This window comes from Scomber japonicus, chromosome 12 (assembly GCF_027409825.1).
Source record: "Scomber japonicus isolate fScoJap1 chromosome 12, fScoJap1.pri, whole genome shotgun sequence".
Taxonomy (NCBI): domain Eukaryota; kingdom Metazoa; phylum Chordata; class Actinopteri; order Scombriformes; family Scombridae; genus Scomber; species Scomber japonicus.
Genome location: NC_070589.1, coordinates 25003387 through 25075475, shown reverse-complemented (window position 1 = coordinate 25075475; position 72089 = coordinate 25003387). Strand labels below are relative to the sequence as shown.

Below are 72089 nucleotides of genomic sequence, written 5' to 3'. Positions count from 1 at the left end.
GTGAGCAAATTAAATGAAAAATCTCTGAGTATATAAGTGAATAATTCTACCAAATGTGGATGCTCTCATACAGGCTACGAGAAATCGCTGCATGGTTTCATAGGTGTATGAAAATAATGTGAGTCATACTACAGTCACAGTCACCAGATCTCACCCAACTGACCCAATTGAACACTTATGTGAGATGATGGAGCTAATGAAAGTGCTCTCCATCATCATCATCATCATCTTAAAAACAGAAAATGAGGGAGTATATTTTAGAGGAATGAGTAGAGTTCAGACACTTGGAGAATCTATGTCAGGAACCATTCAAACTGTTATTGAGGCTTGTGTCTTACTTTAACACTTTGTTTTTTTCCATTTCATTTATCAACCATGTGTATATTTTATATACTTTTACTGAAGTAGCAGAATGAATTTTACATGAAATGGTGTACTGCTGAGTTTTTCAAAGCATGAGACTGTGGACCTCTCCTCAGACAAAGCTTGGAAAAAGGCAGTGTCTCTCCCCCCTTGGTTTACTTGCCTTGTTTTGCTCACTTCCTGGATGCCTAAGGGATCATGATTATATTATTTAATCCCATAGACTCGCAGCAATTTAGCCAAGAAAGCCTGATATTTCTATTTGACATGACTTCAGACTACAGCAAATAAGGTCTGTCATAAAGCATTTATTAGTTTGTGACTCTGAGAAAGTGGGGAAAAAATGGTGAAATCCCGAAAAACTAGGCCTACTGCATCTCTGAACTATCTCTCTAACCAAATAACACACAATATTTTACATCATCTCCTTATATAACTAATGTAATATTTTTCCACTTCCATTCACTGAGCCTCCCCTGGAACTGTTTGAAGCCCCCTTGGGGACGCCCACCTCCCACTTTGAAACCCTCTGATGTGTAGTGTACTTCTATATTTATATTGGAGTATTACTACTGAACACCTCCACTGCATTTCACATGTTCACACTCAAGGTTTCTTTCAAGAACATTGTCCTTGGTTTGCAGATTTATCATAAACGCATCGAATGCAGCTCAGCCTAACATGGCCATCTAGTGGTCATGTGATATGGAGATTAATATCACCACTGCCAGCAGGTGGCACTGGAGCCGTGCTGGCTGAGTCGTTATCGTGGGCGTGCCCGTTTGAGAGTACTACAGGGGCCGTTTTAGAAACAGGAGGGGCGGGGTTTGCCCAGGCCGTCTCCAGGAAGGTTTGCCAAAACTGGCGCTTACAGGTGTCTGGTCCTTTCCACCCGGACGAGCCCCACGTCGGGATTCCTGCACCGCGGTTAAACTCTCTGAGCTCAGCTGGTATTAAGGGAGCTGTCATAAGAGTCAGGTAAAGTGCTCGGTTGTGTTTATTATGTTTATTTAACTTGTTTGTGCGCTGTTAAAAGCCACAGAAGCTCTTTACACACAGTATTTAAACTGTTGTTTGACAGTGAATGAAGTGAGCTTTGCGTAATTTGCACAGCATTAACCCGAAACTGTGAACATCTGGAAAGGTAATATCGAAATTATGACATAACGTTTGTATCCCGTCAGTAATGTTTTTGGTTTTTATTTTTCACTTGTCTTTCAAACACCGGGATCCTCCACACATTGTGACCTGCTGATCGTCTGCTGACTTGGAATGTGAAACGGTGAGTACCAGCTCATTGACACAAGCGCGAAGTAAACAGCACAATTAACATACAATAGTTTGAGGCAGTCACTGGTCTTGTGTCTACACACCCAGTGGGATAACTACACAAAGCGATATTCATTTCAGCTTGTTTAATTAAAGCTAGTGACAGAAGGCCAACATGTCATTTGAAGGGTTAACAGAGTATCACAACTGTTGCTTCTCCTTAATTTTTTTAAAATCAGGAAGTTCATACAAAAAGTTGGTTTAGCAGCTGTTTTAAACTTCAAATCTATCACAATAAATACTTCCCTTGCTGTTCTAGTTTTAAAAATACCAAACTGACATTTGGTCCCAGTATGTGTGTGTGTTTGTGTGTGTGTGTGTCTGTTCTGTCATAGGCTACTTTTGGGGGAAAATATCATACTTAAGACCAGATAATTGAAGACAGCTCGTCCAATTAGGAAAAAGCTGGGGGGTTTTTGGGGTCAGTGGTTAAGGTTAGTATTAGTGTTAGTGTTAGACAAGTGGTGCTAATGGTTTGGGTTAGGGTAAGTGTCCAACTAATGAATGTAAGTCTATGTAATGTCCCCAAAAGTGTCCATTATCTGTGTGTGTGTGTGTGTGTGTGTGTGTGTGTGTGTGTGTGTGTGTGTGTGTGTGTGTGTGTGTGTGTGTGTGTGTAATGGCGGTCTGTAAAGTGTTAATCAGCATTTTACTCATGCGGTTTCTTAACTTCAAGTGCTACTGTCCTCATAACTGCTGAGCAAACATAACTAGTTTTTCTTCATACTTCCACACACACTCTCACACAGACACACACACCTGATCAGACTGTGTTGGGCACAGGCGGACTGTTCGGAAATGGGAAGTTCTCACAGCATGTGTTTCCGCTTATATCCTCCCCAAAAATAGAAACATGAATGAATCAAAGAAGGAAGAGCTCTTTGTTTTAATACCCTCTTTCATAGCTGCACACTTAGAGTTGGAGAGGTCCTCCAACACATAACTCATTCTCTACATTTCATGTCATTCTTCTGTTTATCCAAATTTTATGACATCCGAAAGGTGCTTTCATTGAGACTTAAGTAATATTTAATTATTAAAGATCATCACGTTTTAGGGTGGACTATTGATCTTTATAATGCCTGATGCAACAGTTCAGTAGTTTTAACAGCTTTATGAGCTTGAATGATGAAGGTTAATGTACAGGACCAGAGAGATAAGACCGGGCAAAGTCTGTGAGAGTTGTCATGTTCATCAGCTGGTGGCGGCGTGTTACACACATTTCTCTTTAAGTGTCCCTGAATAGATGATCGAAAGGATTTGCTGAGCTAGGACTCCTGCAGTCACCATGATTGAGTCAATTAACTTAAAGAACGCCTAGTTTGGAAACTGTGTTCCACACTATATATGCAGGGGGGATAATTAGTGTAATTTCCTTCCATAACTATTTTATATAATTGTTGTATTATGACTTGGCATCAATATAATAAAAAAAAACACAGGAAGAAAACTGATTGATTGCTCCTTGAAAGCACCATTTTAAAGGTTGCATTCTTGAGATATCATAAAATCAAAAAAACTCTTAACAATGTAGCTGACCATTTTAGGAAGCTCAGGCATTAATTTCAGACAAGAAGTTTCCAAGATCCGCTTTTGAAAGTCAGAATCACATATCTGTAAATATACCATTACAACTATGTGATTTTATCTACAGTAGTAAATTCAAAATGGAAAGTTGCACTTTCACTTGATGAAACTCAACTAACTCGCTAGTAAGCATTCTCAGATATACTGTAACATACACTAGCTGTAACATGGGAAGGTGTATTTAAATTTCGTGGGTGACCATGTTTCTTGCCTGTTTTTTCCAAGTCGGACCACTGGAACACAGGAAGGTTGTAATTATGGGCAAGCAGCGGGGAATTTCCAAATTTTGACTCTCACTGGAATGCAGTGAATGTATCGAAACTGTATTTTTCAGCAGGTATGAAGCCTGAAGATGTTGTTTTGGCATTAAAAAAGCCCAATCTTTTTGACCTGCTATAGAGAACATTTTGTGATCCCATTTCATTCTTCACTATCTTTTAAGCATTTCATACACAGTGACTGAACAAGATGATATCTCATCTCTATGGCTCAAGGAAAGAGGCTCTACATGAGTGATTTCCTACAGTTGTTTTGATGTAGTATTCCCAGTGACGAAGGCTATCTCTGTCTATTCATCTGAGGAATTTAAATCAATACTATTGATAATATTGTGCTTTAGGAGAAGACATTTTACCTGCTGCTCTTTGTTGCTGTGACTCATTGTGCTGTGTCTGACAAAATGAGGGGCATAGAAAGGCTGTGTGTGACTCAGAAATAAGGGTTAAAGGTTAAAAGAAATGGTTTGCAAATCTCTGTTGCTATCATGATTCGGTGATAAGACATGCAAAGGTTGTAGTAAAGTAATGTCTGTAGGCATTCTTTGGATAAAAAGGGGCTGAGCTAAGTATTGGGTTATTACATTAAAACCACAACCATCCCAAAGTGCACTTATGACCAAGACAGTGCCAACTATTGAATCCCAAGTGAACGGAGAAATTACATTTTTGATCTCTGTAGGTAATTGTGCTGTGCTGACAGTAAATGTGAAAATATTCATATTTGTGTCATTTTCACATAACTGAATTCACTTTTCACTTAGTGGAAAGCAATATATCATTTGGCATACTGTTGCAGTAGCAGGCAAACAAAAATGAACAAAGAGCTCAATAATACAAAATTATAACAACATTCTCTGTCATTACAACCAAGTGAGAACTCCTATGACTGTTTAAAAGTTACATGAGCCCAAAAACTCCTGATTACTTTCCAAAAGATTAAATAGATCTCATGGAGATCATGTTTGAACTTGAATTCTTCCGAGTAGTTGCTTAACGAAAACTGAATTACATTGGATTATGATAGAAAACATGTTTTATTGTGAATTTAAACATGGTGAGAGGTCGTCACAGACCAGTCTATAATGCATCTGTAAGCTCAATGGCCATGTGTCCATCGACACGTATCGCTGAGTAAGACTCTGAACCCGCACACTTGTTATTTTCAACTCTGACATTAGGAACCTTAGTTCAAAAATGCACAATAAGCCATTAGCACAGATTTTTTTTGCCCTCAGGTGCACACTTGTTCTCAGTCAGTTAAAGTGAGCTGAGCTTGACACGTGAGTGCAGCACTGCTTACGATCACCAAAGCCTTCGGGGGCTGGGAGAGATAACACGTATGACTCAATCTTGTTGAGTAGAGAGATAAGCTTGTTGGGAGTCTTGTTATCTTCCAGTGTTGCCTGATCACTTGTGAGCGGTATGGGGCTGTCTTTGCCTTATAAAGCTACACATCCTGGGATGGCACCCTGACAGTTGTCGGGTATTTATAGTGGAAAGCAGGGGTTAGCATCAGACTGTGCAGGGATTTTGGTTCAAAAAATCTAGTGCAGAGTATTATGAACTAGCATTGGGTATCATTCTTCAATTAACCAAAAATACTATGTGTCCCCTCATCTTTTTTTTAGCTAGAATAGCAAAATACAGGGGGGAAAATCAGTTTGCATGAAGGAATCTAGCAACAACACTTTGTTTTTAGCCATGCTAGCAGCATGGTTTTAGGAATGGATATGTTTGTCAGATGGTCACATACATTGTGTTACAATGAGTAAATTTTAGCCTGTTAATATGCTAAACTAATTTTGGTACATGGCATTGTGAGCATGGTAGCAAGCTGACGTTAGCATTGCTGTGCCAAAGTACAGCCTCACATAGCTGCTAGCGTGGCACAGTAATCATTATGTTGTGTGTTACTATGGGATCAGAAGATCAAATTAGACCATTTAAGTAAGTGTAAATGAAAACTGCTATATCAATACTTATAGCCAGGTTAACAACATTGTGTTATTTTGTGTTGGACTATGTTGTCAAAATGAAATCAAATAAGCTTCATGTGTTCATGCTACTACTTGAACACCTTGTCAGCAATAATCTTTGATGGCATGAGTGATTCCTATTACTGCTGCAGTTTTTTTTTCCTGCCACACACTCCGCACGTGCAGCTCCTCCCTTTCTTTTGAAAATGCTTTCACTGCAATCACCTGAAGAGTGCAAAGCTTACCGCTAGCCAAAGGTTAGAATTACACATCAAATTTATGATTCCTCAAGATAAGACGTGCTTCCTACATGCAAAAAAAGAAGGGAGTGCTCGTTATTATCTTAATTGCTTTGTAAAAAGTCTGACTTTATATCCAGTTTCTGTTGGGAGACGTAGAGTAATAAGGATGTGTTCAAGGTAGGGGGTTGATTTGGGAGCTTTGGCCCAGTTTGCGGTGTCAAAATCAGACTCTAATTTGGAATGCATGCTTGCTGACCTGCAGCCCTTTGGGAGTTGAGGCATTTACAGCTGAGTAGATCCTGACAGCAGGGGACGGTAGCTTTGGCTGGTTAGAGGTGAAATACAAAGCAGAGCTGGAGCCAGTTCACTTTGAGTTCATTCAGGTCAAATGTCATTTCTAATTACAATTAATGGGATTACCATGAAGTCATCATCATCAATAATATATTAAAGATTGGACGCTGGAATCTTTTTTTAACATCAGCTGAGAGTATTAATTTTAGAGCAACATAGGTTGGCATAAATGCAGCATACATCATCTAGTGGAGAGAATATGTTGTAAATTCACTGATAATGGCTCTATGTGTGCATGCCTGAAGACAGAGTGGAAATGTATTTCTGTGTTTGGGCAAAGATTCTTTTAGTCCAGCAATTATTTTCCACCTGACCCCAGGGATGGCAGGGAATGCTGGCCTGGACTTGTTTTTTTTAATTGGATCACATGGGTGATTTGACATGTATTGTAAGGGACATGCTTCAATATAATTATGTATTGATGAAGTGCCAGGCGGCTTGTTCTGACCGCAGCACTGGAAATTAGATTGCCGTAATGATGTTCATAAGGTGACTGATTATGGAAACTGAGCATATACACATATTTATACACACCAGGGTTTGCTTCTTAAAATTTGAGGCAACATGTTCAGCTTGTTGAATCACCTGTAAATGAAAAAGCCATTTGAAATTAATTTATTATAGCTATAAGTTGAATTAAAAATGGAACACAGCAACAAACAGCTTTAAGTAGCATTAGTGTGATACAACTTCCCTCCAATTTAAAGTTTCAAATCAAGCTAAATGAAGGGGGAAGTAGCAGTATTAATAGTTAATGTGCCTGAAAGGAAGCAAAGTTATGTTCTCCAATTATACAGATACTTTTAAAGACACTGGAGGAGTCACGTGGGTGCCGGACAAGATGGCTACACACTAGCAGAGTTCTGACCACCCACTCTAAAATTTTGTTAATTGGAACATATTTATTCCACCTTTTCCGGCTAAAGCTGCCTCTGCAGTTAGAAAACTGTTTATTCAAATCACCAAAAGTGTCAACAACTTTGCAAGATGTTTAAGCCTTCAAAGGGCGCTGCAGCAAACCGCATGGCTACAAGTCAGAGCCCACTGCCAGAAGATCTTTTCCTCTTAATTGGGTTACCACATCCAGTAATGCTCCATGATAGGAAATGAACCATTTTCATGTCCTAAATTTCATGCACAAATATACATTTTCCAGAATAGCTGCATCTAAGAAGTAAGTTGCTCTACTCCATCTCCATGTTCAGTTATTACTAGTACTGTGCTGCACATATAATATACTCCATTATGAAGAAATCACATATTCCTACCAGATGTTTATCAGCAAACAAAAACAAACAGGCAGAATTAACCCCACAAAAGGAAAAGAAGTAAAGAAAAGGAACATTTTAAGGTCTGTGCTGTGCCAGCTCATAGACTCACTCCGACCCAGGAACCACTGCCCTGCTCCTCTCAGCACCCTGTCATACCTGAAAACTTATTTTTTCCACCTGTTATTGCGATCACATCACGTTTATTCCCCACACTGTTCCTTAATGAATTTCTCTTCTTCTGCTCTGTTAGTAAAGAACGTGTTTTTCCCTTTCCATGTAAAGTGTAGAATAGCTTGATAAACGAGTGAGTACCTCATGTTGATTTCCTGATTGATGTTGTATTTGTGCAGGAAGAACATTTCAAAGATGTTGCAGTGCTGAAATTTAGAAGATATTGGGTGGGTCAAGTATTCTACTCGTCGCTTAATAGCAAAAAAGATGGAGTAATGAATCTAATTAACACTAAGACTTAGTTTTGTACTGCTTGGGGAATTTTTGGACAAAGAAGGGAGAGTAATTTGTATAGATGCCCTTATTAACAGGGTTAAAGTGGGGCTTTTTAATATGTAAGCATCTAATTAGGACCATCCTGATTTATCAATGAGCTGAACAATACTTTAGGCACCAAAGGACACATTATGTTGGCAGGAGATTTTAATCAAACGATGGACCCTTTTATAGATGAAAGTACATTTCATTACTGGTACTGAGTGATAGGGCTGCTTAACATATGCTCACAGTGCATTTAGATCTCATTAATATGTGGCGGCAGGGGAATCAAAGTGACAAAGAATGTACAGTACTGTCCTCACTGCCATAAATCCTACTGTCGAATATATTTCTTTATCCAATCCAAATCCATTATTGAACAGGTGATGGATTGTAAAATTGGTCCGACAGCATTATCTGGTCACAAACCCGCTGAAAACTCAAGTTGACTTAAATGCTGACAAAGGGAGGAGGGGAAGATTGTGAATGAACACTATGCTGTTGAATTATGAGATGCCTGATTATGTTTTTAAATTGAATATGACCACAGAGAAATGTGTTTGGTATGGAAGATATTAAGGCATATATGAGATGAAAACTAATAGCGCAACCAAGGATAAAAGAAAGTATGGGCCAAATAACAAAGTTGTGAGAAAGTGATATGCCATATCTAGATAAGCAGATACAATATAAACTTGTAAGTAAAGTAAATATCTGGACATATTTTTAAATGAAACATTGTATTGGTAGTAAATTCAATAGCAGTAAACCACTAAATAACCTTTTAATTCAGTACTTCATGTCATAAAGTTTCAATGTTTTACAAAGTATTCAAACACCCCACAGGATGAAATATGGCAGAAGGGCCTTGCAACTGATACTGGAGTTAATGAATGGTCAGATATCAAAAATGGTGAGAAAAACATCAGAGAAGCTAGAGGGAAATTTACTCAACACAGGAAAGTACACAGATATTACTGGGCACCGACTAGACTTCAATACTGGAAGTACAAATGCAAGCTGAGCACATATTTGCACATGATCTGGGAGTGCTCACTCATTCTGGTGTAAAATATCAGCAATACTGAGGAACTGGCCGGGTTCCACTCTTCCTCTCCACCCACGGTTTTGTCTCCTTGGTGACAGGACAATGATACCTAATAACACATTCAAATTTCAAAAGTTGGTTTTATCACAGCTGTGTTAGACTTACACTGCAAAATTGGAAGAACCCACTGTAAAGGAATGAAATAATGAAATGATTAAGATTTCATCATATGAGCAGATGTTAGGAAAAGTTAATAGTGAAAGTAAAACAGCAGAGACACAAGTTGAATTTTGGTTGCGTGTTAAACTAAACTTATAACACAACGTGAATATTTAATTAATGACAATGCTTTTTTTACATGAAGACAATGGATTCAAGGTTAATAAAGGTCAAGGTTAGACTTTATGCACAATCAGAGCAGATGAGCTACACAGGAACTAAGTGTCTGTACACAGCAGAAAAAAAGTGAAGACTTAAGCAGCCACATAAGCTAAGTAGAGTCCAGAGATCACATGTTGTCTGTCTTGTGTGGTATTAATCATTCTGCTGACCAAGGGCTGTTCTGGCTGTGAGGAGTCACAGATCTGTACTCACACTTATCTGAGAGTCACTATACATACAGAGACAGAGGACTCATAGACAGTAGAGACTCACAGCATCACATATCATTGTAGAAGTTTGGCCCTGATATTTCTGTCAGACTTAAGCCTGACAGAAATATATTGTAATGTAATCTAAACTCCCCATATCCACTGCCATTGTCAATAAACCACAGTTGGTGATAATGCAGTGTGACAACAAAAACTTGCGTGTGTGAGGGAACAATTGAATATATGATTATTACTCCAAACAGCATGTGATAGCAAGATTTTATTATAGTTTTTATTACTGTAGTAAAGAAATAGAAATGAAGTATGTTCTGATATTTGTGAGACCTTTTCCCATCTAGAAATCTGTAATAAGTAATTGAAGTGGTAACCTCAGCCTTCTTTTCAAATGTCATTTTATTTATACTGAATCAACTGACTTTTGGTTTTGCAAAGCTATGCAAGTCCTGCAGATCCCACTGAAATTTGTCACTTCACAGCTGTCATCCACTATTAGCTCATTGTTTAACAAAACCAAAACAATGCCATTGATTATGACTGAACGCAGGAGGTCACACAAGTCAAATGCTCATCAGTACAAAGTGGATTAGAGCTGAAGTAAACAAGTGACTGGTGAAGAAAAATGGACTGTAGGCAAATAGAGAAACACATTTTTTTGTTGTTACTTAGCCAAAAAAGCCAGTGATAATTAGGCTGAAACTTAATAAGTGGACAGAAAGCACTCTCAGGAGATGCACATGCTGCTGTGTTTTTGCCAGATGTTTAAATAGGCAGTAGTTGGCTAACACAATAACTTTAAAAAACCTGAAACGCTAAATGCACTTTTTTTTTCACAAGTACTTTGACATGTCATTTAGTAACATTAATAATGGCTGTATACTGTTTGGGTTTGCATTCCAGGTCCACAGTGTTGGTGTTTCTGGCTCAGTAATTGTTTAGTGATCCAAATGGGATGGAATCATATTTCATCTTATTAGTTACACCTGTGTTTTGTCTGAAATGTCACATTTGCTGAGAGTTTGTTTCCGGACAGCAATGTTACAACAGGAATATCGTCCATTTTTCTCTCAACATGGCTATCATGGAAATGACTTCTCTTCAAAGGAGAACATTGAATACATTCAAGTAGCTCAACAAGGTCAACTACTGTATGCTTCTTAGCATTTCTCCTGTATACTTCATTGAGTCTTATGTTTTTGTTACCTTGTCTTTGTCTGTGAAATACTCCGTTTTTATTAGCTTGAATCAGGTTCAGTGGGTTTAGCTTTGTAAAGCACCTTAAAACATGCTTGTATGATCACCAAACGTACAAAAAAAGGATGCAGACACGTAAGCCACACTGAACTCAGTTGTCTTTAACGATTCAAGTACATAAGCATGGATATATCCTTTGGAGACGGGCCAGTGCGTAACCTCTCACATCCGATTAAAGATTGTTTACTGCGTTTCAGGAGCCAGACGGGCCCTGATGAGCAACGTCTGAGACATACAGTCAGGTCATGGTAGTACTGCGCCCAGACTCCACCTGCGCTAAGTGTACTGTACATAACTACTGTTTTGCTGAACAGAGAATCGACACCCTTGTTGGCAGTGACTACTTGTTGTATATCTTGTAGTAGACCTCAGCGTGGTTGTATCAATTTGTTTCGGTGGTGGAAACCTGATACTCATTACAATAATGTCTGGCCTTTAAAAACAAGAATTATGCGGAAATGAAAGAGCCTGACTTCGGAAAAAGGGAAGAATCACATTATAGTTTTTTATTTTAGTACTAAATGTTCACAACAATCCACATACTATACTTAATGCTGCTTAAAACTGTAAGGCTGTTTTTTCATGCCGTACAAACATTTCATTTTTGTGGTTATTGGGTGTCTCACATCATGCTCAGAATGACAGCTCAGTAAGTTATTGCACCATCTGAGAAGTATCCTTTTGACTGCCCACCCCAGGTGTTCTTCTCCTCCCTGAATTGAGGGTTACAGGAATATTTTGTTACATCATTTGTTAAGCGTCTGTAGCTCTGATCCTCACTGCCTTTAACTGCTGTTTGTTGGTAACTTTGGTGTTGTAGGAATTTCAACTGTTGATTAATCACTTTGGATTGTAATGTGGAAATGTTTTCATGTGGAACTGCAGCACAGAAACATCTCTGAAGCTGTAAAGTGCATTCCTGTGCGTTCATATTTGTGTACTGTACAGTAAGTATTGGCATGCAGTATACTACTTGAGCATGAAAGCAATTAAATGAAATAAAAGTCAAATGGGTGACCGACTTGGGTCAAGTTCCCTTTGGGAGGCGGGAGGCAAAAACCACAAATCCCTAGAGGGAACAACCCAGACACTAATTAAAAACTTGCTTTTATGTCTGTATTTGTGCACGCACAACCACATGTACGTACCTAGAGGAGGGCAGCAGATGTGTGTGTGTGTGTGTGTGTGTGTCAGTGTGTTCATGTGCTCACCATTTGGCTTGTTCTTTTATGTCTTGCGTTGTGTTTTCAATGGGCAGAGTATCATAAAGCGCTCCAGACTTTGACCAGTCTCAAAGACCGGTCTCAAAGACATCTGTTTGAAACTATTTTAGTATTTTCTGCAATATTCAGTTCCAGATCCAGTAATGGAAAAAAGATCTAAGTAAAAGTACTCATTATTGCAGCAGAATAACTTCTGTCAGTATTATAAGATTATACATTATATTACTGGATCATTGTTCCTGATGCATTAACTTCTAAACTAAAATGTTTTGCTGTGTCTGCTGATTGAAGAGTGAGCCTGTTTTACTAATGTTAGGCTGTTGGCTAGTTTGAACTACACACATTTTGCATGCAAGTTTTTTCATCTGTGAACTAATAATTGTTGCTGTCAGATAAATGCATTGAAGTAAAAACTGCTATATTTCCTTTTGAAATGTAGTGAAGAAAAAAGGTGTACAGTTGAGAGCTAGTCAGATTGTGTGAGCTGGAAAGTGAAATCAGTTGTCTTTTGCACAGTACACAGTAGACCACAACACTTTTTAATGGCCAATTAATCGTTCTGAGTTACTTTTTATGGGGGAAAAATGCTCAAATTCTTTAGTCCCAGGTTCTTAAAAGTAAATTTATTGGTTTTGTTAGCCTTTTGTGATAGTAAACTGAATAGTATGGGTTGTGGATTGTTGGTCAGGACAAACTAGACATTCACAATTAATCCTGCAATTTGGGAAAGGTTAACATTTTCTAAAGACCAAAGGACTAATTGATTAAGTGATAAAAAATAATAATTAACAGATTACTCTGATGAAAATAGGCTTGAATAGGAATGGTTGTGTACATTTTTTTTGTCTTTAAGTTTGTATAATTAATTTAGCCTTAAAAGTGTGGGAAAGAAAGCAAGACTGACTTTTATTTATTAAGTTTTCTTGTGGGGGTGGGGGGTTGTGTGCGTTTGTGTGTTTGGTAACAATCTACATGCATTCTGGATCTGGCTTTTATGAATTTGCGGTGTTTTTCACTCTCATAAAGTAAGCCTTAATAGGAACTACTTAAGAACAAATACCTCAAAGTTGTACTTGAGTTCATCTAATTACATTTCCTTGTGAATACATATTACTGGCACTGCCTTTTCCCTGTAAAACAACAAACCTCGTGCTATTAATTGCTGTGCTCCATACTGTGTGTGTGTGTGTTGGGTATGTGTTGGGTGGGTGGGTAGGTGGGTGGGGGTGCTGCTAAAATAATACCCCGGCTGTCTTGGTATCCCACAATTCTACTCTCAGCTGCATAGTGGAGTGTGATAGGCTGGCGGAGAGGGGAACTGCAGCAGAGTAGCACCGCTGTCAGGAAACAGGAGCCCACTACGAATGCAACTCGCATAACCAGCTGAACGAAGGGACGGTCTACCTGGTAATAAATCCTTTCTTTTCTGCTGTTTTCCTCGCATTATAAAACACTGAGGTTGTCTTTTAAAAGATGCACGTTTTCCCGGTTCGTACAGCTCTCTGTTTTACCTCTTTCGCATGCCTCAGTCGGGTCGTTTTTTTAGACCACAACACCCGCGGCCGATGACAGATAATTAACATTAAAAAAAAAGACACTTCCACTGTATCCACTGAGGCGGAAAAGTCGACAGGACGTGGCTAACCGTGTGGGAAGCTTTATCCCGCGGTGTTTTTTTTTTTGCGTTGTAACATCTCTGTGTGTCAATTTGTAGCGATGTGTTTTGTGTGTGTGGGTTTTTTTTTTTTTGCTGAATGGGCTTCCTACGGCTGTGGTTATTTTTGTAGCTAAAAGTCTGAGCTTGGGACAGGTATTTGAAAGAATGAAACAGCTTTAAGGTATGCTAGCTTGTTCTAGTTTCGAGGCAGAAAGTGTGTAAAATGGGGTGAGAACAACACGATGGAGACGCTTTCACAACCCAATTCCCCGCATTTGACATCAGTGAAGGACAGAGCTGAGTCACTTTGCACAACACCGGGATCATTTTTTGTAGGCAATTAATAGATGAAAACTGCCACATTGTCGGAGGTGAAGACGGTATACTTGGGGTGTTTTTGATCTGCAGTGCGGTAGGCGTGGTTAGGGGGCAGGATGACACAGTCTGGATCCTCTTTTTTAGCATCTTCACATCCTTGCAAGCAGGGATTGCAATGGCCGGAGTCTGACTTGACAATTTAATTGAGATGCAGAGTAAGCTATGCATTAGGAGGCAGCTACCATTGTAGGCCTTGTTTGCATGGTTGTCATAGCCCATTCATTCAGAGTGCACCTTTTGATCACAGCCTTAATTTACTTCCATCTTTGTACAGTGAGTTGGAGAGTGCAGTTATCTTGTTGCCCCACTTTTGTAAAAGAAAGCTATAATGACAATCTTGTGGATACTAGCAGGATCAGGATATGTAAGCAAAACCTAAAAGCCTGTTGGGGAAATTGTAGCTCATGTCAGATTTGTTTTCTACATCCCCACATCAAGAATTTGTCAGAGAGAGCTTTATAATCGGCACATGTTGTGACACCCTTTATCCTGAGACTTGTGATTTTGGAAAAGGAAACACCCCACCTATATGATTATGTCACTGTAAACTTTATGTTGAGCACCACAGAGACACAATTGGGTCATGTAAAGGAAGAAGTAGTAACAGCTTCCTTTTCATTGTTTTTGTCAGTAAAAGATAATTTCATTTTATGCTCATATTTGATAAAAAAAATTGCTAATAATCAAGATAGCTTCCTCTCAAACTGTGAGTGTTTTGATGGGCTAGATTAGGCTCCAACAGCATGCAAAAGTCATTTTCAGTTGCATACATATATATTTTAAATGTTTTGTGATGATTCAAGACTGGAGCTTCAAGGGCCAAGGGCTTGAATATTTTCACATGAGGAGACACTGTCTAAACGAATTTCAAAAGACGAGCACGGTGTAGACCTGGCCCAGCAGCACAAAGGCTCCATTTTTAACATAATGTTCTTCAGCAGACTTTATTGGTAATCAAGTCACAGCTGATTACCTATAGCTAATCTCATAAAATGTTTAATCTCTACTAGCCCTTGTTTGAAAAGTTATTAGCTCTTTATCTAGCTGCAAAGATTTAGTTATAAGCGGCTACATTAAGAGAGGATTTTCTCTTTTTTAAAGGAGCAGCACAACATTTTGAGATTGAGAGCCGCTAACTCTTAACAAACATGCTTTTTCTTTTTATAATAACCGCTATCTTTGTCTGCGCCTTTGGGGAAGTTCGTTCCAGGCTTTTAAAGAAACCAACCCTGGCCTTGAGCAAAGCTACACTGATATTGCCACACATTGAGGTGTACAATTAAGACGATCAGTAAGTCGGTCTGTCCGTTGCAACCCCGAAGGTCTAACTGCAAGAGAAGAGAGAGTAATGCTAAGAATGTAAACGCAGCAAGCTGACAGGATTTATGACGTCCTCAGCGAAATGCTCTAAGCAGAGATTCACCTCCTCGTTACCTTCCCCCCCCAAATACTGCTGAGAAGGTGGGGATCGTTTAGTTCCTTGACCACTTTGAACATTTAACTTGAATTTTGGAAGTCCAGATGTGCTACAGCTTTAAAACCACCAAATCAAATGTGCAACAAATGTATTATTTCACCTGTTTGTGAGACAGTTTGGATGCAAGTGTCAGGAAAGATTTTCCATCTGGATGATATGAATCTATGCTGAATGTGTCTTCAGCCCATCACTGTAACAATGATGTGAATAAGCAGCTCGGGGGGGGGGGGGGGGGGGGGGGGGGTTTGCTGACTCACTGATGTTATTTATTTGACATTTGTAACTCGGTAGGAACATTTACATCACACAAGGGTTTGGTTGAATGTCTCTGTAAATAAAATACCAGTCTTGCATTGCCAGAGGTTTCTCCACACTCAGTTTGTGCCGCACCAGAGCAAGAGAATGTTCTGGCTCAACACACCGAAGAAGAAAACAGATCCGTGTTGTTTGGATTTCTTGAATAGTCGAGGGCAGGACGACACAGTGCTAAGCAGTGACATGTAAAACGTTGTTGAGGAACATTTTCCACATGTCCAGTACATCCAGTTCAGCCTTTGTCAACAATCTGCTCTGCTTGTTCAGGTTAGAGTCAGACTAACAGGTATTTCCTTATTTTGTGTCACTGGCTTTCAGGTAGAGACACAATGGCCTCTGTTATATTGTTTATTCCTCTGCTGCCCAGTCCAGATACATTTACACTGTGTCCACTTCAGTGCTTCTTCTTTTAACTGTTTAACTCTGGTTTCTTTGGGAATGGTGCTGGAGAGGCACATGTTTTAAAGGTTTAAAAAATTGTGGGGCTGCAACTAACTAATTATTTTCATGATGGATGAATCTGATGATTGTTTTCTTGATTATTCACTAAGGATTTGCTGCTTTTTCTTTTTTTATGACATTTATAGGCCAATCATTAGGCCTAAAACAAGAAAAAGCAGCAAATCCTTACATTGAATAAATGGGAACCAGCAACTGGTTGGTATTTCTTCTTGAGAAATGATTTAAGCAGCTATTTACCAAGAATTGTGTTGATTGATTGACTGCAGCTCTAAATAGTCTAGCATTTAGTACAATTTAAAAGGGTCTCAAAAGCAGTACCAACCTCTGTTATTGGGACAGCACTTCTTCTCACCACTGGTTGCCTCTAGTTTTGGCACTCAGTGCATGCTGAGCTGAATCTAATGTTGCATCTATTATAAGTCACTGTTGTTAAAAGTATTCACTGAATGCTTCATATCAAATCTAAATGTAAAACAACAACAAATATAAGAAATTAGTGTTTCTACTGAAGCTCACAGTTTCAACTTTCAGCTCAACTTTCATGACGAAACATATCAATAATTTTCCCAGTGTTGTTGTTTGGAAGTCAGAGGAGTTAATGGCACTTTGGGGAGCAGTGGTATCTCATTGGAGTTGCCGTACCAGCTACATGGTATCCTGTTACAGTGGTTGGGTTTGTGTGTGACAGCTGTCAGCCCTGCAGCAATGTAGAGAGAGGCGCATCATATACGGTAGGCCTACTCAGGACGAGCCTTGACGTGTCAAAAAAACGCCTGCCATGTAACCTCCACAAGCCCCCCGGGAGGGGGCTGTGGGTGTGGGGGCAGGGGTGGCAGGGATGGGCCCAGCTGTGGTGTACTCTGGCTAATAGCACTCAGCACAGATGGCAGCTCTTCATCCTTCTGTGTCAGTATATGGTGTGTGTGTGTGTGACGCCATGTGCACAGGCCACTCTCCAACAGTATGCATTACAATCACAAATGGACCTTAAAATGGAGGTTGCATGCACGGGACAGCACCAAGGCATTTAGTGTCAGCGATCAATTATGTAATGCAGCCACATACTGATAAGCCTATGCTGAGCTTTTAGCATGGACATGAGTATCCACTGCAGTGAGTGGTCTCACCACTCCATCTGAATGAAATTTGATTTGTGATTTAATTGGTTTACTCAGTAGCAGACAGCAGGCCTGACTGGTTTGATTGGGGGTTACTTTGAGTTTATATTGGAAACAAAGAAATGAGGAAGTAGACCTAGTGACATAATTGATCTCCTGAGGATGGTTTATTGCACCAGAGGGAGACATGAGTAGATGGATTCTGCCTGCCCTACCTTCGAAGTCAGATCATTAAGAATATTAGCTTTTATCAGGTGTGACTGAGGAGAATATATCTGCTCTCCATCACATGATACTTAAAGATAAAGAGATACATTTAATGGCATCTTTGGCTGCCGTCATTCATAACATGTTGAGCTCTTCTTTTATTTAACAAGCATTTGTTGCTGATGACAGAAACACGTGTCTTCATTTACCTGGTTAAAAATGACCAAACACAGAAATGTAAACACTGTCATGACCTGAGAGTTTGAATCTCTGTTACTCAGTATTAATCAGCAATAGAGCAGCAGAGAAGATATTTATTCATTCAAGTTGAATCTCTTACTCTTTATGATAAGCCTATACTGGTGCCATCAGCAGCAGCTTCTGTATACAAGCAGAAACCCATGGCACTAAATGAGTTGTGAATGCAGCTTTCTGAATGCATAATGTATGTACCAGTCCATGGTGAGAGCCACACACAAGGCCACTGTGTGAGCTGTTGTCTGGCCCCGTGAAGAGCGCCTGTCACCAGTGACTGAACGTATTCTTCCTTCATTTCTATGGTGCTAAGATGTTCCTTTCCTCCCCTCCTACCATAGTTCCTGTTTCACAGGGCGCAAAGAGAAGCAAAGGTTAGCTGTGCAGTCATCAACTGTCAGCTGATTGCTGAGGCGCTCTTCAACTCTGCCACACATGACAAAATAAAGAAGTGGCAAGGCTTTGACAGGATTCTGGTTGAATTCGCCTCAGTGGTTTTTTGTTTTTTAGAGTTACTTATCTCTACTCAGTAAACATGTTATTTTAAGAGCTGAGGTTGGAATTTGGGTCTTGTGACTTTATCACTTCATTCAAATTGCTGCTAATCAGACATATAACTGAGATTTGATAATCTACTGTACAATAAATTAACTTTTTATAGCGTCTGAAGTTACTGATATTTGAAAGAGTTTAATCAGCGTGTTAAGTGTTTAGTGACCTGTGACGCTTCACCCCCGCACTCTTGGCCTGAAGTGGTTTATTTCATTTTTCTAAGTACAGATTTACAGCTGCTGCTGTAAGTCAACCTAATTCTGATCCACTGAAACACTAACAAGTGCTTTTTGCTACTTGGCTAAGCTCGATTTGGCTTTATATTGTAATCTTCTTTCAAGTAATTCCATAGGGATTCAAACCCACTGCTCATTACCAACAAGAAATTACCCTTTGGCGTTCCAAAAGCAATTTCTCATGTAAAAATTGTATTATTGTACATTATAAAAGGTGGTAATATTAAATGATATTGAATCAAGAGGTTCCTTTTGGTTCATGAAATCTGTCTAATAATCACACCTTTGGGACTTTCTCTGAGTGAGCAAAACATTCAGATTGGTTCAGCTTGAGGATGATAGAAATAACGCGTCTGTCGCTGAGTGCAAGAAGAAGAACAAAACAAGACAGAGGCATGAGGAGGGCATGGACTCCAGCTGTTAATAATCCAGCTATGTGGCTGCCAGTTCTGTTCACAGCAAGACACGTGGAGTTAGGCATGTGGGTCAAATTTAGTCCTCGCAAAAATCCTCAGTAAAGTTTTTCTGACTGAGACAGGTTTCTTATTACAAATTGGAAAATATCTTGACCCACAAAATGCTAATTCTAGCTTGTGGCATTTCCAAATAATCGATACCAGGCGGTTTTCTTTTATGTTTCCTTCTGCCTTGTCTTCAGGCACAGCGCCCCATTGTAGTTGTTTTAGCGTTTTAGGCACCGTGTCAAAAGTTTTGGGGATCACCTCAGCTCACAGTGTGGGCTTTGTTGATGCAGAGGCTGCTGTCCCCGCGGCTCCGGCTGGAAGTCAGAGATCCTCCCACCCCAGAGTAAACACGGCCCTATAAATAGAGCTCAGGGAGAAGGAGGCCTGCAGCAGAATGACAGGCATCCAGACTACAAACCCCAGACTCTCTGTAGCAGAGGCCCACTGTCCCACGCACACGCTCTCCAAACCCCACATCCCCAGTGTCAGAGCCTGTGGGTACGGTTAGCACAGGGCCCCCAATCTGCAATCGGTCCTATCTGTCATCTTTGTTTGGCAAAACTGGCCATTAGATGTTTCCTCTAATTACCCAGTTGTAGGCTCTTGGGATCGCATCTGTCACTGGTATGCTGCTATTTACAGAGGGAGAAGGTCATGCTATGAAAGACATTTGCTGGTGTGGTTCAAATATGGTAGACGGTTGTGTGTAAACAAAAAAAATGTCAACTATGAAATCCATTATGTCCAATACTGAGGAAAATGCTACTGTTTTTATTCATAGATCAAGAATGGTTGTAGATAATGAAATGAACTAATAGTTTGAGTCTTACTTTGTTTTTAAAAGGCTGAAATCAACTGAAACTAGACATGTACATTATTTTCCATTTGTTTTTACCTATGCATTTGAATCAGAGAGGAGCTTATTAAACACAGCTGAAAGTGACAGTAAATCAATTCATAACAAAGTCAGCTGACTCATCAAGTTTCCCTCTTCACTCTCCTCTTTCATCGACTGCAGCGTGATTTACCATGACAACTGAATCAGGCGCCGACTCGGAGGCCAAGCAGCAGCAGGAGAACAAGGAGACGGAGAAGGGGAAAGCTAAAGCAGCAGCTGAACCCGCCTCACCTCAGAACCAGCCGGAGCAACTTCCCGCCGCAGTCGGACACAGCACGCCGGCCAGGAAAGAACAGGTCAGCCTCCTCATAACCACATGCTCTTCCTCTGTGTGAAATGGGCCTGCAAAAAGGACTACGCAGCTAGTTGTCATGGAAGTATTACTTTAAACAGATCTTTACAACTCATTCTTGTAAAATATTATTTAAAAATGTAATCAAATTGGGTTTTTTTTTTAGGTGTAAACACTTTACATATCTCTCTAGATAAGGCTTGACTATGAGAAAAACATTACACTTTATGTGTCCATCTCCTGAATGAATTGTGCCTTTGTTTGAAAAATGGAAATGAACATGCAGAGAGAGAAAAAATGCAGACAACATGACCAGTGTCCTCAGTGACAGTTACAACCCTGCATTAGATGTAATCTTGTCTTTATGGGTGCCTACATGCTTTTGTTTTTGCCATGAAGTAAAAACACAGATTGAGAAACTTTACAGAGTGGGGATGTTTTCATTCCTCATATTATATCAGCTGATAATACTGATCAGCACGACTTCACACGGCAGTGGGTGTAATGAGCAAGCTGTGGAAGTCAAACCTCTTGGCTTTTAGTAGTTTGGGATTTAAAGGTGCAGTGTGTAGAATTTATAGGCATCTAATAGTTTGTAATAGTACGGACTTGGCATAAATGGAATATGATAAGTATATTTTAATTGGTGTACAATTAAGATTTATTTATTTACCTTAGAATGAACTTTATATCTACATAGGGAGCAGGTCCTCTTTCAGGGACGTTGCCATATGTTGTTCCATCATGTTTCTACAGTATCCCAGAATGGACAAACCAAACACTGACTTTAAAGAGGGTCTTTCTCATCTTTTTACAAGTTTTGCAGCCACTGTAGGTTCTCCTACACACTTGGAAGGTGAGGTATTAAATTAGTGGTAATCTACAACCTCACTGCTAGATTCTAAACACTGGTCCTTTTTAAGGGTTTAGGAGAATAAAATGCCTGATAAGTTTGACTCTGTTTGACCTTGATGAAGGCTTCTATTAAAACACTTTTTGTGTAAAACAAAGCTTTTTTTAATATCAGAATTAGATTTTTCAGATTCCCACCACTTTGATACTTAACTTTCATTAGTTACAGATCTAATTTTAATAAAGAAAAACATCTACCATGTACCTGCAACATTCTGGACCAAACCACTATTTTCATATTCTTGTATAGAGCACTTTTTAGTTAGATTCTTATTTTTGGAAAAAGCCTGCAGCCTGTGTCCTTTTTATGTATTAGACAGTCCAGGTAGCCACCAACGTTATCTGAACACTGAGGTGCTTGTATGCAGATTTCGGCCTAAACAACTTTCTGGACTCACTAATCAATCCACAGATTGAATTTCCAGTGCTTCCAAGCTGCAGGGGAACTGTCTCAGTCTGATTCCTGCTTATTTACTCAATTGTTATTTGTAGGGAAAATAATATGACTAGCTATACACGCATACACATTTTGTCTATAATTTAAGCAGCTTTGGCTGTCAGAAATAGGTTACTGGCATAGTTCCAGGCTCGGTTTTAAAACAAATTACTCGCATTTGATGTTTATGCACAAGCTTGAAGTCACACTAAACCAGTTGTGACACAAAGAGTTACAGAAATAGGTTGTTAACTCACCTCAGCAGATTTGAAACCCCCTTTTCATGTGTGTGTTTTTCATCTGCACAAGCTAAGATGTCCAAATGAACAAAGGTTGAAAGATGTTTGAATGATTTTCAGTGTACAAAAGTTCTCAGACTGCATTAGTGTGGGGATTAGCTCTGAGCTGTCCTGACTCATTATTTTAACATCTTTGGCATGTACTAGCTGACAGTCCTACCTGAGAATTTAAAATAACTGCAAAAGCAGATTTATTTCAAACCTGTAGATTTCTGTCATTTTACAAGCAGATAATATTAAAGAGCCAAAAGGTCAAAGTCGCCACAGCCAAGACGTAGACATGCAGAAAAAAGTGGAGTTGACTCTGAGATTTGTTTTGGCTTCTTATGATCCACCGTGTGTTTGAGCACATAACTGCAATTTGAGTGTGCACAGGTTCACAAGCCCTCCGACCCAGCAGTGTGGCTTTTATCACAATGTGCAAAACTGAAGTATGGAAATACGGTGTTTGATGAGGAGAGGAAACAGAGCATGACTGTATATTTGGATCATAATGGAGTTTAATGGGAGAGCAGCAGAAATATTCATTATGTCCTGGGCTCGGCAATGTTGCAAAAATCATAATGAAATATTAAATGTCTTAATGTGAATTGACAAAGCTGCATTGGGTTGAGAAAGGTCATGATACATAAGCTTGAGATGATAGAAATGAATCTTTGTCAGAATTTCTGCATCAATATGATAAAGTACCTTGATGAGTAAAATATAATATATGTTTTTAATTTAATCTCGTTGTCTCATTGAGATTATGATCTGAGAGACCTGAGAACAAGAAACATTTATATACAAAATCAGACAATGACAATAGACAAAAGAATGAATAAAAACAGTTACAAGCGTCACAAAATTAGATAATAAAGCTTTAAAATCTCTTGGTGGTATGGAAGAGTCCATTTTAAGGGCAGTTTTCATCTCTCTGTAAAAGGTACATAGTACCAAACACCAGCTCTGCTAACATTAGTGCGCACATATTAGATATTAGATACAAGATAAAGTTAAATTCTCACTGGATTATGTTTCTGTAGTAGAGATATTAAAATGAGAGAAGAGATATGAGGTAATTTAGATGCTTTACAGATTAATATAATCAGATGATTATCTCTTTATGTCTGTATGGAAGTCCAAGCTGGTGATACAGAGAACAAAAGAGGACACATTTTGTCATTAGTGATAAAGCGTAATGTAGCATGACCTAAGCAGCTCAAGTATTGATTTTGTCTACAGACGGTTTCATAATGTACTGTATGTCATCATTTGTATTGTTAAATTAATTATACCATGTTGCATCTAATGAGCTCTTAAATTTAACTTTAGGGCTGCAACTAACTTTTTTTTTTCATTAGCAATTATTCTTTTCATTTATTTCTTGATTAACCAATTAGTTGTTTGACCTATAAAAAGGTAAAATCACTGTTTCCCAAAGCACACAATGATATCCCTACATGTCTTCTTTTGTCCCTAACAACAGTCAACAATGTTTTTTTTCCTGAATAATGACTCCAAACAATTAATAGATTATCAAAAAAAAGTTGGCAGTTAATTGATTTTCTCTATTTCTTTCATTCACATTTGCTATTTTTTAAAACATTCAACTGTGCATTCAGCCACATTGCGCAGCCCTGATCATGACACACGCGCTGCCATTGTCAGAGCTGTGTGAATCGCCAAGAGCAAGGCTGAGAGAAATCGCACCACTCTGATACGACACTGTCAGCCTTTCCTGTGAGACCCATGCCCCACCACAGTGCACTCATGAATGAAGCGGGCGGCCCACATTTACATCTCATCTACTGTGATTTCAGACATCTGTAGTGTCTGTCTCGATCTGTTAGAACTAATCTGCAGGCTTTGGTATTTTATTTTGAAAACTCTTTACTACATCAAATCTAAAATCTAAAAGATTATGCTGTCACTTTCATGTTCTCTAAAGGTGATATTAAGGTGTTCATTTTCTGGTGTGGTGAAGCACTTAAATATGTCGACAAGGGCTACAGTAGACACGAACAATGTGATAAATGTAGCTTGAAGAACCAGATAAGAAATATTTAATATAAGATTAAAAAGGGGCATTAAATCCACTTAAAAGAAGGAAAAATGTCTCGGAGCCAAAGGCCTCTCTTACAGCAGAAAGTCACTCAGGAAGAGCTTTGTTTTCAGCGAGGTGGAAAATTGGATTTTCTCTATTTAAGACAAAATGGCGGTGCACCTCTAGCTCTTCTCAGTGGGACCTTATTACATTCACGCAGGGTCTCAGTCTCTATTTATAGGTTTTAGACATGTGACAGAACTGCTGGTTTTGTCAAAGACAGCTACATTAAGTAACTGAGCTGTAGGGCCGGGGAGACAGTTGGGTGAGCAGAATGTATTTTTAATTCCTGGATCCCTTTTTCAGTCTAAAATGATCATATTGTGTATCAGGATGCCTTCGGTCATCCAGTTAAATGAATGAATGAATGTACAGGACTTTATAGTCATAAAAATGCAGAGCAACTTAATAGCTTACTATAAAGGAAAACAAGTCCTCACATACATTGCAAAGACAAAAGCATGCAGGAAGCACAATGGTTTATATATAATTAGAATATATAGCTCATCATTCATACCACTTGTTTTTGTGTTCTCAGGAGCAGCAGGAAGAGGACCAGGTATCCCACAGGTCGTCCACCAGTCGTCTCTCCAGGTCTCCTTTGAGAGGAGTGAAGAAGGTGAAAATCATGCAGTGCAAGGTGACACTGCTGGACGGCTCCGACTACACACTCAATGTGGAGGTGAGACCCTGTAGGTGTGGTGGTGATGTGGAAACAGGAACCTGGTGTCATTTTTCATGCACAAAATTTTATTTTAGTTTTTAACGTTCCAGTGGAGCAGAGGTCAATTTTAAAGATGCTGCCTGTAGAATTTAACATCAGTTATTGAGTAAAAAGCAATTAATCCAGAAGTCATTCAGTAGAAAATGAATCTCCAATAATGTTGATATTCATTCTTCAAGTTATTTTACGGGCAAAAACACCAAAGCTTCTCTAGTTTTAGCTTCTCAACTGTTTGGATGTTCAGCTTTTCTTCATCTGATTTGACAGTAAACTAAATACATTTTGGTTTTGGTTCCCTGAACCTGGTAAGGCCTTTACATTCAGGTTAAAACTGTTTTTAAATTTGCAAATAGTACAATTAAATATATTATTCTAATTTCTTGTTGGCTTACTTAATCTGAATGCATTTATAATATTTGCTAGTAAAGTAAAACCAGAGATTGAGAAGGAGTCTGCCTACTCTTTGCTATCAGTTTGGAGCAGAACATTATTTTCATTTTTAGAAACAAAAAATGCAACGTGGTATAATCTATGCGTCGGTTCCCAAACATTACAATTATGGTCACGGCAGCTTTTATCGCTGCATTAACTTATTCAAACAAAAAAAACCATCCCACCTTTCCTGATTTTAAGACTTGCGCTGTGTTCTGGATTTCTCTGTGTATTAATCTTGAGATATTTGGTCTTTTTTTAACAAACATAAAATCAAAATGTGCTATTTTGACAACGCCTTCTTAGAAGCAGGGATTTCACGGCACATTTACATTTGCATTATGTCAAATTGCTTTGTAGGATTTGTTTTTGTTGCTCCAAAGCTTCTCTACGTAGTCGTGAGAAGGAAAAAAAAAAGAAAATTCATAAGATGATTTTTATATGTTTTTTTAGTTCTTACTTCAAAGCTCACCCACCATCCAGAAATAAACCCTGTGAAGAAAAGAGAGGCAGTAATCAGTGAAAAACACGTGTCTTTGTGTTGTAAATGTAAAGCTCGTAGCACCAACTACCCTCGCAGTGTCGCTTTTATCATAATGTGGAAAAATTAAATATGGTAATGGGATGTTTCGCGAAGAGGAGAAATACAGCGCGAGTTGTTAATCATAAAGCGTTAGAATGAGAGAGGAGGGCGAGGTGTGGGATTGATTCATTATGTTCTCGGCTGGACCATGTCGAAGAACTTAATGTCTTCATTTAATCGGCCAAAATAAACTCCCAGGATGAAGCTGTTTCATAAGTCTTCGGTTAGTAGGTTAGTAGCACTGTGGAAGCTTGAGAGGAACAATAACTCTTATGAGCTAAAACTCCTAAATGTCCACTTGGTAGAAATAAACCCACAGATGAGAGTGGAGTCCAAGTTGTAGTGTAGAAGCTCAGCAGTATAATAGCTGCTTTCTGCCTTTTAAACAATCATTCTTTCTCTTTTCAACATTATAAATTCAGGAATAAATCTAAATAGTGAACTCTTTTGACATTTCACCCCTTACATATTTTCTTGCCTAACAATACAAAGTTGAGCCTTTTCTCAAACTTTGGAGCCTTTCAACTTTGTACATTCCCAAAAAATGTGTGCAGGCAGCATGGGGAGTACCAGACCCTCCTCCTTCTCCCCAAATCTCCTTTGAGCAGATTCCTCCCCACCAGGGGCTTGGATGGAGGGATTAGCCGACTGTTTTTGGAGGTGGTGGTGGTGGTGGTGAGATGAAGGGTTCAGACCGTGAAATAGGAGCATTTGTTGGAGGGAATCAGTGTCATTGACTCTGTGTGTTGGCATGATTACTCAGTGTCCCACCGCGAGACTGGAAGGATTCTTCAGGACAGCGATCTGAAAATGGGCGTCAGTGTGGACCCTTGAGACAGACTCTGAATTTATTTCTGCACTGATGATTATTTAAAAGCATTCCTCCAAGTGATGCAGCCATGCTCTGAAAGAACTGAACTGACAGTACATTAAGATTTAAACCTAAGAGATAATGAGTTTCACATACCTTGCATATTATATGCATAAGAGCATACTCATTTATCCCAAAAATAATTAAATCACATAATTAAAACCTGCTGTAGCTTCAGTTGAAAAACACAAAAACATGCTAATTTTTTAATCTAGAAGTTTGATTCTGCAGTTATCTAAGTGAATATACTGAAAATGTACAATATATGATAAGGACTATGGCATGTAATCTACATTACATTACATACCCTAAAGTTGAGTGTTCACTGCATCCACAACAACTTTCCTAATTATCATTTAATTTAGTGGGACCCCATTTAAACCTCAAGTGATTTATACTTATGTAATTAATTAGACTAATCTGTGGTAGTGTCCAACTCTTGTAAACATCACTGCTATGGTGTGGGTTAGGGTTAGTGTGTATTTGTGACCATGCAGTGTATTGAATGACCACGTCCCATCTGTTGACTATCCTGTAATCTCTGTCCACACACACACACCCCCTCCCGCCCCCCCAACACCGACACACACTAGATGAGGAGCACTTACAGCTGATTTTAGATTAGATTGGAGTGTATCAGAGGAAATGTGAGCAAAGAAATAAATAATAAGAAACATGCTGAAATCATTAGGAGTTACCTGTCTAAAACACTGAAATGTCCAATCAGGGCCTCACACACATTTTACAATTTAGCCTAGTGAGCTGATGCTGGTGCTGAAACAATTAAGCAGCAATAATTTTTATAAGATATTATTTTTTAAGTAATTTATCAAGCAAATATTAAAACACTTGTTGGTTCCAACTGCTCAAATATAAGAATTAGCTTTTTCCAGTCTTCTCATCATTATAATTTGAATATTTTATCTGATAAGAGCAATTTTAAATCATCACTTGGAAATCACGTATGGAAATTGCTCATTATATGCTGACATTTTATTGAGTTAATTGATTAATCAACCAAAAATACCAATCAATTTTAAATTATAGTTAATTGCAGGTCCACTGGGAACACTTTAGCAAGCCTGTTGACTTTAAGTAGCACAGCACTGCCCAGAGATGGCAGTCTCTTCTGCTGCTCCATATGGTGCTCACACAATCAGGCACCTTTTCAGACCGCTATCGTACACAACCAAGTGGTGCTAATTGGTACAGCAGTGACACAGTAGTCATGAGTCACACCTGAATCCTGCTGCTGGGTCAACAATACCTGTAATCATAGTAGCAACAAACCTTTACAGATATTGTGCACATTTTATACAGTAGTCACTAACACAAACTCGAACTTGAATAAAAGGCAATAGAAAACAAGATAGGTGGATAAATAATAGCTGGTTGAGTCCTAGCAGCTAAGAGTGAAACACAGCCGACACAAGCCAAGTTAGCTTATGGTGTTTCACTCGGTGATGCAATTGAGGTCAGAGGATCCTCAGATAGTTGCCAGGGAGTCCTCCTTCCTCCTCCCAATCCCATTTGAAACCAGTCCAGAATGTCAAGATTTGACATTTTTATCCTCCTGACCTTGTAGTTTTCCGGCTCAACTCAATTTCCTCCCCGAGGGAAAAATGTCCTCACTAATGGTTCTCTATCATTTTCTGCGACGTGAAACTGCTGAACCTCCTCCCCTTCACTTTAGAGGGTGTTAGGTCTCAGAGGAGGAGGGAGGTGTCACATCATATTGTCTTAATATTGTAAATGATGAATATAGTTTTAAATAAATACTGTAAATACTTCAAGTTTAGATGCACATATTTTCCTACCTCCAGTGTTCATGGAAATGCATGCAGTATCTTTTCAATACAAGTGCCAGTTCCTTCATATAATACATGAATCTCCAAAAACACTGTCTGCCAAAACACAAGCCAGATCAGCCGGCGTCATCTTCAGCTCACAGTTTTGCAATTTTTTATATTTGTTTGGCAAAAATGGGATTAATCCTAAAAAGAGGTTTGCAGTTTAGAGCCTTCCTTGTGTGTGTGGAGGATCTGACAGTAAAGCCAGGGTTAAGTGTTCGTTGAGAAGCTACTGTCACAGCAAGGGAGCGGCAGTCTGACAAGACTCTGCTAATTCCCTCAGAGATGTTCTGGTGGGATTAACTCTGCCACCATCGGCTTTATTGCTCTGTTAAAATCACCAACCTACTGCACACTCCAGAGTTTACATTAACAGGATGTGTGGAAGCTTCAAGTGTTTGCCTGGATGCTTAAACACATACATGTGTCCTTGTTGCTACTACTTGTGTACACGTGCCAGGTCTCCATGTGTATTATATTAATGCACAGAGCGTGTTATTGGTTTGATTAGTCCTGCTGCTAGAATAGACTGTGGCAGTGGTTTTTCAGCACATCTACACATGAAGAGCTGGCTTTAGCTCTGTGCAGGCTGGAGGCGTCTGTGTTGTGACAACCCAAGCCTTAAAATATCCCATCTGAGCTGGTCAAATGAGTCAGTGTAGTCCAGCCTCCTCCAGTGGGCAGATGACTGCGCTCCAGCTGATGACATCCGGCACTCAGGCAGAGATGTGCCATCGATCGCCCTCAGATAGCCGATGTTCACCTTGGGCTCAGAATTTGAATCCGTATTTATACTATGGTGCTTTTTATAGAGGAATTGATCCAGTGTGATCTAGCTGGGTGAGTGTCGCTGCAATACTACGAGGGTTAGATGAGGCTAATGTAATGTGCTGCATCATCATGATGTTTCTCTAACTGGAAAAAAAATACTAATTTAATGTTGCTGTTGTACAGAACAGAGTTTTGACGTTGAGTCATTTCTATTTAATTATCTTAATTTAATTAAAAAGAGAAGAAAGGCAAAAAGGGAGGAGTATAATCCCAAAGTATCACACACAGCCTGAGCCTGAGAATGTTACATTTTGTTTGCATGGCCGTGTTTTCTTGTTTCATTTCATTTTAATTTAATTATGTGTTGGTAAATTATTCAATATAGTGTACATGGAGCACACATATGTGACTTCCTATAACATCCTCTCTATAATTTCAGATCATCCATTTACAAGGTGCTAAAATCCAACAATTATAAATGACACATGGAAAATATCTATTATTTTATTATTTAAACCTTTTAAATAATAGTTGCTTGATCACAGGAAGGAAGAATGACCACCTTACCAGTTGTAGTGTACCTATCAGATAACTGTGTTGAATAAGTATTTTTATTTATGTATTTTATTCATATATTTATTTATTTATTTCCCCCTCACAGAAACGAGCCAGGGGCCACGAGCTGTTTGATAAAGTATGTGATCACCTCAATCTACTGGAGAAGGACTACTACGGCATCACATACAGAGATGTAGAGAATCAAAAGGTAACGGAAAATAATATAATAACAAATGTTAAATTACACACTAGATGAATAACAATAGAATTGTCAAAGTATGAAGCAGAGTTGGGAAACAATCAGATATATGCAAATGTTTAATTGAATTTCTTGGATTTTAAGGCCAGAAACAGGCCAGAAATTTTGAAAATCAGTGATGATTTATGTTTTCTGTGTGTGGTTGTTTGTCGTAGAATTGGCTGGACCCTACCAAGGAGATGAAGAAGCAGATCAGGAGTAAGTACAGTAATCTAATAAAGCCACTCAAGTATTCTGAGTATTCCTTCTTTTAAACGGCTAAATGAAGTGTATGCAGTTATAGAAAGCTGCTTTTGATAATTTAATGTTCTCTCTATGTCGCAGCTGGTCCCTGGAACTTTGCTTTCAACGTAAAGTTTTACCCTCCAGACCCCGCCCAGCTCACCGAGGATATCACAAGGTGAGTTGGCATTAATTTAGGCTGATTGCTTTGTGATCATTGGCAGGCATTTGCTTCTTTCATGTTTGAACATGTTAAACTGTTACGGTGGACTTGGGGTGGCTCTATTGGTTTGGAATGCCTAAAAAAAAAAGATGAAACAGATAAAGTTATATTACAAACCCTCAAAAAGCTTTCAAAGAAATAAGAAAGAAAATCCAAATGACTCGATTGTTTTTTAATGTCTCTTCCCCCGCCCTTTTAGGTACTATCTGTGCCTGCAGCTGAGAGATGATGTGGTTTCAGGCCGTCTGCCCTGTTCCTTTGCCACTCACACAGTCCTGGGCTCGTACACAGTGCAATCTGAACTTGGAGACTACGACCCCGAGGAACTGGGCAGCGAGTACATCAGCGAACTGCGCTTCGCACCTAACCAGACCAAAGAGCTAGAGGAGAAAGTCATGGAACTCCACAAGACCTACAAGTTAGTCTGAGTGTCATGTCTAAAACTCTTTTATGCTGTAGAGAAGACAATCATCATACATACAGCTGCCCAATATAAAGAATGAATAAAGCCCAGAGAATACATAAACTGGAAGCTCTTGAAAGTAGCACCTTTATTGACAAAAATATGCTTTTTTGAAATTAGCAATCAGTCACAATACATAGAGCTTTTTTAGATTGATGATTATGATTTGGATCAAACTGCTTTGGATCTGCTCAGTTTAAATTAAATTTTTCATTTCATTAGTTTTTTAAAAGAAAACACTCGTGAGCAGGCTGGCTGCTTTTCAAATGCAGTTCTTTGGCAAGATGTTCTGAAACAGATTAAATGGTGGTTAACAGTTACAGACAGTACACAACGAGATGCCATAAAAACAGTAGCAACAAAATTAGTTCTCAAGGCAATGTACAAGCCATGCAGAGCAATAGGAAATAGCAACAGTGTCCACTATTCAGTACATGTGGCATTGCAAGCAAGGGAAGGCAATGAAACACGAACCAAGCAATGCGGATTGTAACCATTTTTTGACACATGCAAACATGCAGAGCAACAATAAGACGTGAATAAAATATGATAATCAGTGTTAATCTTGATAAATGTTGTAAATGTCCCCCACTGTGGGACTAATAGAGGAATATATTATTTTACGTTAAAAAAATGCATGTGCAAGTTAGTAAAAAAAACACAATCCAGAATTAAAATTATCTTAAAATTCAAGGAAATAGCCTCTTAGCACCAGCCATTTATAGTTATTTAAGTGCCTTAAAATATTTTCCTCTTAATGAAAACAAACTCACAGCTATATGTTTGGGATTATTTCTGATGAAAATATTCAGTTTTAATATTACAGTTGTAGTTTTTTATTTTCCAGATGTGCATCTATTCACTTAAGCCTGAATCTGACAAGTCAGTAGTTCAGGCAGGTTGAGTGAATGTATAAGATCTAGGATAATAATCCGTTCGGAAAGGCAACATGTCTCCAGACATTTGATTTATGTTTTCCTATAAATGGATCTAGCTGGCTGTCCTTTGTCTGAGCCTCCCATTCTCTCTGTATTACAATGATTTGTGAGTAATTTAATGCGGTCCTGTCTAGCTCAATGGGTGGAGCAAGACTGTGGCAGTGACAGGATTAGATTCTCTCTAAAGGCTATCTGTGCTAAAAATTGATGCACTCATGGTACTCTGTTGAGGTTCAGCTAAAAGCACACATAAAAACAACCATTAGAACAAACATGTATCGTTTTGCAGAATCTTGTATACAGTCACGCTCTGCATTATGTCTGTTTTAGTTCTTATTGGTATCAGTTTTACTTCCCCAGTGTTTATATTCACATTGATCGGGAAGCATCAAACCTCCCTTTGCTATACCTGCTTGATGACCCTGCATGTCTGATCTGTTGCGTCCTGTCCAATCAGGGGGATGACACCAGCTGAAGCAGAGATTCACTTCCTGGAAAATGCTAAGAAGCTGTCCATGTACGGTGTGGACCTTCACCACGCTAAGGTAACAAGTCTTTAAAAAATATATTAACCCTTTTAAATTTATGATCTCAAGTCAAACTATAATTTGCAACAGATTTTTTATTAGTATACAAAATGTAAATGGAGACAGCTCATCTCAGCTGTAGAGTCCTAGATTGGTTAAAAACTTTTCATCACTCATCTATTACAGTTTGGGAAATGCTCTTATTCACTTTATTCACTTATCACTGTGAGGTGGAAGAGCCGAATGAAACCACTTTCATGTTGGTTAAATATGAAGCTGCAGCCATCCGCGGGTTTGCTTGGCTGAGAGTAAACACTGGAAACAAAATCCACCCACCTGTAATGATCCATTATTGACAAATTATATTTAGTTTGTTAAATCAGCACAAAGGCTGAAGTAAAAAGAAAATGGTGGTGGTTTTAAAGGGGTAAGGGTATTTCCCAAAACAACAAAGTAGTCCTACTAATACACTACTATTGCTTGTAATTTTTAAAAATGAATCTATGAACTAGTATGTCTCTCATGACTCGAGAATTGGTGGGCGTCTTAAAGATGTATTAAATGTGCAGGTGATACTTTAAATATAAAAGTCTGTATTCTCTTTTAAGCATATTCCACTCACGCAATCAGTAGTGACGCTTGCTTCCACAACACCACTGCTTCACAAAACATCATGGCTGCTACAGTAATGCCTCAGTTGAACATGCCACTGCTGCACCGCTGATTGACTGTCATTATGTCACTGCTTCCTCTGTGAATTTGAAAGGGTGGAGATGGGGGAGCGTGGGGTGGAGGGTTGTCTGGAGCCCAGCTTGATTTGAATGATTTTCTTGCCATTTGTAATCCGCCGACCAGCTGGGATCAAACGCGACATTAGAGCACAGGCACAGTACAGTAAAGAAAAAAACTGGATTACAACAGCAGGACCACTGTCATCACGAAGGCAAATTACACTCATCAGTCTTGATATGAATCTGTTATCAAAATGCTTTGAAAGTTAAAAAAAAAAATGGGTGTAGATGTGAGCGATGGAGAGGATATTGCCCTCGCAGATTTAACCCCATCAGAATGGAGGAGATGACAGAGATGAGGAAGTGGCCTTGATCAAAATGAGCAAACATCAATGCTCGTTGGTGGATATGTGAGTCATCGTTTTTATATTAAGGAAAAAATGTGCACATCAGACCAGCATCCCTCTTTTGTCTTCTCTCCTCTCTCATTAAATGCAAAGTTGGTAGGGAGTCTCTATGAATGCTTGGCTCCAGCTGAGGGAGAGGTAAGAGGCTGCCTTCCATGTGCTTACCTGAGTGTACATATATATGTGTGTGCGTGTGCGTTTTCATGAGTGCGTGTGTGTGTGTGTGTGTGGTTGCATACTTGTGCATGGTTTACGTATAAAGTTGTCATTTAAACATCCTACTGTAACTTAAGTCTGGTTCTTCCTGCTTTGGATCAGCACTCCCCTGTCAAATTGTCATTATTGGTTTCACCTGCTCATCTCAGGCTTTGTGCAGTGAAGAGCATCATTTCGTGCTTCATCCACCGTTTTCCCCCCCTGAGACTTCACTGTTGCTTTTGCCATTCAGTGCTCCTCGAGTCATTATTCAACGGCACCGCAAGCTGCATATAGAAGATAAGATTACCATATGCCTGATTCCACTCTCCACCTGCCTGCTTTACCCTGTCATTATCTCAAATTGGGCTCTGCTCAAATCTTCTTTATCCTCCTGTGCACAGACTCCTGAACACCCCTCATAACAGATTGTGCTGTATAGTTTTATGAAGTTTAAGTTGTGCAGCACACAAAACCAAAGAGTGTTGTCGTGCTCAGTCACAAGGACAAAAGTAACACTTCACGAAGGAGTTTCATTAAACTAATTATTGACTTTTTTTTTCTTTTTCTGTCGTCTCCTGGTGTGTGTCTCGTCCTCAGGACTCTGAGGGAGTGGAGATTATGTTGGGAGTTTGTGCAAGTGGCCTCCTCATCTACAGAGACAGGTTGCGGATCAACAGGTTCGCCTGGCCCAAAATACTCAAGATCTCCTACAAGAGGAACAACTTCTACATCAAAATCCGGCCCGGCGAGGTGAGAACAGTAACAGTCATATTTCTTTAAAAATCCTTACTTATATTTATTTTTGGGAACGTCTCAAGTTGATGGGCTGGATTGGTGTCAATTTGCTAATGAAAGCATTTTTTTTGGTGTTGTGTATTAGCTTTAAAACTCATTTCCTTGCGGGTTTGATTTCCTTTTAGTTGTATCCAGTTGTATTGTAGCCAAATCTGCCTCTAACGAAGTGCACCATGCCTCCAAATTATTGCTGTTGGTTGAAAACAGCATCTGAGCTTCAGTATTTTATTCATGGTGGGAAGGAAAATAGATTTTCCAAATTTTCATTACATTCACCCTGACAATCTGAAACTGTGATGCAGGCTGCGTTTTCTTTAGGCAGTGTGAAAGTGTTTAATGTTTAGCTGTTCCATGAAAGAAAATATAAATATCAAATGAAGACTAAAGAGATTTGGAGAAAGGGCGGGACATTGTGACATCAGTATTTATATAATGTTAAAAAAACTAAAGTTATGCAGTTTTGGAAAAGCAAAGCTATTTTAGAAAATTACATAACAACCATTAAATCATTGAAATGCTTATTAATAAAAGAGAGGTAAACAATAGATCAGTAAACAAGGTCAGACAAAGTTGAGAAGTATTCAGTGGATCTGACATCATTTGTTTCTGTTGCAGTTCGAGCAGTTTGAAAGCACAATCGGTTTCAAGCTTCCAAATCATCGCGCTGCCAAACGGCTGTGGAAGGTCTGTGTCGAACACCATACCTTCTTCAGGTAAGAAACAAGAGAGAAGCGTTTACAGGAAAAACGTTTCCAAGCAGATGTAGGCAGACTTTAAAAAGATATAGTATGTCCAACTTGTCAAACTAAAGAAAATAATCTAATTTCCTTCAAATCACAAACACTAGTTGTTGTTAAGTGATCATACTCATCCCAGCCATGTAAACACAAGTTTACTAGTAATTACTTTACATGAGTTCTTTGTAGGGAAATAGAAACAGTGATGAGACTGTTAGTCGTTGTTGCCATTTGGACAACAAGCAAAAATGTCTTAAAGCAGAAAATTGTCTCCTGTGTTCTTTCAAGTAGTGAGCCAAGCCTCGGGGCTCTCAAGAGAGTATTCAAATGAGAAGGAGTTCTAATGTTTTGTAGCGCATAGCTTAAATCTGTGTTTTATTTCTGGTTTGATTAATGCGAGCGTCTGTAACCTGTGGCAGGCTCGTATCCCCAGAGGCTCCTCCGAAGAAGTTCCTCAGCCTCGGCTCCAAGTTTCGCTACAGCGGCAGAACGCAGGCTCAGACCCGCAGGGCCAGCTCTCAGATCATCAGACCTGCTCCGCTGTTCGAACGCTCCTCCAGCAAACGCTACAACATGTCCCGCAGCTTAGATGGAGGTGAGGAGCACTTAAGGGTTATGATTAATGGCCACAAGTGTCACACAAGTTAAAATACTGTCAAACATGGACTCCTGTTTATTTATCCAGTATATTTTAAGCAGGATTATAATTTTAGCAGCCCCCCTTTTGGCATAATTGTGTCATGTATTAGATTCCTAACTTAAAATATGAAAACAGAAAGTGCTCAGCTGGTTTTACTCAGAAGTCATTTCTGAACTGTTGGGCGGAAAAAACTAAAAGCAGGTTAGTGTTTGGTTCCTGTTTTATTTTATGGGGAAAAAAGTGTTGTTGGCAAAGCTACTGACGAATTCCTGGCACATTTGAGTAGCACAATAACGGATATGGGTATCATAACAAAAAATGTGCACAAACAAATCATACTCTTTATTGCACTGCTCATATTTTCCCTGTTGATTATCAAAGTCGTTTCTCTTACTGTCCATAAACTGACACTGACTCCAGTCCATCATATCCATCTTTGTCCTCTGCTTTTCCAGCACCAATCATGGAGAACCATGAGACTCTCATGAAGGACAGTTCTGCCGACGGGGCAGCCAAAGTCATTGCCAAGGGAGACATCATCACCACGGTAACGACAGAGAAGAAGGCAGAGGAAGAGAAGGCGGAGCAGGAGGATGCCCAGATGGACGCAGCAGAGACGCCGGAGCCTGCTGCCACAACACCGCTCAGACAAGACACAAAGGTACACCGCTGGACACCGTCAGTGCAGTCACAGCTGCATTTCATGTGGATAAAAGAAGCTTTGGGAGGCTTTCATTGTTTCTTCTGTGTGTGTGTGTTTTCTTTTGTCAAAGAGCTTTAGAGGTAATTTTCAGAAATATGCCTTTGGATTGTTGACAAAAACGGATCGTGTTTCTTAGAAGCTGCTGCAACTTTATCTTTTAAGTCCGTTTTGTGATTTTTAGTTTTGATTTCGTTTTTTTTTTTTTTTTAATGGACTTCTTAATGGCTGATAAAAAAAATATCAGAGTTGCTTTCAGCTTAACCCACTGCAATAGACTAGGCCTGAGTGCTTTTCATCTTATGTGCGCTTTACTAATTAGCTTTTCTTTTCTTGTCCTTCCTTTGACCCTACACTATACTCGTGTGTGCTCATGCGTATTCGCCCCTTTCCCCTTCGCTCCTCTCCATTTACACACACGTCATCCTTTTCATTGACATTTTCCCTACATCAGTGCTCCCCTAGTGTATATACAACCGACCCCCTCCGTTCTGAGCTCTCACTCCCTTCATCTCCTGTCTCGTCAACTAAAGTGCGGCGAAGGCGCAGGGAGAACGCGCGTAAACGGGCCTCATCAGTTAGTCCAGCCAAGAGCATCGTTGGCTGCCGCCGGCGGCAAGCCCGCGCCGATCGAAAGGCCGCCCTGCTGGAGGAGCAGGCGCTGCTGCTCACGGCCCGCAAACAGAGGCTGGAGCAGGGCAAGAGCCGCGGCGGCACACTTTTCTCCTTCTCCCTGCACTTGCCTGACCTGTCCTCCATCCTGGATGAGGACGGCTACATCACCTTCCCCGATCTGTCAGAGATGCGCTTTCTCCCAGAGTGCGCACATAACTTCCTGCCCATTAAGTCTCCTTCACTCATCCCCTGCTTCCTCTTCATCTTTTTCTTCCTGCTCACCACGTCCTTCTCCGTTCCATACGCCCTCACCCTCTCCTTCCCCCTGGCGCTGTGCCTCTGCTACCTGGAGCCCAAGGCAGCCTCCCTGACCGCCTCCATAGCCCAGGGCTACCATGACCATGACAGTTCAGAGGAAGAGGAGGTGTGTGTGTGTACGCCTGTATGTTCCAGTACCCGCCTCTGGTTTAGAATCATTATAATGGTTAACTCCACTTTATCCTGTCCTGTATCTCGCTCTGCTGTTTCACCAGTCCAGAGCCGACCTGGAGACTTGTGTCTGTCCCAGTGTCTTGTCAGTTCACCTACTTTCAGAACCTCATCTCTGCCCGGTCACACTCTCATCCCGTAGACTTCATCCTCATCAGCATCACAAGTACACAGAGATGAACCTGCAAGTCTCACCGTTTCATATTTGATTAGCTTGCATTTACTTCACCTTCATGAGAGGGTTAGACACAAACAGTCAGCACGTTTTGGGGGGACTATTTACTCACATGGGTTTCGAAATTTGACTTTTTTTAACCTTTTATTAACCACATCTGCATATAAGCTTTAAGCAGCATCACTAACAAATTACCATAAAATAATATCACTGTCATGCCGCAGTGTAAAGCACCGCAGTTCATCATGCAAATATTTGATTTAGCATGTTTACTGGAGATCATGAAGAATTATAGAAGTCACCTCTTTTCATTTAGTCACTAATCTTTCACCAAATCCCATTTTTAAACGACAGCTTTGTGCCTAACCCATCTCAGTATAAACCCATCAACATTCATTACTGTAGACAGTGAATGCTACAAGACCAGCTGCATGCAAACACATCCATATTCTTCTAAAGCACTCCGTCTCTCTGCATCTCTATTTGAGGGGTAAAAGCAGCTTACAGCTTACTGTAGAGTGCCAAGATGTGATTTTTTTTTCTTTCTGCCTCAAGTAACACCCTTTTTGAATCCCAAATGATCAGTGTAATGTAATGCAGAGAGACGGCTAAATGCATCAAGATCATCCCTAGTGTCAACGTGCATGAAGAGGAGGGGGGAGGGCCTGAAAGTCAGGTTACTGTTTATCAAATTAAATTATTAGTATCAAGTGTTATATGTTTGCACAGTGACAACACAAACAACATGTTTTTACCCAGACTGGATTCAAATAAACTAATAGATTTTAGCCTTTCCAAATCCAAAGCTAATTTCATATTGAGCTTAAATTCCAAAGTGACTGACCGAAGGTTTCAACTTCCTCTGAGTCTGTTTTTGCTTGCTTACTTTTCATTTGCTTTTTTTTTTCTTCTCTCTCTCTCTCTCTCTCTTTGTGTTGTTATTTTTGCGAACCTAATCTGTAGTGTTGTCTGATAATGTGTAGCTTACCGAAAACAGCCAGTGCATTTCCATTCGTTCCATTTTTGTGATTGCGAAGAAATCTCTGTTGATGAGAAATGCATTTTCGAAGGTTTACAAGTTGGGTTTTCTCATTTTCTTGCTTGCCGCTCGGAACGGTTTCGGTCTGTTTGACAAACCAGACTGACAGCGAACAAACCGACTTTGCCTTTGACGGAGAGATGACTGCCACAGAGGTTTGTACATCGAGGAAAGCTGCAGTGTTTAAGGCATGAAAGAAGTAGTGACGGAAAAGGGAAATAAAATCTCGCTGAATCATACTGTAGGTTTAATGCCCATCATAATGTTAGGGACAATTTATGCACTTGAAGTTCTGCATGTGATGCATGTATTGCACACTGATGACCTTTTAGACTTTTTACACAGTACTTTTCTGATACAGGTTTTCTATTCTGCCACCCTGTCTGTAATTTCCTCCATATCAATATGTCTTTTTCTCCGGTCTAATCCCAATTTCTGTAACTTTCTTCTTTAACTTTTCAACCACCATCATCTCTGACTCTTATATCTCTGCTTGCCCTCCTTTTTGCTCGCTTTCTCTTTCCCTTCACCTGATTTACCCTCCTCCACATCTCATCTCTTTAATGGCCCCTTTCCTCTTTGTCCTTGTCTCACACTGTCTCTGTGCTTTCCTCTTTTTACTCGCTGTCAGTCGGAAGCCGATGACGACTCTGAGATGCGGACTCAGGTACACTGGGCACGCTTTGTGGCCCTGCTCAGTGCATCACACCACCACCAGATGCACTGAGCCACTCAGACATCAACCATCAGTCACTTCGTGCCGTCACCTCGTCTTTGGCTTGGCTGCTGCTGCTGTTGGCACGCTCACTATCACACACACACACACACACACACACACACCAGGATGTCCATTCAGTCTTGCCTGAATTCACTTCACAGACTGCTGCCGCAAAGCTTTCGCTGCTTCTAAATGTGCCATTCCACATCATTTCTCAAGTGCTTTTGCTTGTAAATGTTGGAGTCATGTTTAGATTTCTTTTCCTTCTGCAACAGGATTTCAGTTTTAAAATCTTGTTTATTTGTTTATTTCCATCCATTCTTGGACTTCTAGTGACTTCTCAGTGGCCATCATGTCATGTCACAGACATACGATAGGACAAATCTCCCAATTCCTCCTAACAAGAGTTCAAATTTAACACAGCATAGCACCTTTTAACTATAAATGCTCTCCCTTTTTTTGTCTTTACAGTATAGTTTCATAAGACGAGTAAAAGGGGAAAACGTTTTTATCAAGCATAGTAATCTGATGCTAGAGGTTGGTAAGAAAACAAAATGCATGCCTGAAATGTGCATGCAGGTGCTTTTGGTATTAAGAGTATAAAGAGTCCTAACAGGACTGATAACAAATATATCTAACCTGCTAGTATATCTCCTTCAGTTTTATATAGTGTTTTTTTATAATTGTGTGTGTGTGAATTGGAGTCATAGTAACACATATTTTCTAACAGAGTTTTTGCTGTGAGCATCCAAATTATTTTTTGTAAGAAATAAAGCAACAGAAAATAACTCGCTGTTTGTAGAACTCTAACGAGACTTGGGAGTGTTGTACTTAACTGATGCTGTCAAACTAAATCTGTAAATCAGTGCATGCGACCATTTACTTACATGCTCGTCCTAAATGCTCTTTTCAGCATTTAAGCACGAGTTTCTGTTGACGTTACTACAGCCGTTATGTGGGTGTTACCCGTTTGCTGTTGTGCTGTAGTATGTGGTGTATGTGCGAAATTCATACTGGTGCACAGGTAGCCTGCACAGCCTCCTAAACAGAACTGTGAACAATAAAAATAAGGAAGCACCTAAATGTAGTTTATTTAGGTCTGTAACCTTTTACATGTTGGTTCTCAGACCTATTCAAAACTGCATTTATGCTATACCCAACATATTTTTGTAATTCACTGGATATGCAAGCTACCATTGTGTACAAAAAGCATGGCCGTCGTTCCCTCCGCGCTGCTCCCGTCCTTCAACTCCTTGTGTCATGGTTGACCGGCTACTGTAGGACACCGAGCCTCCGGCAGAGATGGTCAAACATCAGACCAACATCAGCGAACTGAAGCGCTCCTTCCTGGAGACAGACGCCCACGTGCCAGGCTTGACAGAATGGGAGAAGAGACTCTCCTCGTCCCCCGCGCACTCACCCAGAGCAGACGAACCACCAATGATAGAGCCGCTGGAGCCGCAGGACGTAAGCTGAAGTCCACAGCAGATTAATGACGGCATGTGTGTGTGAAGCATGACATCACAGAGGATTATAGGCATCAATCCAAGGAGTGTTTCTGTGTAATGAGTTGTAGTGCAGTAAATTCAATATTCACAATAGCTATAGAGCCATATTTTCTCCATCCAAATGAGTCTGGAGCAGTATATTTTATGTAGTAAATTGATTCAGTGCATATTAACGGAGAATATATGCGCTTTGATAGAGGAAATTAATCTGTAGAGTCATTCAGAGTTACTGCGCGAATAAAGTTGCACGTTAAATCCATCGAGTGTGTCTGTCTTTGCTACCATCTCCTTATCTCTTCATTATATCTCATCAGAGATTCAATAACATGAATTTGTCTCAGTAATGGTTGTTTCAGTTATTAATCAGTAGTATGATTGTTGTTCTCAGTGATATTACATGCTTGAGTTAAGAAAAAATTTCTTTTGTGTTACGCAACATAATCTGACGAAGTCACGCAGGACAAACGAGCGGCACTGATTACAGTCTCTGAGGACTAATCACTGACATCAAACATGTCTGACTGGCTGAAATGAAAAGACGATCCTCTGGTGGAGCTCTGGGATCCAGATCACACTGGATATCTGTCCTTTCTTGTATCTGTCTCACTCTGTGCGACCTTTTTGTCTTATTTTATTTACTTTCTCCTGCAGATTGAAGATGAGCAGCCTGCGGGTAATGAGACAAAGGAGGAGGTGGAACCTAAAACCACTCAGGTAACCTACGTCTTGCTTGTTTAACACATTTAAAAGTCAGTTTTTTTGTTCGTGTGGTGTTGTGTGTTGCTCTTTTGTATTTACCTAGCTCCAGACGTGCGTGGACACTGGGACACTCTGCGGTATTTCGGCTCTTACTCTTTTTCTTGCCTTTATCTTTCCTTTTTCTTATCTCTTGGAAATGGAAATTGTAGTTCTAGTTCTTAGTTGTGCAGTCATTGTTTCTGGGGGGGGAAAAGAACAACTCTCTTGATAAGTGCAGCAAAACAACATTTTTATCATGTAAAGTTACACAATATTCTTAGTAAAGGAGCCACCTTTTTATTAGTCAATATCTAATATTACCAGGTGGTCATATTATTTCAGACATCAATATATATTTTTATATCTGCCATAACAGACAGCACTAAAATATCTTTGCAGAGAAAATCTGTTTCAGAGCTAAGCTACATCCAAACAGTGCATCTCTGTCCAAGTACTTATGGAGCTCAGTCTGTGTGTGTAATTTGTAGATTAATTGTCTCAAGAGCTTATTCTCACACTATATTGGCTGTCGGATGCCTTCTGTGTATTAACTTGAACGATCCGTTTTCAATAAGCCAAGTGTCTCCCCAGGCGGCAGGATATCTGGTGAAATACGTGGTGGATAGTACCGTAACAGATGGGGCCACCTCCTCAGGGCCACACGGGATTAGCCTGTCAACCACTATGGATGACGACGTCTTCATGGACGGCACCCTCAGGGAGGTGGAGGAGAAAACCCCGGACTCCCAGGAGGAGGCGTCTGAGAAGTCGATGCTGAAGGTCAGCCCCGGAGCTGTCAGACAAGAAGTGTCCCAGGCCATCATTGACAAGAAAGGGATGCTCATAATCTTAAAAGAGGCAGATGACAAGCTGGAAACAGAGGGCAAAGAGATGTGTACTTTAGTTGAGAAAGAAGAGCCTCTAGTGTCTGGAATGGCTGAAGATGAGGAGAGTGAGTTGCTGTCTCCCTCTAAAGACAAAAAAAATCTGAAAGAAGACACCAGTGTTGTCATAGAAGCCAAAACAATAGTTGTCAAGACATCAAGTCCGAAGACTGATATAAAAACTGACGACAAGACTCAGATTAAAGGTACTGGCTCGCCTAAGAAGGCCATGGCTTCGTGGATTTCAGAGGTGGTGAAGACAGAAGCATCAGAGGTCATCAGCGTGTTGACAAAGGAAGTCAAAGAGGTGAAGACTTCTGAGGAGCCACCGCAGAAATCTGAAATCTTCACCTTTGAAGAGGCCCAAACTGAGCAGTCAAAGTCCAGCGTGAATCAGATTACCATTTCTGAATCTTCAACAACATCCTTAGCAGTGGTACTGTATGAAAACTAAAAGCAACAATTCCGTTTTGGCTACCTCCCCTCACATCTCCACCACCCGCAGCCTATTCCCATTGTCTTCCCCTCCAGCGGCAGCCAAACGAGTCTAACAACAACGTAATCAAGTGCTGTGCATGGCTAACAGTCCCTTAACACCCAACGTTTACTCTCACACTTGCCAAACCGTCGGTTTCTGTTGCAATCAAGCCTGCTGCTTCTTTTTGATACAACTGTTTTGAGTTTGTGTTTGAGTTTGTTGACAGCTAAAACAGTTTGACTGGCCTTAGCAGCTGGCTCCCACAGCTGATAAGGAAAGAAATGGGGCCTCTAACTGTTATTTTGTTTGTTTGTTTTTTTGCTCAGCTGCACCATTCCTTTTTTTCAGCTCTGTTATCAGTTGGCTGAAAGCGGTGACTTCATAGCTCTGGCTCAATGCCACCGCTGCAGCTTTCCCCACCTCATCCTCCAAAATCCCCCCCCTCCTGCCCCTGTAACAAGTCCAGAAAAAAATTGTATGGGTCTATTTGAAAAGAGATTTGACTCTTCTTGAGGAACAGTTTTAGCTGAAATTTGCTGCTGGTGCATACAGCTGCAGAAAAAAACTCAATAGATGTTTCGTTTAAGGTTTCAGGATTTCTTCAACTCTGCATTAGTGTGAGCAGATCAGATTAAGTGAGCTGCATAATGGTTTTTCATACAATCCATACAATATATACTTTTCAGACTTTTCATTTTCCACCTCTCTTATTGCCCCTTATTTGGTGTTGACTTAGAGTCCATTTTGACTGTCCTCTCTTTTCCTTTCTCTCTGTCTTTTTGTCTGTCCATCCTTGCATCCCATCAGTCTACGCTGGGATGGGTTTCCTCTTCTTTGAGTCCCACCTCTCAAAAGGTGACCAATCCTTTCTGGTCCTCCTGAATTAACTTTAAATACATGCCCTTTATTAATTCAATCAGGTTGTATGCAGCGAAAGTCTCAAAATACATAACCAACGTAACCTTTTTCCTCTATCAGGTGTGATCTGAAACTGCAATGTATTGTGTGGATCATTTTGTAATGGCCATGCAAAAACATAACGTAACGGTACAATTATCATTCACAGGCATCAGCTGATCCGGAGGAGAAGGCGGTGGTTGCCACGGAGACAGAGGCAGTGCCAGCCGAGTCAACAGGGCCTACGGTGAATATCCAGACCACAGAGGCTGCAATGGCCGAATCAGTGCACACCACAGCAGCAGAGCTAGAGCTCACAGTCAAAACAATGACAGCAGGGCCCGCAGAGGGGGGGCTGAACTGTGGTGTAGAGTCACAGGCGGATAGAAGCAGCAATAATTTAGGAGATAAACCAGTTAGTTGTGAAAAATCTGGTATTTCTGACTCTGTTCCATCTATAAAACAAGTTCAAAAACAGTGTGCATCTGTGGAGTTGGTAGCAGAAATGCAGCCGGTAGCAACAATGTCAGGGTTAGATAAGAGCCTGGCCGACAGCAGTCATGTACCAGAGGCTCCAGCAGAAAAGAGATTTGTGGAAGTAATAAATGTGGAGGGAGAAGATGCACCGATGATGGAGGAGAAGCCACTGATGTCAAAAGGAGGAAATTATGATTTCAGATTTACTGTCGCTCCTGCTTACATCAGAGATTGTGAAGAGGAGGAACGCGGTGAGGAGGAGACCAAAGAGCTCACTTTGGAAGAGGAAGTAGCCGATGTAAAAAATGCAAGAGAAAGAAAGCTCTCAGAAGGAGAAGGCAAGAGAGTCCAGTTCTCCAGTGAAGTGCAGTATTTCGAGGGAGACAAGTTTTCCACAGAGTTAGAAGATAGTATCGAAGAGGTGGATGAAGAGGAAGACCAGTGTCCACTAGCCTGTAACTCAAAATGTTCACCATTTGAAAAAGAGAAATACCATTATGTACAGGCGGACAGCTCGGAAGATGAAACAGAGAGAATAGAGGAGGAAGAGACAGAGGGAAAGAAGGAGGGACCAGAGGAAGAGTTTGATAAGGAAGAAATAAATATGAAACTGGGAGAAGGCTGTGTTGAAGAAAAAGTTTCAGAGGTGAGAGAAGATGGGAAGAAATCAGAGAAAGAAGAAAAAGGCCAAACTGAAGTTTTGAAGAAAGAGGAAACAGAGGAACCTGACCAGAAGTCCAGCCCATACCATGTGACCCTGACTGAACCCCTTACCCCAGACGCCCCGCTCACCTATTCACCTCCAGCCGTGTCTCAGTTGGAGGTAACCCTGCATCAGCTCCGGCGGCCTCAGCCTGGGCCCTGTAACCTCACCTCCACCCTCCCCTTCTGCCGGCACAATCTGCCACTAATAATCAAAGGGCAAAACCTCCAACAAAAGCATGGACGTGCGTCTTGACTTGCTAACATCACAGTTTGCCGCTGAGCAGATCGGGGGAAACCTTTTGATATGATGTGGTGCTCACACTTGATCGAAACCTTGTGATTTGCATTCTCCGGTTTCCTCTCCTTCACTGGATTAGGGACTCTAATGCATGACTGCATGCTCGTTTAGAGATTTAAGCCCCTTCAATGACCGTCTTTGGCTTAGTTTATTAGCATGCGACATTTATTTGTGTCAATTCAATTTCATGTACAACAGCGCTGAGCTATTTTAAGAACAAAGACGTACAGTGAACACCAACAGTAACGTGTTTGAGACGTGTCATCTATCTAGAACACAGATGGTTTCGGTATTGCTGTGCTCTCCTTCTGCATGTGTTTATTTGTTCCAATTTTACCTTCTTCTTTTTTTTTTTTTTTACCCACCAGAGTCCTGAAGTTGGCGAGGTTTGTTCCAAAGAGGTGCCTGTGGTCCATACGGAGACAAAAACGATCACCTATGAGGCCGCAGAGGTACATAAGAACAATTTTGACCCATTTTTACCTGCATTTTAAATCTTGCTCCATTTTAAAATGGGATGGGATGATTTTGAATAAACTTAAAGCTGCATAATCAGTATTTCCTTATGTAACAATGGACCAAATAACTACATTTATTGTGAAAGTTTTTGCCATCACCTAACTCTGCAGTTTTATGACAGAACATTTGATCTCATTGTGTTTGTTATGCATCCCTCAAACACTACTATCATAAAGCTCACATTCACCCAGTGGGCAGCTGTTTTTAGCCAAGAAAGCTCTGATAAAGCCATTGTACCAGCAGCAAACAGCAGATAGGCCAAAACTAAAAGGAAAGTAAATATTTCGCCTCAGTCGGACACAAATTAAACTCCAAATGAATACTAATGTTGCTCCCTATCGGCTAGCTGTGTAAATAAGCAACTTACCCGTAACTGTTTTTTCATGGTGATGATGTGTCAGATGTGTCAAACGTGAAATGTCAAATGCAGTATTTTGCTTATCAGCAGGTCGACACTAACGGTGACGCAGACCCCGGGGTGTTGCTGAGCGCTCAGACCATCACCTCGGAAACCACCAGCACCACAACAACCACACATATCACAAAGGTCAGAGTTCATCTGTTGTCCCTTTGGCCTCTCAAACATTTCCACAGCCCTATGTGAGCCTGTTTTAGCTGTTCTCTGCTTTCTGCTGAATTTAGAGCATAAAAAAACTGGTGAAGAGTGGGCGAAAGTAGTGCATGTGCCTGTGATTTATTAAAAAAAAAAAAAAAAAAAAAAGACGCTGGGAAGTAGAAACACTTGTGGTGCTTTTGAGGCTGAAATGTCTCACTCTCCCACACCCACACGCATGCACGCACACACATTTTCACTTCTGTTTTTACTTGAAGTGATACTAGGTGACGTGTTACTGCATGTAGCAAGCTTTGGTTGATAAATATGACCACAAGTTTGATTGCTTTATTTAAAGAAATAAAAAGGTAAAGAAATTAAAAGCAGACTGTTCTTAATGCTATCGGAGACTGTTTTTTTTAAGTTTTAATGTATTACTTCTTGCGAGTAGAGACCTTATTTTAGTCCCTGGCTGCTCCAATACTAATGCAGGTAAGATTCCTGCCTTTCCAGTGAAAATAAACTACAGTAATTCATCACAGCCACACAGTTTCCTCTCTTCAGGATTTAGGCCGAAACAAAGGTACTTTTAAAAGTACAAACAGGGATGAAAATGGTGTTTGCTGCCGTATGTTTTGTGCAAATACTGACTCACCACTGTTGGTCAGACGGTTAAAGGTGGAGTCTCAGAGACGAGAATCGAGAAAAGGATCGTCATCACAGGAGATGCCGACATCGACCACGATCAGGTCTCTCGGAGTTTTTAACTTTTCACCATGTTTTAGTTTTTTTTTTTGTTTTTTTGTTTTTTTAATCCCCATTATACTCATTATTATTTTTGTTTGCTTGTAAAGTCAATAATTGTATTTGAGCAATGGAGAAAAAAATGGACCTTAACATTTCTCAGCACAGTACAGCCACATGATAGAAAGCGGCTTAGCATGTGACATTTTAAACAAAACATTTACATCTTTTTATTAACTCGTGATGTGACTTTAACAAATACTGAAAGTATGAAAAATGTAACTAATAGTGACTTCCTTGCTGGCATATTGACTTACAATCCAACATCCCCGCTCCCTCCCTGCCCTTCCCCATTCTCTGTCTCCCCCTGGTGACCCCTCCTGGCACTGCACCCCTTGTATATAGGCTCTGGCTCAGGCCATAAAGGAGGCTAAAGAACAGCATCCTGACATGTCAGTGACCAAAGTAGTGGTACATAAAGAGACAGAGATCACGCCAGAGGAGGGGGAGGACTGACCCAGGTAAGCCAAAGAGGTCCCAGTCCTGGTCCTGGCCCTGTCCAGTTTAGTCTAGTCTGGCCTGCTTTTAATTTAGTCGGACTGGGCTTTTTCAAGCTGGTCTCCATTTTCAGGCATGCTGCTTTCCCATCAGCACTTCCTCACAGACAGCCCTGCTTCTGTAGCACCTACAGCTAATGCATCATGCTGTTGTCATTCCAGCTCCCATCCCCCTGCAGGGAAAAGGTCGGCTAGTGCGTGTGCACACAAACCGGATATTATAGACTAAACTCGTAATGACAAGGCTTAAAAACCTTTACAGTAATGCTTCTGGCAGTCTCATGCAATCTCTTGTAATTTGGTGGCAACACTCCCCCTGCTGGAAAGAAACCCAATCCCCTTTTTATTAGAGCTTCTGTTTGTATATGAATCTGAAAGCTCTCTCTTCATTTTTAATCACACACGTTTGCCTTTTTTTAAAAACTCAAATTACTTTCTAGATAAGAAGAATGTGGAGACACTTTTTATTTTTTCACAACAAAACAAGTTATGTTGACATAGTTGTGCCTGCATATACAACACAGTGATATTCTGTAAAAAACATTTTCCATATATCGCGTTGTCGACATTGTGAAGCCACACAAAGGACACTGGCAGCGATGAGCGATTAAATACCTGCCGAACTGGCTTCTGCTTCTCAGGGCGCTCAGACTGTGGCTGCTTACATATTGACTGAAATCTGATCTCATGTGTACACAGACATGGTTTAGTCTATTTTCTACTCTGCTCATAAATGAAAAATCAAATACTAAACTGGGTAACTGCTTGTCATCCTGTGACATATTGATAAATAGAAAATTAAGCTTCCAAGAAATACCATGTGACACTTAACCAATAATATATATATATGAGCAAAAGTGAATTATTTGCAGAATTGTATTGAAGATCTCTGTGCAAATAGCATCAGTGTGATTCTACCTAATATGAACACCAGGATCTTTTTATACAGTTTAGAATGATAAACTGGTTTAAGCAATATTCTTTAAAGAAAAGATCAGTACATTGCACCAGCTGGTAATCAAACTGTGTAAAATTGGTGTAATGTAAAGAGTGGAAATGTACAGCCTGACTCAGCAGTTCCAAAACGAACAAGGTTTTCTCCCTGAAATGTTAAAAGTGTGTTTCCAGGACGCTCTCTTTTGAGACAACATGTAACATGCTGCTCCTTTCAGTGGCACTCTGCGTTCTGCGTGTGGGGGGGAAAATAGGTCAGCAGTCCTTGTTGCAGTATCTCCACAAACTTCACAAAGGCAACGATTTGTGTTTCAACTTGTCCTCTTGTCAGTATTGTGAGGATTATGACAGGTGTGGAGGCTGCGTGAGGGAACCTCTCATTCCATTGTACCACAGCATGTCATCATAACCTCGCCACCTTTTCTCTCGAACATTTTGTCTCTGAAAAACACCCATTCTCCAGTTAATTCTTATTCACCTTTGGGCTCTAAAGCTTATTATTTCATTAGCTTTTTTTAGTGAAACGCTCCCAAGGCGCAGGGGTTTGGGGATGAGCAAACTTGCATGTGTGTACTTGCGTGACTCACCAGATGGGAATGTTTGGCTTTGTTCTGCTGCCTTGCCCTCTGTCTTCTCTCTGTGTGTGTGTGTGAGTGTGTGTCTCTGTGTGTGTGTGAGTGTGCTGTCTAATATCTGTTAGTAAGAACAGCTTTGTTTTACAGCCTTATTAACATGATACTAAATGTTTTCTTTGTGGTGTTTTGGATGCTTTTTCTTTTTCCGCAGTAGATACACACAGAGCGGTGAGGCAAATATAGCATCACGGGAGGGAAAATTGGAGTAGCTGCATTCATGGGTGTAGAGATTAAAATACAAATCACATCATTACAGATAATGATGGTGTTCTGTTTTTGTGCTTGTCTTCGCCTGCAATAGAATGTAAAATAGGTTGAATTAATTTGTGGGATGCCACTGAGAGAGCATTGATTTGTAAAATCCAGCTAGTGCCCAAGACGCCTGTGTGTATCTATGTTACATTTTTGTAGCTCAATAGTCCTTCTGTGCATCTAGTTACAGAGATAAAACTGCTGTAATGTTTCTTATCAGGCTCAGTTTCAATCTCTGGCTCCAGTGTCCCGCTGTAAAGCCGGGTGCACTGAAGGTTCAGATGTGATTAAATATACAGGATGTACTAAGTGCTTTCCTCCGCTCTTCCAGGAGTAAAGCTGAGGGCTGTTTTCTGTTCAACCTCCCAGAATCCAACATCCAGAATTCTACATATTACGCCGGGACTCTCAGAAGACTAGAAAGGCTCCTACTCTCCAAATGCTGCAGCTCGCCGCCCGTCGCAACCATCACCTGCAAAATAAATAAATGCATTTTTGCATGAGAAGGACGCAATGTTGCATCATCAAACAATTGCAAGATTATACGGAAAATCGTACGATTTTTAAAATGGTTCTCGATCCACCTGCACGCCGAATCCCTGTGTGCAGCAAGCAAATCATTTGCTTTCACTGCCTTATGACTTTGATGCATTTTTATGATTGAGAATAATTATTGTAGCAACATTTTATTTATGAAATAAAGCCATCACTCCAGAAACTTAAGATTGCTGTAGGCTGTATATGTTAGAGCATACACTATTTAACCTTGCTGTTAGAAGTGCCAACCTCATTTGCCAGCAAGCATCGCCTCACTCACTCCATCAATCCCATGATTCTCTGTCAGGTATGCCACTACAGATATCACAGCCCAGTACTGTACATATCAAAGCTTTCTTAGGAAAATAGCAAATTATCTTTCACAGTTGATTTTTGTCGTGTCTACTTGAATTGTGTTTTTTTCCTTTTTATGATAATTTCAGTATTTTATTGCTTCTCATCGATTGATTCCACCACTGCTTTTTGTTTTTTGTTTTCTTTTTCTTTGAGAAGGTCTATTTTGGCAAACGCCAAAGAATCAAGATTTCTGTGCAAGAAATAGATTTATATGTGCCTGCGCAGGATTTGAATGTTCGCCAGGGTAGATGATCGGCTGCAGCACAAGTCCCAGGTTTGTGTGACTGTGAGGCAAAGGGCTCAAACTGCCGAGCTCTGCCCAAAACAAGATGCAAAGCCAGGAGAGATCTGTCCCCCCACCTACCCCACACGCCCCCTTACCCACCCACCCACCCACCCACCCATGTCAGCTGTATGCCTCCATCATCTGTTCAACTATATCTACATAACCGAGTATTGTTCATGTACAGCGACGTTTTCCTCAATGGTGAAATAAAAGTGGCAAATGCATTTGTTTTAATTTGCTGTTTTCTTCTCAAATAATAAAATGTTGACAACAGTACTGAAACTTGTGTTAGCAGTGGATGTCACCTATTGATGAGCGTTTGTATGTTGAAACAACAGGAGATGGGGTCAGTGTCAAATTAGAGGGTCAAGAAATGACTCCATGATAATTGAAGGGTCTTGGATATGGTTTTAAATTACCGTACTTATAAATGCAGATATATAAAACACCAGTTTTTACCATTTAACCTTCGTGTTGTCCTCCAGGGTCAAATTGACCCTGTCCGTTTTGACTGTTCCTCCTTTCCTTCCTTCCGTCTGTCCTTCCTCCCTCCTTCCTTCCTCCTTCTCTCTTTCTTTCCTTCCACCCTCCTGTCTTCCTTCTTTCCTTCCCTCCTTCCTCCCTTCCTTCCTCCTTCTCTCTTTCTTTCCTTCCACCCTCCTGTCTTCCTTCTTTCCTTCCCTCCTTCCTCCCTCCTTGTCTCTTTCTTTCCTTCCACCCTCCCTCTTTCCTTCTTTCCTTTCCTTCCTTCCTCTCCCCGTCTTTCCTCCGTCCTTCCTTCATCTCCTCCCTCCCTTCCTTCTTTCTTCCTCCCTCCCTTCCATCCTTCCTTCCTCCTTTCCTTCCTTCTTCCTCCCTTCCATCTTTCCTTCCTTCCTTCCTTCCTCCTTCCTCCCTTCCTTCCTGGACACGAGGATAACAGAAGGGTTAAATGAGAATTCACCATTAACAGCCTACAAATGTAGCCAGTAATACAACATAAATGACACTCAGCTTTAAAATAGACCCACCATTTTATGGCTCAAAGCAAAAATAAATGTGTTGGTCTTATTTTTTAATATAAAATTGAAAGTAAAGAAAATACGCAATAACACTTTAATTTAGCAAGCAGTAAAAGACAAAACAGATTTCATAACTTAAGGCAGAAACTTGACCTGATGAACAAGGTTTTATTATTAAAACCATAAAGTTTTTTTTAAATAATTCATTAAACTAAAGCCAGATGCAGCCTATTTATTATTCATTGAGCCACATGCTGTAAACACTTAATTGATTGGTTAAAATGAATACTGTCGAGCTAATTAAGGCGGGATTTTTATGGCTAAAGGTAATTATGCTGAATCCGCGAATGCCCCGCCCTCGTGGATACGTGCCCGTGTACCGAAGAGCAGCAAGAAGGTAAGAGGTGTCACTCTGTCTCTGTTGCTGGGGGCTGAGCAGATAAATGTAAACAGCATACCAGCTGATCTAAATAAACTGGAAGTATATTGGGTCTGTTTGTTTGTTTCTGTACTCTAAATAATTACTTTGCAACCACTTTTCTACTTTAGATGTACTTGGTATTACAATTTTACAGCGCTTTCTGTCTTTACTCTGTTAAGAGCCTCAGATAAATATTGTACTTTTTACTCTTACATTTATTTATCAGTTACTTAGACTTCACATACAAAACACATGAACTAAACATGCATCATTATTGACTGAAGGTCCTTCATATGCTCACAAGTGTTTTTATTTATATGGATGATTACACCGGCTCAGGTCTGACTTATGCAAAGCTCTGCTGGGATTTGTGTGAGCTCACCAACAATAATAATAATAATAAAATGGTAACATGTCCTGCCATAAAACTATCAAATAGCCTCTGACATCATGGAGAAATATTTTATCTTATGCCCATAAGATGAGGATCTTGTGGACTTTGTGATTTAACACTCTGAAAAATGACTTAATGCATAAATATATTTAATGCCTCTACATTTGTTTCCACTGTATGTTTAGACAGATACATACACACACATACATGCAGTAGTGTCTTTACATACTCTACCTGCAGACTAATGCAAAGTGTTATCTTGTGATTAGTGGCAATGGAGTTTTAAATCACTATAGCAGAGGGGATAAAACATCTGTATCTCCTGTAACTTCCCTGTGTCTGTGACCAGATGAGAGAAATAGTAGCAAAGTGATGTGAATGTCTTCCACCAGTGTGCTTGACCTTTGTGACTAACAATAATTAAATGCTATTAAATTGCCTGACATTAAAACAAACACTGAATGATGGTTTTTAATTAAGGTTTCATCTATTTTCATTTCAATGTTTGGTTTATTTTGTGTTATAATGTTTGTATGCTTGACTTGCGTAAATATGAATATAACTTTTTATAACATTATTACATATTAAATATTAAATGTTGACATCATGTTATTATGTTAAATGTACAATAAACCTAAAATAGACTGTATAGATATACACTGTCCATGTTGTCAGTTAAAGGTCTAGTAGGAGTTTGAATGTTTTAAATAAAGTTTAAATTAAGTTAAGTTAAATGAACCTGTCGTTGATGATTGTCTGATTGAGTAACAATGAATCTGAGAGTTAGTTTCAAAATATGACCTGAAATTATTGGTAAGAGCCACTCTGTCAGTCATTTTACAAGAGACAGACACACATACAGCAGACACAGATCTCCTTATGTGCTCTGTTGATGACCATCATTTACATGACATGAATTACATAACAAAATATTTTGAGAATAAATATGTTTTGAAATAAATTGTGCTATGTCGATTATTCTTACGGTAGTCTTCAACAGTGTTGGGGAGTAACTAGTTACATGTAACTAATCCAGTTACTGAGAAAAAATGTGTAATTAAATTACAGTTACTTATGAAAATGTTGATGATTAGAAAGGAGGTTACAGGTTCCTCATTTTTAATATTCAACATGTTACTGAATACAGTACTGTTTTTAATGATTTGAAATCAATATTTTTTGCTTATTTGGAGCACATGTGGGTTTAAATGGTATCACAGTCCCAATTAAGCTCACGCCAAACTTTTGACTTTTTAAACAAAAGATCTAAAATATTTTATATTCCAAAATCTACATGAACTAATGAAGACAAATTTTACTTCATAAGAAATGATCTCCTTTATAAATCATGTCATTATCCAGATGTTGGTGCTTAATGGGTACACTGACCCTAACAACTAAAAACATCTGTTAGAAAATTAGTAATTAACTAATTTTTTTTTTCAAATGTAATAAGTTGCATTACTTTGGTTAAGTAATTGAAATAGTAATATCAATCAATCAATCAATCCAACTTTATTTGTAAAGCACTTTTCATACATCATGAAGCAACACAAAGTGCTTTACATATTCAAAACAAACAAACAAACAAACAAACAAAAAGAAATCATCAAACATAAAAAAAAGTAAAAAATAGGAACACAGGAAACGCTGTCATAACTCTCAAGAATCTGCAATAAGGAAACACCAGAGGTAAGATTAAAATTTTAAAATAAATACATAAAAAATGAATAAATAAATAAAAATAGAATAAAATAAAAATAGAATAAAATGAAGAGCTAATAAAAGATTAATAAAATATTAAAACTATACTAAAGGTAAGAATAGAATAAAGTCACTGTAGAATAAAGTGGGTAAAACCAGAGATGTTAGGAGTAAAAGAGTTAAAGTAAAGAAGTAAAACAGACATACATAGAAGATGAAACAATAAAATAGAATAAACAGAATAGTCCAAGTAGTAAAAAAAGCTAAAAATAGAAAATAAAATGCAAAATAATAGATAATAAAATTCAATTGAAAGCCAAATTTAAAAAGTAGGTCTTAAGTTTGCTTTGTAAAAATATTAACAAAATTACATTTTAAATAGGGTAACAAGGTTATAATCTAGAGGGGACCCTCAGCTTTGTAACAACCTGCCCGAGAAAATAAGGCTTGCAGATTCAGTAACTTCTTTCAAATCACTTCTCAAAACTCATTTATACAGACTAGCTTTTATGTGATGTTGTTTGTTCATTTGTTCATTGTGTTTATTGCTACTGTCTTTTATTTAATTTAATTTTTACTTTGTCTTATATATATATATATATATATATATATATATATATATATATATATATATATATATTATATTCTCATTATCACCTTACTGTATTCCATTGTCCTTTACCTTCACCTTGTTAATATCAGTCAGTCTTGTTATTGCTCTCTGTGTTGTCTGTCTTGCTTTGTATTGTAATGCTTTTGCCTTGTCTGTTTTATTATTATCATTATTATCATCATCATAACAACTCATCTGTAACCTATTACATTTCCAAAGAACCCTGTTTATAGATAAAATAAATATATATCTGCTGGTTTAACTCATTCATCCCCCTTCTTCTCTTCAGAGTGACTCCTCTCTCCCCTCTATAGACGATCTGGGTGGCGTACTTGCTCCGGTGCTGTAGGTGGCAGCAGAACAATGCAGCATTTCCTGTGCAGCCCTACAGTCACAACAAGAGGAGGAGGAAGAGGAAAAACGACAGCTCTGGATCGTCGTCGACTGCCTTGCGTGACAACACAGGGATCGCGTTCAGGCTTCGGGTATTTAACATTTTTTTATTTTGTCTTTGTCACGTTGTTCGCTGCAGAAAACCGACCCGGCGTGTTTTTAGCGAGCGGCTCTCTTGCTAGCCGCCTTGCTCTGCGCTGTTTGTGAAGTGCTTTAAAGACACCGAAACATGCCAATGGAGGCTTGCTGACCAAAATGGCTGGGCGCAGTGAAATGTGAAATATTCTTGCTAAGGTTATCAAGCGAACAACTCGGTAGAAATGCATTGCTCGACATGTAAAAAAAGTGCTTTAGTGTGTTTATGTTGTTGTTTATGTTTTTATTTGCATTAGTCCGGGTTTTACCTCTAACAGGCCTATCGTGTTTTTTTCTTAAAAACATCTCTGCTTGATTGATTGAGACGCTTTTGCTTGTTCTCTGTGTTTTTGACCCTCATCTGCAAAGAAACGCGTTAATTGCATGTAAGTCATGTAATTGTGTGTGATTGGGTGCTTTCATAGTCGACCTGTATTTACTACTGTAGGGGGCATGCAAATAGCGCTCCACCCCTCAGCTGTGCAGGTCACATACATGCCCAGCCAGGTTTGTTGTGAAAATAAAAAAAAATATGTGACTGTGTTTTGCTGTTTTTTCCTCCACAGGTTGCCAATTTGACCTGCAACATGTCAGACTTATTGAGATATATCGACTATGACCACAAAGCCACTTTTCTGAAGATGCTCAACCAACAGAGGATGGAAGGTGAGCACTGCGATGTTGTGGTGGTGGTGGAAAACATCGAGTTCAGGGCTCACCGCTGTGTGCTGGCCGCCTGCAGCAACTACTTCAAAAAGCTCTTCAAGAAGCAGAGCGACGAGGACAACTCCATCGTGGAGTTGGACTTCATCCGCTCTGATATCTTCGAGGAGGTGCTCAATTATATGTACACAGCCCGGCTGGCTGTGAGGAAGAAGGACATCAATATGATGATGTCATCTGGCCAAATCCTGGGCATCAACTTCCTGGATAATCTGTGCACCCAGAAACGCGAGCTGACCAACATGAAGACCCGGGAGAACCAGGCACCCGGCGACCACGGGATGCGAGCCCAGGACGCCATCCTGAAGGAGCTGGCCATGGAGGAGGTGAGGAAGAACAGCTTCTATGACCAAGGTATGGACGGTATGGGTCCTGGGGGCTCTCACGTATCTCAGCCACACAACTACAACACCAACATGAGCAAAGACCCCCACAGCCACGGCTGGGGCTCCTCTTCCTCCAGCGACATGAAGCTGGAGTACCTGCTGTACGGCCACCGCGACCACGGCTCCTGCCAGACCACAGGTGCGAAGCCCATGGACCACAACGCCAAAAAGGAGCGTCTGCTCACCGCCAACCGCCCATATGGCTGCGAGCACTGCCCCAAAGCCTTCACCACCGCCGCCCACCTCAAAGAGCACCTGAAGATCCATTCCGGCTTCAAGCCGCACCGCTGCGTGGTGTGCGGAAAGGCCTTCATCAGGGGTCCCGACCTCAAGAGGCACGAGAGGGTCCACAGCAACGAGAGGCCCTTCGCCTGCCAAATGTGTGAAAAGGCCTTCAAGCACAAGTCTCACCTGAAAGACCACGAACGGCAGCACCGGGGCGAGCGGCCATTCAACTGCGGCTCCTGCGACAAAGCTTTCATCAAAGCATCGGATCTGAAGCGCCACTGGAACACCATGCACAGCGGCAACCCCCGCAGACAGATGTCCCTGTCTCCCGCCGCGTCCCAGCACGGCCAAGCAGAGGCCGCCGACCAGAGAGACTGGAAAATGGAGACCGGGCCACACTCGCACAATTCGGGGGACTGTTGAGTCTGCAGACACACCAAACATAAGCACACATACTGACATACAGACACACTCACATGCATCACGTATACATGTAAACACACTGACACAACACCCTGTGACGGGCCGCGGGGCCTGACATCACACGGACAATGATCGGAGTGAGTAACGAGAGATCATAGCATGTTCATAAGACTGTTGGGCTGTATTATTATTCTAAAGAGTTATGTCAAAACGATGTTTTCTTTCCACTTGTAAAATCATGTAAATGTTTAGTTCACTCTACTATACATATATTTTTCACAAAGCATCGTTGCTATCTAGACTGGGGGTTCTCATAACATTATTCTCTTTTACTTTTATGGGATATGTAACATTTAAATGTTTGTTTAACCTTTAATGGATTTTATGGAGATAAAAGAGAGAAACCGTTGGGGGTCGGGGGGGATAAAAAAAGAGTTTCTGCATAACATTTGTTGCATTGAGTATATTCATGTGGATGTTTTTAATGGATGTGTTTAGTTGTATTGATTGATATTACACTGTAAGAGTAAGAGTCACCATTTTGCATTTGACACAGATGATACCAAAGTCTTGGGCCTTTGATGGATTGTCTTTAAACGGCTGTCCTGCCCAAGCAACCGGCCAACTAGATTTACTGTTATACAGTATAACTGTCATCCAGCTATCAACAGTTAATGATAGATGTCTGTATATACTGTAGCTTAGTTTGTTGCACAATTAGAGTACACAATAATGAATTATGCACATATAACATTGTCCTACTCCTACACTTTGACAATAAACACCATTTGCTGTGTTTTATTCCTTTTTTCTCAAGTTTGGTTTTTGTTGAGGAGAGCTCGGTGCCCAACATCTGAGTCCTGCAGGTGTTGTATATGCGCCACGCCCAAATCAGCCTGAAAGCACCTTTAAACTCCAACATTTCTCTGTCATGTTGAAAATGTGGAACAAAATCAGTAAAAGCAGGGTTTTGGTGAAGATTACAGAAGTGTTCAAATGTGCTATAAATATATTCTGCTGTTACTAATCGGTCATAAGTTAGTCACAAGTGAGGTTGGATGTGAGGTGAGGATCGTAACTTTCCAAAGTGAGTACAAAATCCTATCGATGTGACATTTTTTTTGCTCACTTGAGTAATCGCAGAGAGAAAAAAAAGAAAAGCAAGGAGTTGATCTTGGAAATAAAGAAGTACCTGGAGTTTAATTCCACTTGAAACTTGAAACAGTGAAAGTGGAACAACAATTTACATTTTTGACATGACTCAACAACCAGGCCACAGGGGAGCTATTTGAGTCATAGCTGAAAAATGTCAAAGTGTTTAAAGTGAAGCATTTTAAGAGATGAGCTGCTTCTAAAGAGGCAGTAATTGGTTTGTCAATTTTACGACTACATCCTAGCAACCGGCACAAGAATACTATAACAAGGATGCTTAGAAACGATAAAATAATTGATTAAAAGAGAAGTCAACTGATAGAAAATGAACTTACATGATCAATTTAAATAATATGTCAAGAAAACATGCTAAATATTCTCTAATTTAATCTTCTCAATGGACAATAGTCATGGCTCTGCTTACAATCATCAATCCAGAGTTCAAGTTGAAACTTTCCTCCGTCCAGAGATGTAGCAGCGCCTCAGGCTTTGGTTTGTTTATAAGCCCAGCCTATGCAAACAATCACATCTGTTACCCACCCTGCCCCCAACCCCACCCCAATACCCCCCTCCCACCCCACTCAACCTTGAAGTCCACTGCACTCTGGCAGCCTATTTTATCCCTATAGTTTGGCACTAAAACTAAACCTCTTAGTGACCTGAGTGTTTCATGAGGGTGACACCACAGCACGGTACATAAAACCGTCAAACACACACTTAACATGGCTGTACTCTCCTTAAAAAAAAAAAAAAAAAAAAAGAAACTTTCCAGCAGTCACTCCCATACTCTGCATGCAACACTAGATGGTGCCCTGTTCATAGTGATTGACCTGTTGCTGCCCAATTTGACCCGCTCAATGTTGACTGTCCAGGCCTAAAAGAAGCGCTGAAGACACTGGTGGACTGGTAGAAGGAAAGTCACCGGGATTGGAAAGGAAGCTGAGCTCAATGAAAAACACATATGGCGGCTGTGTGAAATGTATGCGCTCTCACACCTCAGTGTTTTCCATATATTTACATACATCTGACTCCAGTGGTTGGAGTGAGGCCAGTGCAGTATCAGGCTTTCACAGTCACTGCTCTGTTTGGGTTGACAGGCAGATGGAGATACTCTGCACCTATTTATGACTATTTGACCACACAGTCAGCGGGGGGTGGGGGGGTGCGGTGCATCTTTAGCTCCTTAGCTCCTTAGCAGGGGTCTTGTTCCCAGTATCTATCTAAGATTGATCTATTCTTGGCTGTCAACAGAGGAAGGGTTTAATCGCCTGTAATTTGAGGTGAAACAGTTTTGTGGAAAACTGACATCAGTGTCCAAAGGAAAAGGCGGGCCGTGCCTCACTGATGTCAGCAAATGCCCAAGATCTGTTTTCTGCATTTCCTGGTCCTGCTGTAGTGTGTGTGTGTGCATGCATGTGCGCTAAAACTAGAGAATGATGCAGGATATGTTTTGTATCACATTGTTGGACTGATTGGGGCTGGGTGTGTGCCTTTGTGCCGTGACTGCTTGCGTGTGTGTGTGTGCGTATTTATAGGGAAGGTTGAAATGTAGTGCGTGCATGAATTGGTGTGTGTGTGCCAAGGGATTTGAGTGATGAGGGCTTATAGTGTGCGTGTATGTGTGTGCTCAAGCATGTGCCTAAGCGCATTTATATGTGTGTGCACGCATGTGTGCGTGTGTATGCATGTGTAATGACTGGGGGAGGGAGGGAGGGAAGGGGGGCTCTGTATAGAGTGTGAGTGTGCATCCATGCATGTGTGTGCGTGCATGCACTGGAGAGTGTTTATGTTTGTGTGCACTATATGTATCTATAATGAGTTCTGTGTGTATGCACGCACATCAGTATGTGAGTGACAGGCGGCGAGTGAGTGTGCATTCATGCATGTGTCTCTCTGCGTGTACTCATCCATGCCTGTGCGTGTGGATTGTGCATCAGTATGGAGGAGGTTGCGTGTGTGTGTGTCAGTTCTTGTTTTTATGTATGCATGAGCTTGCATGCATGTATGTGCATGCGAATGCACACATCATCACTATTTAGGGAATTTACATGTCAGCAGGCTGAATTCTATAATGCAGGTAGTCACATGAATGAATATCTATTTGTGTGTGTGCGTGTGTGTGTGTGTGTGTATGTGTGTGTGGTGTGAGGCATACATTTGTGGGGGTTGTGCATCCAGATTCATGTCTGCATAAGTTTATGTGGCTTTCTGAGAGTATATGCACTCTTCAGCCTTGGTTTATGTGTGTGTGCATGTGTGTGTGTGTGTGTTTGCATGTATGTGTATATGTGTACGGTGAACACCCGGTTTCCATTACCCCGGCCGGCGTGGCTCCCTCAGCCAGACCACAAACCTCCTGTCTCCACTCTGGCTCCACCCAGCGCTGCCACAGGCTTCCCAGAAAAGAACAGCGTCTAATTAAAAAACTTTAATTACATTCATCTCATCTCTCTCTCTCTTTCTCACTCACACACACACACACACACTTGGGAAGAATAAAACAACTGTATACAAACAATTTGATGTGATAAATGGGCATGAAAGGCAAAGCCAGCACTTTTCTTTCTCCCCCGAATGGAATAGCTTTTAATCAGAGCTGCTGACATTCATGAGCCATACAGTCCCCTGTGATGTCGTCCTCCACTTGAGCACCATCTGGATTTTTTCCAGTTCTTAAGGACTTCATGATCGTGGTGTCTCTCTGTCCTCCGCTGTCTTTCCTTGAGACGTTTTATGTCCTTGATCTGATCTCCAAGGCATCTTAAAGCTAGGGGAAAAAAGCATAAATCATCTCACAACTGTATATCTCCTGTTACTGTACAAACACACACTTAGGCTATTAAACTGATTTGCAAGCAGCACTTAGGTATAACCCAAATGTAAAATAACACTCGATTAATGGCTCATCTTCAGAGTGGATGTCACATTAATGGAAGGAGGATCTCTAAGGAATGTTCCCTGTGGATCTCACTCATCACCTTGAACACAGGAGCTCTTATCTGACCAGCTTCTTCCTTTCCCATCAGACCACATTGAAGCAGGTTTATTAAGGGTGACCCGGTATGTCCACAGACAAGGTACGTCTTTGTGGATTGGCATGGTGTTGACCCCCAGAGTCAGACGGGTGGAGGTGGGTTATCAGGCCATCTCCGCAGGGCTGAGAGAGGCGGCCGGATCGCTGCGATCTGCCTGCTGGAGCTCATTGTTCAGGGCCAGACCAGATGTTCCAGCTGAGAGATTACCATCGCATCACTCCTCAGTGGGTAGTCCAGGTCAACTTGGCCTCTACTACGTCACTGTCCCCCTCCTCTTGTCCTTACTACTCTCCTCTTGTCTCCTTCCTTTTCCCACCTGCTGTTTTCTCTACATCCTGCTCCACTGTCCTTTCCCCCCTCATCCTTCCTCTCCTCCTATGTGTCCCTGTAACTTGTCCTCTACTACTACCTCTCCAATTTACTTTTCCTCCATGCATCCTCCAGTATTCTCTTTTCATTCCTCTTTTGCCCTCCTTCACGCCATTATAATTTTATTAATGTTTTATTCTGTAATTCGTGTTCTACTCTGTACACACTTCTATTGTACATCTGTCCTCCCTGGAAGAAGGATCACTTCTCTGCTGCTCTTTCTGAGGTTTTTTCCCTTTTTTTGCTCATTTAAAAGGTTTTTTTTTAATGGCCTTTCCTCATTCAAACTGAGGGTCTAAGGAGAGTGGATGTTGCCTTGCTGTACAGACTGTTAAGCCTCCCGAGGCAAATTTGTGATTTGTGATATTGGGCTTGACTCCTCTTCTCTCTTCTTCTTTCCATTCATCCCCTTCCTCCTCATCATCATTTTTTTCCATCCTGTTCCCCGCTCTTCTCTCCTTCTCATCCTTCTCTCTGTTTATGATCAAACTGTCATCAAACCCTATCAGTTAACATAAGACAAAACTTTATTAATCCCTAAGGAAATTCTTGCGCCAGATATGAATATAAACCATAGAGTTATAAATGTAAAGTGCATAAATAGTCAATGTTAACTCCAGTGCCTTATAGAATAACTATAGAAATAATATACATTTAGTAAAATATTGTCCAATGTTTCAGCTGTCCTTACTGCTGAAGTAGGAGGTACAGTTTAATGGTCACTGGTAGAAAAGACCTCCTGTGGTGGGTTATAGTGCACCTCTGTGGTCACAGTCTATGGCTTTGATATGACTCCAGGCATTGTCCATAATGCTGAGTAGTTCCCCAGCATCTTTACCAAAGACTCCAGCTCCACTCCCAGGACAGATGAGCTTATTGAGTCCATTAGCATCAGCTGCCTTTGCTCCGCGGCCCCAGCACGCTACAGCGTAGAAGATGACCGGCCACAACTGAGTCATTAAACATCTGCAGTATGGATTCTGTAGACATTAAAATATGTCCTGAGAAAAATACAGCCAGCTCTGACCTTTCTTGTACAGAGTCTCTTTGCCTTTAGTCCAGTCCATCTTTTTGTCTATTTGGACACCCAGGTTCTTGTATTCGTCCACATTGTCCACCTCTGTTCCCCTGGTGCTGTTCAGCTGTAGTGGAAGGATCCTAAGTGGAAGATATTGACTTGATTTGACTTAGGTAGCTGAAGCTTTGTGTTATCTTCAGTTAAACTCCAAAATCATTTTTTACACAGGAGGACTGCATTTTGGAGCATCATGAAGCCATCTATTAATGACCAGTATGAACAAGAAGAATGATTACAGCAAGAAAAACATGTTTCACTGTTCAACTGAGCAGGGCAGACTTGAAAAATTGTGAAGTTATCCTTTAAAGTCAGGGGTAACGTTAGCTGGTTAGCTAGCCAGCACCGTTGATTATTTAATGTTAAATAATGAATAAAGAGAGCTCACAATTCATTAAAGTCATACTATGTTTATGGCATGAGCTGGCGTGGCATAGCTGTTAACACAACTGCTATTTGCAAAAGGTTCACTGATACCGTTAGGGGAGACTGTGTGTAGCATGCAGAATTAAATGCAAATAAAAACATGTAGAAAAGTGAAACCAATGTTCCTTGAGCAATGGAAATAAACACATCAATATGGGGACTGCATCCTCACAAAACTGACCTGAAGAACATTTTTCAAAATGCTTGTCAAGGCCAATAAGACAGGGGGGCAGAGGAAGTCCTGCTCAGTCCTTGCTCCTGTATCTAAGCTGCACTTCACCGAGCCAAATAGGTGGTGAAGGCTGACTTGTGTTGTACCTCGTTTCCCTCCCTGTGGGAACATTGGTTATATGCATAGCTTCCTTTCGGTAGCATGGGGATATAGCATCACGCTCCGAAAACGGTCCTCAAGATAGACTAAGATGAGTTGGCCCCGATACAGCACAGTGGTGACATCACCTTCCTGCTAAGAGCATGGACTGAGTGATATCCTAGGCTGTCACATCCCAGCTATAATATTTTATGAATGTATGTGGAAAAGCCCATCTGAAATCCCCTTAAAATGGGCCCAAGACGTCATACCCCTGGTGGAGACAGGCTCTGGATTTTCTCCAGAGCCTGTCTGAATAAGCTAGCTGGCTCAATGGTTTGCTGGAGAAACTCGGTGCACTGCGTCTCTGGTGTCTCTGGCAAGTGTCCACCGTCTCAGCCACGCCTTTACCCAGAGTGGTGGCCACCATGCTGTAGAGCCCGAGGATGAAATCTGCTGTCCTCTGTGCTTCATCAAGCAGCTTGGCGGGACCCTCCTACTTTGCCATGGGCTCTTGTCGATCCTGCAGTTTTTCCATTTAATAAGCCTGCAGCATTGAGGCCATGTTAAGTGCACAACCAGCACGATCAGCCCCTGTGCATACTATATTTTGTCGACCTGAGAGTTGGAGAATCTGCAGTGGTTACTGTGAAGAGTAGGTTTGGTGCTTGCAGTGTTAGACTTCGGTGCCAAATTGACAGCCACTGCCTCGTCAATTGGAGGGATGTTCACCCAGTCCAAGAACTGGGTGAACAGTAGTGACAGCAGTGCCTTAGGGGCCCAGGACTGTGTAAGCTCATACACATAGTTGGAGAAAACAGGTAATTTATGTCTCACTGCTGAGTTAGCTGTTGGGCAAGAGGTGGAGCCAGCCACAGCACTTAAAGGCGCCTGACTGCATGGCGACACAGGTTGATCAAGGCCAAGGTGGTGGCGTTAGTCTTGGTTGGAAGATCTCCAGCACCGAGGACCTGGGAAGTCTCCTCTATCTAGTCTACAGTGAAGGATATTATCCATGTGATCTTCCCATGACTGTCCCACTCCCTCAACAAAGTTCCCACCTTCGGGTTCAAATTTAGCATAAGACAGGGCGGCTTCAGGTAGCTGAGGGTCTCTGGAGATGGAAACAGTGCACAAAGGTCTCCAGATCACGAAGTGCTGCTTTAGCATGCAACATGCCGAGACACACTGGGCAGGTATTGTGGGTATCCGTTTCAGATAGAGAACATCTGCAAGCACTGGGACACGAATGATGTTTTGCATTCACAGCTTTGCTAGACAACGAGGAAGACCTTTCCTTTAGCAAGTACCCCACTTAGCAAGTTAGCTAGCTTAACAAATTGTCAGCTTGCTAAATAGGTGTGGAAAGCGGTTTTATTAGTGAGGTTAAAAAGGTGCACATTAGCTGGGTTACATGCAGCGAAGCAGTTAGGTTAGCAAACTAAACAAGCTCTGGTAGCAACACCTTGGGCAGGGTGTTAGCTCACCACCAAGCAGGCAGTTAAATCACAAGCAGGGGTCCTACAAGGGTCAGGTTATAAAAGGTGAAGTGCAAAAAGATTGAGCAGCAGAGTGTGTGTAGAGTCTTTTATAGCCCTGCCTGCAACAGTCTCATTGGCCTTGACCAACATTTTGAAAGGTTGGTCTCACAAAGACACAATCCACATACTGATGAGCTGTACTGACTGAAAGGGAACTTTTCTTCTTTCTCTCCTCTGCTTTACTTTCCTCTCTTCTCTTCTCCTTTATCTCCCTCATCCTCCCTTATCTTTTCCTCTCCCCTGCTATCTCCCTATGTCCCCTACTCTCCCCTCCTGGCTCTCCTCCACTTTGTCTCTTTCCTCTCCTCCCTTCTCTTCTCTCACCTGACCTCCCCAGTCTTCTTTCCACCCCACTCCTCCTCCTCCTCCTCCCTTTCCCTCTCTTCTTTTCCTCCCTTCCCCTCCTCACTACCCAGTAGAGATAACAACTGAAGGCTGTTTTTGGTCAAACACAGAGCATGCTGTTGTCCTCCGTTTCCCTCCTCACCTCCTCCCTCCTTCACTTCTGCCCTCTCCTGCTGTTATCAGTCTCAGTCATGGAGGTCTCACTCTAATGAAATTCCCCTGCTGATCACACTGACGGATCTAAAGGCAACATTTGGAGACCACATCTGGGGAGTTGCTGAGGGCATATAAAAGGAAAAAGCAGCTGTAATCTGATATATAAAAAATGTTACCTGTCGCCCTAATCTGGAATCTGTTACTCAGACGAAAACACTGAACATTTGAGTCAAAAGAAGTTACTTGTTGAGTTATTCAGATTACTGTTTTTCTACCTGAGACTGTAAATAACAGCATCATTTTACATTTCTTTTAGATGTTGTGTGAGATTACACAAAAAATTATCATATATTTTATGCTGAATGTATATCACAGAGTACTTTGAAATTACTTAAAGTAAATACTGTGTTTTATGTCAAAGAGCACTGTAGTCAAATGCCATTATTGTAGTAGTTTGCCTGTGATTCAACAGATAATCATTAATCTGTAACATTCGATCAAATCTATAAAATTCAATAAGGGAATGCAGATGTGGGGGTATTACTTTGTTGGAGTTTGCTGCACAAGTTAATAAAGTTATTCAAGTTGTTATGTGCAAAAATTACACATAATTTAAAGCAGAAATACTCTTCTTCTTTAATTTATAGAGTTTTGAGTTACACAGACAATAGTGCCAAAAAGTAAATGTACACAGAACAGAATAGAAAAACATACAGTATCTAAACATTCAACACAGTCTCATAGGAAAACATACATGTTGGGGGGTATTACAGTGTTTCTTAAACTAAATCATATTCAATATGTCCACTACCACAAAACAATGCATTTCCAAAATGTCAACTTTTCATAAGCTAAGAGAAACAAGTCTGTTTTCAGTTTTGAGGGTATGTAAATGGTTAATTTAACTTGAGAAAAGGGGGGATTTTTTTTTTACAAACTTTGGAGAAACATGGTTTTCATTGGACAGCAACACAGCAGAGATACTCTTGGGATCAACAGGTAACCTGAACAGGAGAAATCCCTGCAGATATTTTCACATCATATCAGGAAAAACACAGGTGTTGCTAATAACATTAATAACAACTTCATTCTATGTACGTGTTCCAGTTTGAGGGCCCTGATGTTTGTGCAATGACCAGTCGTTATAAGTTATAAGTAACACCTGTGCTTTTCCTGCTCCCTGCTGTGAAAAAGGTCTGATATCACTTTGAATCTGTTTTAAATGACAAAACAAACAACACTACATGTTCATGACTGACTGAGTTTTGGCTGAAATATAAAATCTGATTTTGCATTGACAACACAGAGTTATAGGACTAAACTATCTGACACATGATTCCTTTCTGGCATTTAAGTGTGGGTTTATACTGTATAGTACACTTTTTTCTCTGCCTCACCTAACTACAACCTACCATCTAGTGTAACTCTACATACCATCTAATCATAGAGAATGTAATTTTCAGTTTTCCCCTATAGCTCAACCTGACTGTGCCGGGTGACTCGCTTGCATAATGAGCCTAATGAGATGCACCTGTTGTCACTTTCACTGATTAAAGCAGACGATATGGGAACCAGAGCCTAGTGAAAACTGGGGACATCAATGCAAAAACATGAAACAGGTTTCACATAAAGCCTGCAAACATTAAAGGCAAAGGCTTTATGTATGTATGATTTGCCAACTGGAGACTAGATTCAAGCCTTTACTGTGGTGTACAAAGCCCATAAATTCAGTTAAGATGCTGTCTGATTATGAGTAAACTGATGCCTGGAGTTTTTGAGCCATAAATGATTACACTATGTATTCACTCTTGCACCTGAATGCATCTAACCCCGACTGATGTAATCTGTTTATATGTTACAGTACAGATCACTGTAGTTGTATCCATGGTTTTAAGATTATTCATTTATATTTGGATCAGTTCACACAGGAGATTGATTTTCTGCCAACAAAAAATTATATCTAACTGGAAGGAACTCATTTACACAAGGATTTGTATACATCTTTAATTTAGATTTAGCTGATAAATGTTGCGTATTACCTAAGAAGAAATTCATTTTTCAAACGACTTCCATGTTTGAAATGACCTCTTAGACCAGGTGGCACATCTCTTAACAATAAACGTACAGCAAAGCATGTTTTCTTTCAGATTTGAGGGTGTGTTTTTTAAAGCTGTCAAAAGTACTCCAGCTAAAACTGAGGAAGAATCAATGATGAATCCCCAATGGAACATTTAACCAGACACATAAACACAGTGAGTTAAACCTATGAAATTATTTGAATGATTGCCCTTTAACCTCACACTGTAATTTGTTTCGAAAGACTGTTCTCGACCTTGATTTACTTGCGTGACATAGGAAATGATCCAAATTGCATTTCACTTACAAGGTTCTTGGAAGAGTAAGATCCTTTTCCAAATCATCTTTGTAATCGTCTCCAGACACAACTCGGGGTAAACGCAACCCACTTTCTGTCTTCTTTCACCTCATGGATCACGACCCCGCGATCACAAGTTATTTTGTGGTTTCTCCCTTCAGGGGAAAAGGTCGCCACTCTTTACAGAAGAAGTGAATCTGTGTGTTATTCTGAACCCCAGAGTTTACTCTGACGCTCTCTGCTTGAGATGCAGATGTGTGTCTGGCTGTTTTCGAGGAGCACGTCAACCCGAACAACCTCAAAAATATTGTCATTAAGGCCTGTCAAAGCAGAGATGGAGGTGAAGCAAACATCTCATTCAGCTGAATAATAATGTAATCCTCTGTGGTTGCAGTGCAGACAACAATAGCTGCACATACCTGTTGAAATGTTGCTTTATGTCCTTTTTCCTCTGCAGGTGGTCAAATATCACATTTTTTAATTTTGTGTTTAATATGAGGACGCCCCTGCTGAGGGGAAAATAAATCATAAAAGATATCACTTCAATCTCTGTCTGCTTGGCCTCTGTCTGTCTTGTCTATGTCTGAGGATGGAGGGGAACTTTGATGTCAGCCAGCCACGTTGGGGTCTGGGTTCATGAGAGGGGGCCTCTGTTTTCTTCTGCCAGACGCTCAGACCGCAGGACCCTCGCTGGGCAACACACAAGGTTAGAGGGAGTCCCTGAAAATATTGACTCATCACTAGATGTGCACTTTGGTGTAATTTAATATGAAAATACATGTTACATGCATAATTCTCTGTTTTCTCTGAACAGAATAGTAAATCAAAAACAATGGGCAACAATAATGACACACAGTTGTACAGTAAGCCCAATTTTACTCATTTTCTGGTGACTGGCCCCTGCCCTATTTTACCTTGTTTGTGTTCGTGTCTCAAAGGGACACTTTAGTGCCTCATTTTTGCCCTTATGTCACACAAAATGGGCATGTGAACAGCCAAAGTGTCTCCTAAATGCTCCTCTGGTCAACTCAAGTGCCACTATGCTGTTATATAATTGCAAAAATGAACCATAACCTTAAACATAACCCTAAAACCCTACATACAATAAACGTGTCCTTTACCTCAGAGAGCTCATCACGTCACAGCTACCAAATGATGTTTTTTTCAGATGTTGAGAAAGAAAGTTGAGAAGTACAAAGATGACGTGTCTTTTTCAATTGAATACATTTCTATTTAAAACTCTCTCACATGGATTAGCATAAAACAATGATTGATTAATCCTTGGCTGAACAGCCAAATAAAAGAACAGCACACAAAAATCTGAAGCAAAAAGAAAATCCACAAACAGACATGATCCTCCCAAAAACAAACAAGAGAAGCCATTTTTCAAGGGTAAAAAACCAATTAAAACTTGCTAGAAGTTTATTGGGCCAGTGTCAAGCTGCAATCACTACAGCTGACTTAGCATCTTATGAAGTTGTGGCCAAGACGTTAGCCAATAGTTGCTTATTAACTCATCCAGAAGACAAGAAGCAATCCTACTATTTACTTGCGGTCATGTTTGTTTCAACCTAATGAATATAAATCCAATATCCACTCTCCTTTTAGTTCTGGCGTGGTCTCAATAACTCATAAGAAAATGATCACGCTCTTTAGTAGCTAAAAGCTTCAACGCTATGTTCACAAGTTAGACTCTAACTTTATCTGCTTGCTGTTAGATGTTGATCAGGTAGCATACAGCAGGTTGTATCAGGGCTTGTTAGGGTTAGGGTTAAACTTAAACTGCTGCGACTGGAAACAAAAAAAAGAATGAGAGCAAATTTAGCGGTCTGGAAAACCAAAACAGAAAGAGGCTAAAAGCTAAAAAGTTGTGTAAAACTGAAGGGAATTGCAGAGCTAGGTGATGAGTTTGTTACTATATACTATTGATCCATTGTTTTAAAAAATGATAAGTGCAGCAATAAATGGTGATTTTGACTTTGTATAATATACCTGTCACACCTGTTGACGTGGATGGCATCACTTCCCCGCTATCTTACTGCCTGTTTCACAGCATTTTGCAACCTTCATCATATTAGAAGCTTTAAAACTAAGAGCTTAAAGAAAGTGAATTTTCCTTTCTGACATTTAAACCATTTAACTTCACAGGAAATAAACTCTCTGCTTGACAAGTGATCTTTGTGGTGCATTTGAAAAAAAACCCAACAATGACCACTATGCTCCGCAGTTGTCACCAAAATCTAAGCAACACAAATCCGGAGATAACCACTTTAAACTTCACCCTGAATGCGTCTGCTTTTATATCCCCTCACACATGACTCTAATCAGTCCAGATCCGGTGTTATCAGCAGCTGTAGCCTCCTCTGATCCGCAGAGAGCTCCGCCATGAACAGCGAAGGCCTTGTCTCAAAACCATCACAAGTGGTCAACAGCCAGCACCGCAGCCAAAGGTTTTTGAACTCATTATCTGGCAACAACCACCCGACATCATGTAATGCGGTGGCTCAGTAAAGGCGGTTAAGTGGTTATTCAATCAGAGCAATGTTGTGGCTGACATTTTCAAAGGAAATCTCCTAATTTTCTAGGTAGAGCTTTGCCAGCCTGCTAAATGAGGGAAATAGAACAAAGCGAGTAGTGGAAAGATATGCGACCGTCAGAAGAGTTTGCAGTTGTTACGCTCACACACTTTCCTGGGAAATCATCTGAAGCCCTGTTTATCACCATCAAACCACTTGAAGACCCGAACGGGGATTAAAAGCGGGACATTTATCTGCCATATTCCCACAATCTAAGATTTCAAACCGAGGCTTAGCAGCGGTAGGGGGCTCCCGTCGGAGGAATGAAAGGACTGTTTTTACATTTGAGTGTGGGATCAGTGAGGGTCACATAGCTCAAGTGCCTAAAATCCAACCTGCTGTCATAAACACCTCATATGGGAGAAGGTCAACCGCCCGCTTTCAGAGGGATTTCAACCCCCTCCGGTCTAACAGTTGCTCCACAAAATGGACACAGTGTGTGGGGAACAGGTGGAGTGACGATGACGATACCGTTATGAGAGGTTAAAATAGGGTGTCATGTGCTCAAGAGCGGTGACCTATTTCTCTACACATCTGCGAGACACTAAAGCTGAAGATAATGCTGCTTCAGAGCAACAAAAGCGAGGGGCGAGGGGACAGTTTGATTTATACCAACGACACACCAGAAACAGATTATGGGAGTGGAGCGTGTGAATGTAAACAGGATACTCTAATTCTATACACACACTCACTTAGCGCATGCCTTTCCCCGCAGTGTACACACACCTATGACACGGCCCTGTTGGCTGTCGGGGCGGGCTTTCTGAAAGGTTAAAGAAACTCAGTTGATTAAATGGCTCCTGAGGTGAATAATTCACCAGCTCGATAAAAGTTGATGCGAGCCGAGGGCTTGAAACCGAAGTGCTGGAGAAAAAAAAAAAAAAAAAGTGGATAAACTTTGAACGTGCACTCCCTGCTCAAGCATCACCACCACCTTTCACACACAAACACACACACACAGAGATACACACACTGAGACGTGCACACATAAGTTAAACATGTGCTTAGGTGTCTGGCAACGGATCTAATATCTAAGGCACTTTAAACATAAACACGTGATCTCAAGTGTTTCCTATCCATCATGTCATGGACCCAGATGGATGAGGACGCTGGAGGAAGGGTTGTGATTTATCGACAGCTCCTTTATTACTCTCCACACCTTCATTAATTCAAATGTTAGACTGTTATTTTTCTCCTCC

At 40.5% G+C, this 72089-nt stretch overlaps 2 protein-coding genes across 2 annotated transcripts; both read left to right on the top strand.

The window, feature by feature from the left end:
• The first annotated feature begins 13334 nt into the window (after nt 1–13334).
• epb41l3b (erythrocyte membrane protein band 4.1-like 3b) lies at nt 13335–51386 on the top strand. Its single transcript, XM_053329855.1, has 27 exons — nt 13335–13429; nt 20162–20337; nt 24605–24748; nt 29959–30063; nt 30270–30312; nt 30439–30514; nt 30759–30977; nt 32418–32505; nt 33719–33763; nt 34421–34573; nt 35234–35331; nt 35775–35950; nt 36451–36656; nt 37150–37734; nt 39115–39168; nt 39645–39680; nt 40203–40268; nt 41013–41198; nt 41891–41953; nt 42569–43297; nt 44147–44194; nt 44406–44483; nt 46085–46168; nt 46684–46782; nt 47457–47537; nt 47938–48053; nt 50262–51386. The coding sequence occupies exons 2-26, from the start codon at nt 20173–20175 to the stop codon at nt 48046–48048; spliced, it is 3738 nt and encodes a 1245-aa protein (XP_053185830.1). The 5' UTR covers nt 13335–13429; nt 20162–20172; the 3' UTR covers nt 48049–48053; nt 50262–51386.
• Nucleotides 51387–55647: 4261 nt separating this feature from the next.
• On the top strand, nt 55648–58332 carry LOC128369277 (zinc finger and BTB domain-containing protein 14-like). Its single transcript, XM_053330282.1, has 2 exons — nt 55648–55728; nt 56338–58332. Exon 2 carries the CDS (start codon nt 56359–56361, stop codon nt 57529–57531), a length of 1173 nt encoding a protein of 390 aa, XP_053186257.1. The 5' UTR covers nt 55648–55728; nt 56338–56358; the 3' UTR covers nt 57532–58332.
• The last annotated feature ends 13757 nt before the right edge of the window (nt 58333–72089 follow it).

Excerpts from the sequence above, each read along its gene's own strand:
- epb41l3b (XM_053329855.1), top strand. The coding sequence starts at position 20,173 with ATGACAACTGAATCAGGCGCCGACTCGGAGGCCAAGCAGCAGCAGGAG. Across the intron at positions 32,506-33,718 it reads TGGACCTTCACCACGCTAAG|TTGGTAGGGAGTCTCTATGA; the intron begins GTAACAAGTCTT and ends TTAAATGCAAAG. Across the intron at positions 34,574-35,233 it reads TCAAAATCCGGCCCGGCGAG|TTCGAGCAGTTTGAAAGCAC; the intron begins GTGAGAACAGTA and ends TTTCTGTTGCAG.
- LOC128369277 (XM_053330282.1), top strand. The coding sequence starts at position 56,359 with ATGTCAGACTTATTGAGATATATCGACTATGACCACAAAGCCACTTTT.